The sequence below is a fragment of the Gobius niger genome (assembly GCF_951799975.1).
Source record: "Gobius niger genome assembly, chromosome: 1".
NCBI classification, from domain to species: domain Eukaryota; kingdom Metazoa; phylum Chordata; class Actinopteri; order Gobiiformes; family Gobiidae; genus Gobius; species Gobius niger.
Window position 1 is genome coordinate 32,909,425 of NC_136852.1, and position 72,089 is coordinate 32,981,513.

Below are 72,089 nucleotides of genomic sequence, written 5' to 3' on the forward strand. Positions count from 1 at the left end.
TGTTCATTACTTTTATGGACAGAATTTCTAGGCGCAGCCAGGGGCCGGAGGGTGTCCGGTTTGGGAGCCTCAGGATCTCATCTCTGCTGTTTGCAGATGATGTTGATCTGATGGCTTCAGCACGCACTGGGGCGGTTTGCAGCCGAGTGTGTAGCGGCCGGGATGAGGATCAGCACCTCCAAATCCGAGGCCATGGTTCTCCACCGGAAAAAGGTGGTTTCCCCTCTTCAGGTCGGTGGGGAGTCCTTACCTCAAGTGGAGGAGTTCAAGTATCTCGGGGTCTTGTTCACGAGTGAGGGACGGATGGAGCGTGAGATCGACAGACGGATCGGTGTGGCGTCAGCAGTGATGCGGTCGCTGTATCGGTCTGTCGTGGTGAAGAGGGAGCTGAGTCGGAGGGCAAAGCTCTCGATTTACCGATCGATCTACGTTCCCACCCTCACCTATGGTCATGAGATTTGGGTAATGACCGAAAGGACAAGATCGCGAATACAAGCGGCCGAAATGAGTTTCCTTCGCAGGGTGGCTGGGCGCACCCTCCGAGATCGGGTGAGGAGCTCAGTTACCCGGGAGGAGCTCGGAGTAGAGTCGCTGCTCCTTCACGTCGAAAGGAGCCAGCTGAGGTGGCTAGGGCATCTGTTCCGGATGCCTCCTGGTCGCCTCCCGCGGGAGGTGTTCCAGGCATGTCCTAGTGGGACAAGGCCTCGTGGAAGGCCCAGGACACGGTGGTGGGACTATGTCTCCGAGCTGGCCTGGTGTCGCCTCGGGGTCCCCCCAGAACAGCTGGAGGAGGTGTGTGTGGACCGGGAAGTTTGGGCATCTCTGCTGAGACTGCTGCCCCCGCGACCCGGCCCCGGATAAAGCGGAAGAAAATGGATGGATGGATGGATGGTATTCACCTTATTCCGGAGGCTCACGTGGGCGCCGCCATGAATTGTGCCCGCCCCTTTTCTCCTATCTGTTAACATAGGGCTGGAGAAGCCCGAATATTGACATGTTGGTGCAAATGAACATTGGACATTTTACACAAATCAAATTTACTAAACATCAGATTTGAGCAGAGAATATTTTCCCTCGTTCTCCGCCTAATGAACGGGCTTCGCGCTCGTCCAGAAGTGTCAGGACAATGGAAGTGCAGAGATAAAGCAAAAAGACAAAAGTGGGCGGGGTGGAATAAGGAAGATAGCTTCTTGATAAAGGTCCTATATCATGCAAAATCGACTTTTCAGAGTTTTTAGCCATGTTGTTATGCTATTTCCTTATCAAAAACACCCCCAGAGTGGTTTGTGGCTTCATTCATGCAGCTCTCAGTAATCCTCCTGAATCCTGCTCTCTGAGCAGCTGCGCCTCCCTCTGCTGGTGAACGACTGACCTGCTCAGTTGTGTCGTCACTGCGGAACGGAAGTGCTCGACGTCTGTAAAGCAATGTCTTACAGCCTGATTTTAATTTGTAAAACAGCTTTTTCATTATTTCTGTCGTAAGAGAGATGAAAGAGGAAAAAAAAAAAAAAAAAAGGATGTGCCCGAGGTGCTTCCAGGTCAGTTGTGGCCATAACAAACACATCCCCTGAGCGTATGAACAGATCAGTCATGTTTGCGCTGCAGCTGAAGATGGAGCTCGTTATAACCTACTCTGGACACACCTGTTCTTTATTCTTACTTAACGATAATGTCACGGAGAAAAAGAAGCGCGTTTGGCTACGAGGACGGGAGTTTGTTCAACTTTTTTCAAGAAGATCCACTCGAAGTTGTTTTTTTCTCTGGGATTCAGCGACTTTCACCAAAATGGTGTTTTTCTGTGACTGTCTCTGATGGATGTTTGGGGAACCTTCGCCAGAACCAAAGTGGATTAACTTTTATAACCAACGCGAGTCCCATAATGTAAACAGCGATGGACCAGAGCGGTGAGTCAATCCAAGCGCGTGTTAGCTTGTGTGTTAGCATATTAGCATGTGTGTTAGCCATTTATGAAGCTGTGTTGCAGATGTCAACTCTGTATAACTGCATCGTGAAGTAACTTCACTTATTGTTGTTTATTTATATTACGGTAAAGTATGTGCGGAGAGAGGGGGCGGAGTTAACTGAATCGAAGCGTTTTGTCTTCCGGGTTCAAAAAATACCTCCAGAAAACACTTATATACATGCCTATACTTAACTTTGGAATGGCTAAAATAGCATGATATAGATCCTTTAAAGGAGCTATATCATGCTATTTTAGCCATTCCAAAGTTAAGTATAGGCATTTATATGATATATTGTACCTCTACCATTATGGAGCACTCATTTTTGTGATAAATATAAGTGTTTTCTGGAGGTATTTTTCAAACCCGGAAGACACAACGCTTCGATCCAGTTAACTCCGCCCCCTCTCTCCGCACATACAACTTTACCGTAATATAAATAAACAACAATAAGTGAAGTCACTTCACGATGCAGTTACACGGAGTTGACATCTGCAACACAGCTTCATAAATGGCTAACACACATGCTAATATGCTAACACACATGCTAATATGCTAACACACATGCTAACCCGCGTTTGGATTGACTCACCCTCTGCTCCATCGCTGTTTACATTGTGGGACTCGCGTTGGTTATAAAAGTTAATCCACTTTGATTCAGGCGAAGGTTCACCAAACATCCATCAGTGACAATCACAGAAAAACAATATTTTGGCTGATAGTCGCTGAATCCCGGAGAAAAAAACAGCTGAGTGGCCTCTTCCTGAAAAGGGTTGAATATAAACTCCTCGTCCTCGTAGCCAAACGCGCTTCTTTTTCTCCGTCCGTGACATTATCGTTAGTTAAGAATAAGAACAGGTGTGTCCAGAGTAGGTAACGAGCTCCATCTTCACAGCTGCAGCGCAAACATGACTGAGACGCGATGTGTTTGTTTTGGCCACAGCTGACCTGGAAGCACTTCGGGCACATCCTTTTTTTTTTTTTTTTTTTCTTTTTTTTTTACTCTTTGTTTCTCTCTTACGACCGAAATAATGAAAACGCTGTTTTACAAATTAAAATCAGGCCGTAAGCAAAGAATTAAGACATTACATTACAGCAGGATTCAGATGGATTACTGAGAGCTGCGTGAATGAAGCCACAAACCACTCTGGGGGTGTTTTTGATAAGGAAATAGCATAACAACATGGCTAAAAGCTCCAAAAAGTCGATTTTGCATGATATAGGACCTTTAAGTAAAGTTTTGTTAGCTAGTTACCATACTAGCTTCTGCTGTCTGGTGTCCCGCTGGGCTTTTAATCAATGCCCAGAAGACCGGCTTCCTCCTTCTCCTCTAAACTCTTTTCACACTTTCTTCCTCTAAAACCATCTCCTTTTGTATTAGCACCCCAGACGTCTGCTACTCATCTGCATAAACGCACCAAACTACCATGTTCTTATATCTTCAACTGTATCAGCATTCATGTTCCCTGCTGTGCTGTTCATGTGTTGCCTATATAGCCAGTTAAGAAACCTTGCTTCGCCAGATTTACCCATGGACTTCTGTGTTGTATGAATTATAAACCTCACATTTTGATCAGACCACATCTCTTAAGCTTTTCTTTTTTTTACTTTAACCCCGTGCTATATCCTTCACAAGCACCAAAACATCTCTGTATGGGATATTTTTAATATTAATAGCCTACACTCTTGTAGTTTAGAGTAGAGACGTTTTTTATTTAATTGGCTCAGTGAACTGAGGTCTACTTATATTTGTAGAACAGAGCCACGGAAGTGTTTTCTATAAACATTTGTATGGTCTCTCTGTGTGTGTATATGTGTAAAAAAAAAATATATATATATATTATTTTCTATTTTTAACAGTGAAAGACCCGGCTCAAGTAATAGAGCGATACAGAAGAATCATGAAGACATACAGAAAGACGCTCTCTGCATCTGAGGCCTTGCAGAGGCATCAAGTTGACTTGCCGTCATTTAAGCCAACCAATATAATAGCAGAGGTTGGTGAATATATTATGTACTTTGGAGATGTGTGTTGGAAGATTATTTGAATGTTAGGACATACTCTCAAACAGGCTGTCTGTTGGGACTTAAAGTATTGTAAGCATGGCTGTATCTACCATTGAGGTCACCGAGGTCCGGACCTCGGTAAAATTTTAGCTTTTTTTTTTCTTCTCCACATTGAATCCTTTACTGCGCAAATGAATGTTGTAAACATGCGCTTCTACAGGCGGAAGAACCTCTAGTTCAGACGTGGATGAGCTTGTTATGAACCTAAATGTGTTCACTCTAAAACCGAACCTCATGAGCTGCTTTGGACCCAAGTGCGCAAAACTCGGCGGAGGCGCGGGGAGGGGGCGCATGAACCGCGCTAAAGTTTGATCGAGATGCAATTTCTTTGCGGTCTGTCATAAAGAGAGAGGAGCCAGTGCCTCAGACTGACGGTGACTTCGATTTCTAACAGTTTTCCTCATTTTGATCTGAGGAGCGAGAGAAGGAGAAGCGTCTGTGCCTCATCACCGGGCGGCACGGTAGCGCAGCGGTTAGTGCTCTCGCTTCACAGCTAGAAGGTCCGGGTTCGATTCCCACCTGGACGGGCCTTTCTGTGTGGAGTTTGCATGTTCTCCCCGTGTCTGCGTAGGTTTCCTCCGGGTACTCCGGTTTCCCCTACCACTAAAAACATGTACAATAGGTCAGGATGAATGATGTGTGTGTGAGTGAATGTATGGTGGTGTCAGAGGGTCCGTTGGCGCAGACGTGTGTAGTCGCGAAAGCGCCTCTGACAGTCTCCCCCAGGGGAAACTGAAGCTACAAACGTAGCTTTCCACCACTGAGTATGTATGGAGTGAATGTCTCATGTCTCATGTAAAGCGCTTTGTGACTATATGTCTGTGAAAGGCGCTATATAAATAAAGATCTTCTTCTTCTTCATCACTGCTCTCCCTCTGCTACTCACTTTGTTTCTGTCTCATGCAAAGAGCTTAAACCAGCGCATTCACCTTTGTAGCTCCAGTGGTTTGACGCAGAGGGGGCGGGGCCAGAGCGCAGTGTCCAAACCAGAGTCTGATGTTCAGAATGAGCCAAAGCAAAACCCTCAGCTTTACCCATTCACACCCACAGCCTCGTTTTCACAACTATTAAAAACGGACATTTTCATTTAACATTTTAGTGTTTATTTAGGACAAAACATTCTTATTGCCTCTCACTCAGGCGAGCAAAAATGTTTGGAAAGCCTGCTTCACAGTAATAATGGATGAAATAGATAAGTGTTTTTGATCACTTAAAATAAAGGAAATTACATCTGATTCTTTAAAAAATTCTTGGGGGAGGACCCCCAGACCCCCCAGTTTAAAGAAATATCCGGACCTCACTGTTTTTTAAATCCTGGCTACGGCCCTGATTGTAAGCTTACAAGACAAATTCACCAAAATTAAGACAAAAATGATTTATTATTAATTATGTCACGGGGCTTTGTGCCCCGAACCTTTAAAACAACTTGGTCCCAAGAGGAGTAGCTCTATTAAAACAACAATACGCAACACAGATAAAAGTTTATAAAATGTATTTATTACAAAAATAAGGTTTAAAAATATAGTCCCAGGCCTAGGCTAAAATGGTCTAAGAAGTGTCTAAAAAAAAGGGGAATTTGTTGGTCAGTAGGTGCGCCCGTCCATCCGGGGGGAAAGCGCTCTGCTGGCGTGGAGTGCGCCGTCCACGTCTGCGCGTAACGGGGGCTGGAAGTAGGACACAGGCCGTCAGGACAGTTGTTAAACGTTCACGAAAAAGTGCCAAACAGGGCGTCTGCCACTTAACGCCAAAAGCACACAAGAATGCCACTTAGCTGAGAGGGGGGGGTGGCGAACTCTCCCCCTCCACTGTTCCACCAGTGCGTCCGCTCTCCACTTTGTAGTTCCGATGGCGCCGCTCCGAGAGGGAAGCTTAGCTGGGAGGAGGGGGGTTGCCGTACTCTCCCCCTCCACAGTTCCCACGACGCGTCCTGTCACCGGCCGCTCTTGTTGTCCCGTTGGTGTGTGCACTCAGTCCCGGCTGGTCCCCTCGCCCCTCGTCCAATTGCTCCGCAGATCCGAGTCAGAGTCCGGTGCCGTGCGCTCCCCGACTGCTCTGTGTCTGAAAAACTGTCACCCCCCAACACGCACACCTGTGCCCAATTATTCACTGATTGTCGTGGGCTGGGTCACTGTTCCACACACACTCCCACTCGCTCGGGTCACACCCAGCTCTCACACCCAGTCTCCAGTCACCCCGTGACAATTACTTGATATTAATTGTGTTTAATTCATGATTAATTAGCTTAAAATAAACTTTGACAGCTCTAATTGTGTAAAACCTACTCCAAATTAACCTATAGCTCCAATTTTCAAAGACTTCATGCAAATGTTACAGTTATTTCTTTTTGTGTGTTCACAGGTTCATATCGTTGCCAAAAAAAAGCAACCTGGACATCCCGAAATTTGACGACGGCACCTTATCAAATTATTGTAAAACACTCAAGGCCTTTCTGGAAGATAATCCCAGAGTAAACCCACAAATTGATGAACTTAAAAAAAGCTGATCCCACTGACGTACCGCATTCGCTAAATGTTTTTTGTGTTTTTTTTATTGTTCATCCAGTCTGTTGAAAGGTTTTTTTGAGACTTTTGTGTGTTGCTCTGTTTTAAAACATGTTTAGAAAGTTTGAAATGCATTGCAAATGTTTGTACGAATTAAGCAGAAATAAAAAATGTAAATTGTAATGACACTTTTTAATTTTACAATCAGATATTGGCCCGATGTATCACGTCTTATGTGCTATTACTCTCCATCAGCGCAGCACAGAATTAGAGCGGGTGATCTCCTGGTCGGAAGGCGTCTGGCATGTGCAGACTGTCGTGTCCATGGGCAAGACACTTCACCCACCTCTCCTCCAGTGTCTGCATACACTGGCGTATAAATGGCAGTGTAAATGTGTGACAGGTTTCTTATGTAATGCGCCTTGGAGTGCCAAGTGGAATGGAAGAGCACTCATTAAATTGAGACCATGCTTTTTTATTCTTTACATTTTGTTATCACCTCCGTTCACCTTTGTTAAACACTGGTTACTGGAGCATTCCTTATACAAATGGTCAAGTGGAACAGTTAATTGATAGTAGGCCTACATAAGATAAGATATGACTGACCTGGCAGTGGCCCACCTCGCCAGAAACAGGAGCAGCTCTACAAAATACAGATATTAAAAGTTTCCAATAAGGCAATAGACCTCCCAGTAGTAATGTACCATCGAAATTATTATAAATTATATTATTATGCCACACATCCATGTCCATCGTCCTGATTAATTCATTTCCACATTGAGCTTTAACTTCAGTAAAATAAATAAAACACAGCTGCTACCAGGATGACTGGCAAACAAAAACTAAAAAAGTAGGCACGCCCGTCGTAGGGCTCTATCTAGTGGCTTTTTTTTGGTAATGTAAGAGGCCAGTATAGTTGCCCCCGAAAAGATTTGTAAAAAAAAAAAAAAAGTATCCCAAACTGTTAGTCAATTGAAAAAAAAACGGAATACATTATATGACAAAAATGAACAAATACGGTGGACACGGTGGCCTTTGGAACATTAAAATTGTATTAATCCCTGAAATTTGAACGCGTTCATTTCGATGAATACATGACATGTTATTTTTCTAGAAAAACAAGAAGGGAAACAAAAGAAAGAAAAAGAAAACCGTATTAGTTTTTTGGGTGGAATGTTTCTAAGTTTCACTGTTGCTTCCGGACACACTTAGCGCACTGGCACTGAAGGACGTGGCAATCGCCGTAAACATCCACCATCTACGTTTGAATTTTTGCTCTCGACACAAATGTAACCTGCTTCACCGGGGCTCCGCCTGGTGGTACAAAAGTGCTGAAATAAATCAAAACATTTATGCTTGATATTGAGCAATTTAAAGAACTTTAAAAATGTTTGTATGACAGGTTTGTGAATCAATCCAATCACCAACAAATAATTATCAGTAGGGTTGGGAATTGCTAGATTGATGTAAATGCCCTCAATAATTTTACCAATAGATTCTCTTATCGATGCCTGACTTGTCGCTGTGTTGGGGAAAAGCAAGGAATGAATTGAATGAATGAAATGTCTTTAGAAATCTCCCCCTCTCCCATGCAGTTGCTGTGTCACCTGCCCTGCAGACTAGAATGTGGACGCTGTGGTGTGCATGTTAGAGAGGCGTCTCTCACCCGGTGGGTTACTGGGTTTGGGGGCGTGTCATAGCCCTTATGTTGTGTTTGTCCTGATTTTCGGCCATTCTGTTTTGGCTCAGAAAGAATAAAGTTGACTCACTTGCAGCTCGCTTGTGTCCTCTTCTTTCTCGCCACATTGGTGACCCCTGTCGTGAATATGACGGATCTTGTGGAAGATGTTTTTTCTCCGTCCGTCTCAGCTGCGGACTTGGCCTCAGTCTCCGGCTCGGCCTCAGCCGCGGACTCGACCTCGCCGTCTCTCCCGCCCTCACGGCTGGCTTCATCTTCCGCCGCCTCCGCTGTGAAACTTCCAGAGTTTTGGCAGAGGGATCCAGCCTCGTGGTTTCAGTACGTGGAGGTGCTTTTCCATCTCCGGGGTGTGGACGCGGATGACTCCAGATACTACTTGGTGGTTTCTGCCCTGGATCAGCAGTCTACCCGCAGGTCTATGCCGTTGCTTCGCAGCCCTCCTCGGGAAATACACCGTACACACATGCCGTACACTGATATGTCTATCCCATGTGCTGGTTTGCCCTGTGCTTCTTGGGACGGATTTTTCTGAGATGGCTGCCGTGCAGCTCGGTGACGCGGATATCCTGGCCCTTCGCTCCGTTGGTACAGGCCCTAAGCTTGAGGAGCATGTACTGCGAGAAGGGGGTCCGGCCCTCCTGTGTGACGGCCTCGTCCTGTCGGTTCAGCAGGTTGGCACTGTCGCATTTTTGACTCTGTTCACTCTCTCACACCCGGGTGTGCGTGCATCGGTGAAGCTCAGTTCCCGTTTTGTTTGGCCTGGTTTACGCAGAGACGTTAAAGGTCCTACATCATGCAAAATCGACTTTTTAGAGCTTTTAGCCATGTTGTAATGCTATTTCCTTATTAAAAACACCCCCAGAGTGGTTTGTGGCTTCATTCACGCAGCTCTCAGTAATCCTCCTGAATCCTGCTCTCTGAGGCTCCGCCCTCTCCTGGTGAACGACTGACCTGCTCCATTGGAACGTCACAGCGGAACGGAAGTGCTTGGCGTCTGTAATGCAATGTCTTACAGCCTGATTTTAATTTGTAAAATAGCTTTTTCATTATGTCTGTCGTAAGAGAGAAACAAAGAAAAGAAAAAAAGGGGAAAAAAAATGTTTAAAAAAATAAATAAAAAAGGATGTGCCCGAGGTGCTTCCAGGTCAGCTGTGGCCAAAACAAACACATCCCTGAGCGTCTGAACAGACGTCATGTTTGCTCTGCAGCTGTGAAGATGGAGCTCGTTATAATTGGACACACCTGTTCTTTATTCTTACCTAACGATAATGTCACGGAGAAAAAGAAGCGCGTTTGGCTACGAGGACAGGAGTTTATTCAACCTTTTTCAAGAAGAGGCCACTCTCTCAGAAGCTGTTTTTTCTCCGGGATTCGGCGACTATCAGTAAATATTGTTTTTCTGTGACTGTCACTGATGGATGTTTGGTGAACCTTCGCCAGAATCAAAGTGGATTAACTTTTATAACCAACGCGAGTCCCATAATGTAAACAGCGATGGACCAGAGCGGTGAGTCAATCCAAACGCGGGTTAGCATATTAGCATGTTAGCTTGTGTGTTAGCCATTTATGAAGCTGTGTTGCAGATGTCAACTCTATATAACTGCATCGTGAAGCAACTTCACTTATAGGCTATAACGGTAAAGTTGTATGTGCGGAGAGAGGGGGCGGAGTTAACTGAATCGAAGCGTTGTGTCTTCCGGGTTCGAAAAATACCTCCAGAAAACACATATTTCTCACAAAAATGAGTGCTCCATAGTGGTAGAGGTACAATCATTCATATAAATAAATACTTAACTTTGGAATGGCTAAAATAGCAGGATATAGATCCTTTAAGGGGTGGGCGGCATCTTGCGTTGCATGTCAGCGCACCAAAGTGCACCGGCATACCAAAACCCCTTTGGAACCTTTTCCGATTCCAGCCAGGCGTTTCGACCATGTGCACGTGGATTTGGTTGGTCTTCTGCCGCAGTCAAAAGGTTTCACGCATCTGTTTACTATGGTGGATCGGACCACCAGGTGGCCCAATGTGGTGCCTTTGTCGTCCACCACATCCGCTGATGTGATTAATGCGTTTCTCTCTGATTGGGCCGTCGGATATTACGTCTGATAGAGGCCTCCAGTTTGTTTCAGAGCTTTGGCGGGTATGGCGCGTTCCTTAGAGGTGCAGGTGCACCGTACTATGGCATACCACCCTCAAGCAAATGGTTTGTGTGAATATTTCCATCATTTGCTCAAGGCAGCTTTGCGCGCTGCACTTGCAGACGACAGTTGGGTGGATCGTTTGCCATGGGCTGCGCTCGGCTCCAAAGGAGAACCTTGACGCAGAGTTGGTTTTTGGTCAGCCGGTCCGTGTGCCGGGTGAGTTTTTGCTGGAGACAGCTGCGCGTGTCTCCGTGCAGCTGTTGATCCTTTTTCGTCCGTGGCGTTTTTGCTCCGAGCCCTATGCACTATTGTTTTCCGAGGTCGTTCGTGCCGACTGCGCTCCGGTCTGCCTGTTTTATTTTTGTGCGTCGTGATGCCCACCGCTCGCCCCTTCAGCCTCCATACGACGGTCCGTTCATGTGCTTGAGCGGGGTTCCAAGGGTTTTGTTTTGGAGATGGGTGGGCGCAGAGAGTTAGTGACGCTGGGTCGCCTGAAGCCGGCGTACATTTTGGCAGGCGAAGCTGTGTTGCCAGCCCAGGTCCGATGTTCCCCCACTTGTATTGACGGGGGAACATCGGACCCGGGGAACATCGGTACCTCGCATATTTAAAAGTCCCGATGTTCCCCGGGTCCGATGTTCCCCCGTCAATACAAGTGCCAACGCTGCATGCGATCAGGGTAGACTTACGCACAGGCATAATGCAGCGCTCTTCATTCATCAGGCAAAACGTAAAACAATCATCAGCAAATATAATTAGGCTACTCATGTCCCAACACTACGTTAGCCTGTAGTGTTCTCTGGAGCCGGTCACAGCGGAGGGTGCAAGCAGGGATGACATGTCGAGGCACAAGGAACTGGTACACGATGCAGCTATCTGCACAGAGACAGCCAGATGTGCGCGCAGACAAAGGCACAGACCGCGCAGATGTCTCTGTCCTGGGAGAGGCAGTGAACACTGAATGATCAGGACCGTGGGGTGGGCTTGGACAAAATTGGGTGTTCACAGGTCCACCCGTGGTGCCGCGTAATTGTGCCATAAGCCCGATCACTTTTCCTTTGCTGCGCTTCCTCAGCGTTCTCATTTAATATAGGCTATGGATCGTTTTTATGTCAAAAAACAGCGGCACAAATACAGTTCAACGTCATTCAGTCTCAGTGGCCTCAGTGGTGCCTCTCAGAGCGTCTGATGGCCAAAGCACAGTGCGTAATGCGGGTATGACAGGCGGCGGCACTGGGAGAGGAGTGAGGACGCAATGCATGTTGCCCCATTCGTAAAAAGATCCCTAATTTAATGTGTATAAGGCTGGAGTGCAGCCATCAGAAAAGACTTGCTGAGAGTTAGGAGCGGCTATGGCATGAGCCGCTGCACTCGGCTCTCCGCACGCCGCGTGATGGACTACGCTGGGGCTCACGGACAATCACAAGAAAAAAACATGGATTTACGCACGATCGAGCTACAACAACGAACCAATCAAGCAGGTTGCGAGGATAAACGGGGGAGATCTGTTTACAAAAAAGAAAAGCGGCTGTGGGTGAGTTTGGTGTTGCTAAACTGCGACACGTTCTTATTCTGAGGTTGTACAAAAATGTTGTAGGCTATTACAATGCGAGATCTACAAGACTTATAGTATGTTATAAAGTAGCCTAATCAGTAGGCTAGTTATGAGCACCGGGCCCTCCGGCGTTCGGAGGGTCCAATGTTCCCCGAGGTACGGGGGAACATCGGACCCGGGGAACATTGGGCCGACCCCCTTCTATCTTCTATCTATCTATCTATCGTTTTGGAGCTATAGAGGAGAGGGGGAGAGGCTAAATGCTAACGCCGTCTGCGCTGTGTTTACGTGACTGAAGGCACGGGGGAAGACCAGACAGGTCCTAAAGAACTCGTCAAAGCTAAGGTAAGAACATATCTCAGTATGTAAAAACGGTGGCCTATTCCTTTAACCATGCTGGTTTCTGTGCATCAGCCCGAAATAGTGGAAGCATTTTCAGTGCATTGAATGGCTCCAGAGCCTGTCAATCAAGCTCTGGAGCTCTGTGGACGCTCCGCCCGCCCATGGGGCTGAAAAGGTAATCATTTATCTATAGTTATTTTATCTATGCTATAAAAAATAAAAAAAATTACAGCACAAACGTAGCACAAATGATTTACATTTACAAGGGGGCCAGCGTCACCCGGTCCCGCCCACTGCAAACCCATCCGCTTGACGCAAGTCGGCATCGTTCGAACTTCTCCGTTGCTCCTCTGCGTTCATGTTGTGAGGTATTTTTAAAATATAATTTTTAATAACATAAAAATTTAATCTCCCGCACACTGTAAATCTTCCACAGAGTGAGGTTTATTTACAACTTTGAAATGAAATAGAAATATGAAGCACCTGCTCTTTTCAAATAACATAAAAAGTGAAACCACAAAAGCACTTAATCATAGGTATCATATACAGTGCCTCTCGTAAGTATTCATAAACCTTGGACTTTTGCACATTTTGTCATGTTTACAACCCTAAACATAAAGATTTTATTTTTATTTTTTTACTGAACGTTCCCACACAAGTAACCGACAACTGTGAAGTGAAAGCTAAATGCTAAGTGCATAAGTATTCATACAGCATTTTCTGAGTGCATTAAATTGCCTTTAAAACATTCCTAATGACTGCAGAATGTTCACGCCTTGGCCTAACGGTTAAATAGAGGTCACCTGTGTGTAATCTACTCTCAGTATAATTACAGCTGTTCTTTTAGGCCCTCAGAGCTGTGGTCGGAGTGTGTTGGTCACTAAACAACATCATGAGGGCCAAGGAGCACCAGAGAGGTCAGGGATAAAGCTGTGGAGAAGTTTAAAGCAGCATTAAGTTATACAAAGATTTCCCAAGATTTAAACATCTCCCGGAGCAACTGTTCAATCCATCATTCAGAAATGGAAAGAGTAAAGCACCACTGCCAACTTACCAAGACACGGCTGTTCACGTAAACTAACAAACTGAACAAGGAGAGCACTGGTGAAAAATGCAACCAAGTGCCCCAAGATAACTCTGGAGGAGCTGTGAAGTCCTGCCGCTGAGCTGGTGGAATCTGTACATGGGACAACTACAGTATAAGTCGTATCTACACAAATCTGGCCTTCATGGACGAGTGGAAGAAGAAAGCCATTATTGAAAGGAGGCCATAAGAAATCCTGTTTGAAGTTTGCTAGAAGTCATATGGAGGACACAGCTCCATGTGGAAGAAGGAGCTTTGGTCAGATGAGACAAAACTTGAACTTTTTGGCCCAAATGCAAAACGTTATGTATGGAGCAAACCTAACACTATCTATGTGAAGCATCAGAAATATTACAGTCTGTGTTCTTTGCTGATGACACAAATTTCTTTTTCTCTGGAAATAATTTAAAGAACATGAGTAAAATAATTGAAAAAGAAATGATGAAAATAAAGGATTGGTTTGATGCAAATAAATTGTCACTAAATGTGGCTAAAACAAAATTTATGGTGTTTTCAAATTGTGAATTAAACGTGGATATCCAGCTGTCTTTAAATGGAAGAAATATTGAAAGAGTATCTGAACTCAAGTTTTTGGGTGTGACACTGGATGAAAAATTAAATTGGAAATCTCATGTCCACAGTATTAGAAATAAATTATGTAGAAACATTGCTGTTCTTCACAAAGTAAAATATTTTTTAAATCGTGAATCTTTAAGGGTCTTATACTGCACTTTAATACTTCCTCACTTACTTTATTGCTCAGAAGTTTGGGAAAACACATACAAAACTACAATTCAACCGCTGATAAAAATACAAAAAAAAGCTATAAGAATAATAAATAAAACGCATAGTAGAGAACATACAAATCAACTGTTTATAAAATCAAAACTATTCAAATTACAAGATCTCATTAAATTACAAACATTGGTAATAATGTATAAAGCAAGATTTTTTCGATTGCCTCAATCTGTACAATTGATGTTTGTATTCAACGCCGATGCATCCAGTCGTAGAAAACTTTACTTTACTCTCCCTTTTGCCAGAACAACCCAGAAGCGGATGGGCATCTCCGTGGCCGGAGTCAAACTGTGGAACACCCTGCCCTTGAATTTAAAGAACTCCTCCACAGTGCACCAATTTAAAAAACAGTTCAAATCAACAAGTATCAACTCTTACACACTACTGTAAATATTAGATTTCAACTTTAAAAACAGTAGTACCTGTGTTGTTTATTCTAGCTTATGGCTTAAAATATAATACCTGCGAATCAGACCATTTATGTTTTGTTTTTTCTTGTCTACCTTTTGTATCTGAAGAAAGGGGCACTTAGCATAAGCGTCGTCTTCATCGTGCTCCTTTTCAATCATGTATATGAAAAAAATGAAAAAAAATCATGTATAGTTGTTGAAATGTGAAAACATGTAACAAACATGACTGAAATAAATAAATAAACACTGCTCATCGTCCTGAGCGCACCATCCCCAGTGTCAAATATACGGGGGGGAAGCATCATGCTGTGTGCCTGCTTTTCCTCAGCGGGGACTGGGGAGATTGTAAGAATAGTTGGGAAGATGGATGGAGCCAAATACAGAGACATTTTGGAGAAAAACCTGCTGAGTTGCTGACTCAGAGAGAACTGAGGCTGGGGCGGAAATTCACCTTCAGCAGGACAATGACCCTAAACACAAAGCTAAATCTACAATGGAATGATTCAATAAAAACATATTAATGTGTTAGAATGGCCCAGTCAAAGTCCTGACCTAAATCCTATTGAAAATCTGTGGAAAGACCTGAAAACTGCTGTTCACAAACGCTCTCCTTCTAATGTGACAGAGCTTGAGTTGTTTTGTAAAGAGGAATGGGCTAAAATGTCAGTCTCTACATGTGCAAATCTTGTAGAGTCAGACCCAAAAGACTTGTGCTGCTATTACAGCAAAAGGGGGTTCCACAAAGTATTCATGCATGCTGTATGAATACTTATGCACGCCCCACTTTTTGGTTTTCTATTTTTTGAAAAATAACAGAATCATGTATCATTTTGCTTTCACTTCACAGTTGTCGGTTACTTGTGTGTGAACGTTGAGTAAAAAAATCAAAATAAAATCTTTATGTTTAGGGTTGTAAACATGACAAAATGTGCAAATGTTCAAGGTGTATGAATACTTTCGAGAGGCACTGTATTAATGGAAAATCACTTGGAAGAGGGAGACTGAAGGAGTTTTCTGTTTCCTCTTAAAAAAGGGGGCTGTCATGGGCCACGGTTTGCAGGTGGAGCCGCATGGAAGGAAGAGAGTTCAGCTTCCTGACAGCCTGGTGGATGAGCTGAAGCGCGGCTCTGCTCTGGCACCATGCCGCTTTACGTTTATTTTTTTTGTTGGTGACTACAGTACAGCATAAACCGTATCAGTGAACATTCTGTTTACTGCATCGCTATATCCTTCAGATTTTGTCTCATCACATTCTCCAGATTATGATCCACCTCTCACTCGTGACACGTTCGGAGCTACTGAAGTCATTTTCCAAGAATCCCAGCATGTCAAATCTCACGTCAAACAGCGGAGACGAGATCCTCCCTGGCACCTCTGATCTCGGGCGGCGTCGGGGCGTGGAGGAGGAGGAGGATGTCGCGCTAACTGCACTCATGTTCGGGAGGAGGAGGCCTTTATGGGCGCGCCATCATTACCATTATATTTAATAATACGGACGACGTGAGCGTGCGAGGGGTTGAGGGGCTGTTCGGAACGACTCCCCCGAATGACGCGTGTCACTGAAGCAGCAAATTAACACCGGGAGACGGGGGCACGTCTTACTGCTGTCAGGGGAGGGGGACACGTCGGGGTTGTAGCTCTTTGCTGTGTCTTTGTTAGCTCACACTTCTGAAGAGCAGAAGATAAATGAGTCTAACATGGCAGAACGATGCGGGGGGGGGGGGGCCACAGCTGAGGCGGTTCTGCAGGATTTGGGGTAAAGTCATGGGCTCACCCAAACGTTGCACAATGACGGACTGATGCGTGTCTCACAGCTCAGTGAACATAAATATACATAATTAAAGTTCAGATCTAAATACAAGCGCATATTTTACAGATATATTTTTCAACTGCAAACTTTTACAATGTAATCATCCATCCATCCATCCATTTTCTTCCACTTTTCCGTTGCCGGGTCGTGGGGGCAGCCATTGGAGCTGCCCAAAACACATGGCACCAGCCCCTTATGGCTCCTCCTGCAGGTGGTGGGTCCACAGGGAACGGCCTCACGATTCTAACCGGGCCTGTTGGTCTCTCATAAGGGGCTTCTGAACCGCTCTTTGTCTGACCCGTCACCTATAGGACCTGTTTGCCATGGTAGACCCTACTAGGGGTTGTCGAAGCCCCCGACAACAGAGCTCCAGGATCATTCAGGCGCTCAAACCCCTCCACCACGTTAAGGTGGCGGCTCCAAGAGGGGACAATGTAATCATCTTGACGTAAATTCTTCTGCTCCCATTGGGCTGGTGGAAATTGTAATCGTAAACATCTTGAACCGCTCCCGTAACATGGTGGAGGGGTTTGTCGCGGGGCTTGCTGCTCCTGGTAGGGTCACCTAACAGGGACGTGCACAGATGGAGCCCAGGTGGTGCTCGAACACTTGCCACGTTTCCTTGTGCCCTTTAAAAGCACTCCCCCCCCCCCCCCCCCCCAAAAAAAAAAAAAAAAAATCTTTATTTGCTTACATTTTTGCCCCACCAAGTAAAAAATCTTTGAAAATACAATGTTTAATGCCCGACATCCTCAAATAGCACTTCCTTCCTCCTGTCTCTGCCTTTCGCTCAGCGGCAGCTCCACTCTCTGGAATCTACAGTGGTTCTCCAGGCTCTGCTGGTTCTCCTGGTTCTCCTGGTTCTGCTGGTTCTCCTGGTTCTCCTGGTTCTGCTGGGTCTCCTGGTTCTCCTGGCACTCGCAGTATCACGGTGGACTCCTCTATCAGCAGTGGAATCAGAGTTTTACCAAAGGCCTGCCAGAAATACAAGCAGGATCACCAAAAATGGTCAAACAAGCCTTTACTACTATAAAAATATACAGTCAAACTAATCTGTTGTACTGTCCTTTCAACATGGATCTGTTTTTCTTCTTACACCATACTTTGTCTATTTGTATGTCTTTTATCTGAAGTTTGTGCATCAATATTCACATGGTGCCCCTGTCCCACCCCCCTTTAGGACAGCCTGTTTCAGACGGTGAGTCATTCGTGGTCTTCAGCCGTGTCCACAGAGGACCAGGGATTGGACAAGAACAACTGAAGCTCTGCGATCTTGGCCCGTCTGCTGAAGGACTCCCATCAGCCCTGGGTCTCTATAACTAGTCTGTCCATCGGAGTGGATCTCTCCTTCTGTGGTTCTCACCAAGGTTTCTTTTTTTCTCCCACTGTTTTTGTTGTTGTTTTAGTTTATCCTCGACGTGTTGGATTGTCAAAGGAAAGGGGCGCCCACGCGGTTGATTTGGACATTTTATTTGCCTGGATACTTCATTATTACATTCATCATATATCCTCTTTTGTTATTTTTTCCACATAAATGACAGCACTATAATTTGCCTTAACCCTGGGCTAGAGAACAACTTTACCGGACTAATAGCTGACCTGATTTTCCGCCAGAGCCTCCTTGGCCATGTATTGTTCCCTCTTGATCTTGATCTGGAGATCTTCAGGAACATCGGGGACCAGGACATCGATGAGACGGCCCACAGTGAAGACCACATGCTGGGGACAGAGAGGAGAGACAGTCCAGAGACCTGGAGGCCAATGTGGGCGACGGAGAACAGAGCCTGAAGACAAACCTCAAAGATGATGACGAAGACCAGTCTGACGGCCAGCAGCTGGAAGTATTCCGGCCGATAATCCCCATTTGAGTCCATTATGCCGCGATACCTGCAGAACAAAAGTTTGAACACAACACACTGTACTTCCGAGTGATGCACATATGTACATAATGTAAAAGTAAGAGTAAACTCTTAAACTCTTCTGACAAAGTACATTGACTGGTCAACCATATCAAATGTAAAGTATGTGTTTTCTTATGACTTTATCAAAATAATATGATGCAGTCACTTCAGTTGTGGTTTCATATGTACGTTAAGCACAGAATAGATCTGACTGCAAATAATCTGGAGCAAAAGTCATCCTCAGCCTGTGCTGTAGAAATGATCATGTATTGTTTCATTAAGTTCTAATTTGTTTTTTAGTTTCCCTTTTTTGTGGGTCGTCTCATGATCGGCAGGTCGGAGCAGGTGCACACTGTCATTGTGTCAATGTGTTCTTGGGCAAGACACTTCACCGACCTTGCCTCCAGTGTTTGCGTACACTGTTGTATGAAGAGAGCGTGCTGTTAAGTGTTTGCAGTGCCTAATGTAGGTGGAAAACTTGAGACCATTTATACTTATAAACTCATAAACTCCAGAGCAATTCAATTTTAATTAATTCTTAAGTCTATTCACATATACACTGCTCACAAAAACTTAGGGCACACTCAAAAAACACATCCTAGATGTCAATCAATTCGATTTTTCGGATGAAAATCTTTATTCATAGTGTAGGGCAATGTGTTGAGAACAAAATAACATAAGAATGATAAATGGAAATCAAATTCTCAGCCCCTGGAGGGTCAGTGTACTTTTGGGTATTTGGATTTTCTTTATTGGAATGAAAATAAAAAATGGAAAAACAAGTTGTTTTTCAATTTTGGTTTGCAAATCAAAAAACGAAACATGAAAAAACAGCAATTTTTCAAGTGAAAAAATGAAAAATGAAATTTTCATGTTTTCACTGTATATTTAATAAACAAAAAACAAATTAAGACGAAAACGAAAAACAACCCAATTTTCGTTTATGTAATCGGAAGTTGTCATATTTGTGCTCCAAGAGCGCTGAATATGAGCGCCTCTTATATGAAGGTGCTGTTTGTGCAAAAACATCCGCCTTGTGATTGTCGGCCTGCGCTGTATCGGCACATCTAGGCCATTCCTTTGGTTAGTGGCCAGCAGACACTATAGATACTAAAGTGCTGGAGAGACACGAAAAAATATGTTTGATCTAATCAGTTTTACGCACGACTACTGTCTCTCTATGATAATGTCCTTCAGTAGATCAGGCTCTTGACTAACCGTCAATGATCTAAACCAGTGTGGTCAACATCTCGCTTTAACTCGGCCCCCAATCAAAACTGCCCTTTGACTCGGGGCTCCGTGCGCTCTGCGGCGCACTTGGTAACTTTTACGCACAGCCTCTCTTTGAGTGGTTCTAGCCAGATGCGCGCGGCACATTCTGTGCACAAAGGCGTGTGCACAGAGTGTGTGCTCTGTCCATATTTTAGACTTGGCCTTACAGATTGATATTGATGGAGGTGTGGTGTTGTCCGGGCACCCTGTGTCGGTCCCTGTGGCTGCAGCCGAGGTGCCGCTCCCGATGCAGACGGCTCCTTGGATGGTGTTCCCTTACCTGGTTTATCTGCACCCAGCCTTATCTTAGCCTTTTGTCCATAGTCTCCACTGTTTTTCCTTGAGTGTGTATTGTGTGCTTGTGTGGTGTGTCTCTGGGGAGGTGGGTGGGGGGAGTGTGAATGCGACAATGTGTCTGTATTTTTGGAGGAGGTGGGTGTGAGAGAATGTTTTTAAATCTGTAAAGCACTTTGTGTTACATGACATGTATGAAAAGCGCTATACAAATAAAATTGATTTGATTTGATTGATGATATCTTGGCTGAATGTGGAGGTGCAGTGGTCCTTACTGGCGGAGGCTGGGATAGAAGAGCCAGACACAGACACAAGGTAAAGGAGACTCTCGTGAACGCCCGACCTGCTCCATTCCAAGGCCAATACTGTAGGTGTAGATAGGCAGACTTCAGTCTCACTGACAGCCTGCTATACCTGCTGCTGAAGGGAAGTTGACGCCCCTGCTCCCCACTAACTGCATCTGTTTTACAAGTGCCTCTAGTGCATCAAGACTCAGCATTGCCTTACGTGGCCAAGACTGCAAACAGGCTACGTACAAGGGTCATTTCTGCAGATAATGCAGCGGTCTGGAACCGTACTGGCACAGGGGTCGTTGTAAACTTTGAGGACAGAAACCAGGGCTGCAAGAAAGAACTCCAAATCACCAAATCTTTCTCTCTTTAATAAAACAGATGCACTGCCATATTTGAAGACGTGCGGCAACGCGTGTGCACGCCTTGCCAGTCTGCTTAGTGCACATCTGGGCTTTGCGTAAAAGTTACCAAGTGCGCCACAGAGCGCACGGAGCCCCGAGTCAAAGGGAGGTTTTGATTGGGCGCCGAGTTAAAGCGAGACGTTGACCACCCTGGTTTAGATCATTGACGGTTAGTCAGACTGATCTACTGAAGGACAGTATCGTAGAGAGACAGGTGTGCGTAAAACTGACTAGATCAATCCTATAGTTATCTAAAACATATTTTTCCTGTCTCTCCAGCACTTTTCATTAGACCTTTACTAACTTGAGATGAAAGTGAATGTGTTCCTCCCCTTGATTTGCTATTAGGCCATTGATGACAGAGAAAATCCTGTGCTTTTCGGTTCACACCAGTGCCCTACTGCGCACAAAGGAGACCCCAGACTCCGGCCTCATATAAAGATTTTTTTTATTGCCATCATTCCTGTTATAGTATCTATAGTGTCTGCTGGCCACTAACCAAAGGAATGGCCTAGATGTGCCGATACAGCGGCACACTTCGAGCCGCAGGCTGCCAATCACAAGGCGGATGTTTTTGCACAAACAGCACCCCCATATAAGAGGCGTTAATATTCAGCGCTCTTGGAGCACAAATATGTCAACTTCCGATTACATAAACGAAAATTGGGTTGTTTTTCGTTTTCGTCTTAATTGTTTTTTGTTTATTAAATATACAGCGAAAACATGAAAATCAGCTTCATTTTTTAAAAACAGCGTTTCATTCACTTGAAAAATGGCTGTTTTTTTCATGTTTCGTTTTTTGATTTGCAAACCAAAATTGAAAAACAACTTGTTTTTCCATTTTTTATTTTCATTCCAATAAAGAAAATCCAAATACCCAAAAGTACACTGACCCTGGAGGTCTGGATCCAAAATTATAGTCAAAATCAAAGTGACAAATCAGGTCACTGGTTGATCCAAATTCTGTAGAAATTCCTCCAAACGAGTCTGTATCATCCTCAGTCGTGTGTGTGGCCTCCACGTGCCTGAATGCACTCCCTACAACGCCTGGGCATGCTCCTGATGAGACCACGGATGTCCTCCTGAGGGATCTCCTCCCAGACCTGGATTAGAGCATCAGTCAGCTCCTGGACAGTCTGTGGTGCGACGTGGCGTTGATGGATGGACCGAGACATGATGTCCCAGATGTGCTCTATTGGATTTAAGTCTGGGGAACGGGCAGGCCAGTCCAGAACATCAATACCTTCATCATGCAGGACCTGCTGACACACTCTTGCCACATGTGGCCTGGCATTATCAGGCATCAGAAGGAACCCAGGGCCCACAGCACCAGCATATGGTCTTACAATAGGTCTGAGGATCTCATCCCGGTCCCCAATGCCAGTCAGGGAACCTCTGGCTCGCACATGGAGGGCTGTGCGGCCCTCCAATGAAATGCCTCCCCAGACCATCACTGACCCACCACCAAACCGGTCATGCTGGATGATGTTGCAGCAGCAGAACGTTCTCCAGGGCGTCTCCAGACTCTGTCACGTCTGTCACATGTGCTCAGGGTGAACCTGCTCTCATCCGTGAAGAGCACAGGGCACCATTGGCCAATCTGCCAATCGCTGTGTTCTCGGGCAAATGCCAATCGGGCTGCACGGTGTTGGGCAGTAAGCACCGGCCCAACGTGTGGACGTCGGGCCCTCATACCACCCTCATACCCCCCTCATACCCCCTCATACCACCCTCATACCCCCCTCATACCCCCCTCATGGAGTCGGTTTCTGACCGTTTGAGGACCAACATGCACAGTTGTGGCCCTCTGGAGGTCATTTTGTAGGGCTCGGGCAGTGCTTCTCCTGTTTCTCCGTGCACAAATGAGCAGATAGCGGTCCTGCTGCTGGGTTGTTGACCTCGGTCGGCCCCCCCCAGGTCTCCTGGTGTACTGGCCTGTCTCCTGGTGTCTCCTCCATGCTCTGGACACTGCGCTGGGAGACACAGCAAACCTTCTTGCCACAGCATGAATGGACGTGCCATTTTGGATGAGCATCACTCCCTGAGCAGCTTCTGTGGGTTGTAGATGCTCCTCATGATACCTCTAGTGGTGAGAACACTGGACAAATGCAAAAGTGTTCCAAAAATACGGTACAAAGGATGAAGACAGGGAAATGGTCTGTGGTCACCACCTGCAAAACCATTCCTCTTTTGGAGTGATCTTGCTAATTGCCTCTCATTTCCACCTGTTGTCTGTTTAATTTCCACAACACCAAGTGAAACTGATTCACAGTAAGCGTGGCTTCCTAACTGGACAGTCTGATATCCCAGAAATTTGACTGACTTGGAGTTACATTGTGTTTTTTGAGTGTGCCCTAAGTTTTTGTGAGCAGTGTATATATATTATATATATATATATATATTATTTATATATATATATATATATATATATATATATATATATATATATATATATATATATATATATATATATATATATTTTTTTTGTTTGTTTGTTTGTTTGTTTGTTTTTCAAGAATATTATTCTGGGAATGTTCTGTCTACAAAGAAAGTCCGTTTGTAAATGATTTGAATTTGAAATGTTATAACAAATTTCAGACACTTTTTCATGAATTGTCCAAACCTTGGGGTTTGTTCTCACTCATGTCATTACTTGGTATTGTTATTTACAGTTACACCTGGCAACAGTTCTAGTATTTGTTCAAAGGATCCAGTTTCAGTTCTGTGCTTCCCTCTGACTGGAACAAACTGCAGAATGAACTTATTAGAACAAAGCCGTAGTGGCTCAAAAAGGTGAATAAAAAGGAAGTTACCTGCAGGTGATGTTGTGACGCTTGGTGTATAATGTGGGTGAAGTGGCCAAGGTGAAGTTAGTGAAACCATGGAGTGAAGGATCACTGGTGAATTTGTAGTAGACTCTCGGCAAAAACGATGACGTGAAGGCGATGAGTAAGGCCTGCCATTGACAGCACAAAAAATACAGTGACATTTTTGAGATGGTGGATAGATCAGTGCAAAATCATATTCTCAAGAGATCAGAACTACAGAAGTCCAGGAAAAAAAGTCTAATTCTCGGAGCCGTGGTTATCATAGTTCAAATCTATTTAGAAATTTACAATTGAATAAACAATAATTCTTGATCTCACAAATCATTCTAAATAAATATGTAAATAAACATGTCATGCATAATGTAATTGTGGCTTACTGTATAAAACCAGTATAGACTTTAGTTTTGTTTTATAACTTAGTGAATTTCTGTATATGGAAATGACACTTTATGCGTGAAAGCTACTGTATTCAATTACACAACACATCCTGGACATATAAATCAACACTTTTCAAAGAAGGAACGACCAAATTCTATAGGATTATTCAAACGTGTAAAACACTGTTGCTGGTGTCTTTGAAAGTGCTTTACGTTGCCGATGACTGCGATGTAGCTGATGAGCTGCATGATCTGGAGCCATATCCCGATGTCCTGCGCCCGCCCAGCCACGGGCCTCCTGTACTCCGTCACAAACTTCTGCGCGTCCAAACGGATCTCCACCCAGTTGTTCACCAGGGCGAAGAACGGCGCCAGCGGACAGGCCGCCACGAACACGGTGATGAAGCCGAACTGCAGCACTGTGGACATTTGTGAAGAAAACAATCAAGATAATCCCAAGTGTTTGAAAGTGGACAAAGTAATAACGTAGCTGTGACATAAACATCTCGTTGAATAAAACCCCACACCAAGAGGGAAATGGACAGACCCATCTCAAGGTACTCGTCGAACAGGCCCTCGCAAACCAGCAGCTGGTAATCCCGTTCCCATGGAGACTCTTCCTGTTTCTTCTCCTCGTCATGATTCGCTTTCTCATGATTCCGCTTCTGCCACAAGGCCTTCAACTTCCTGACAAAAAGTGAGCTGGATTTAGCATAATCGGGCCATGAAAAGTTATTGCGATTCATTACCATTTGTTTGTGTTGTTGCTCAGAGCACTTCTTCTCCAAACCGACCTTTGCTCATTCAGGCCAAAATGTTCTACAGTGGGATGTAAAAGATTACGTATAGCATTTAGACAAGCCTCACACATTTTAGAGACAATATGCACAGGTTAAAATAGAACTTTTTGGCCTGAATGAGCAAAGGTTCGTTTGGAGAAGAAGGCACACGGAATTTAATGAAGTGAACATCTGTCCAGCTGTTAATCCTGGAGGTGGATCCATCCGCCTTTGGGCTTGTATTTCAGCCGGTAGCACAGGGAAAACCAAGAATAGATACATATAATTTCCAACGAATTCTGAAGGAAAACGTAGTACTATTTTTAGCTGAATTAAAAAAGCTAATGGCTTCTACAAATGGGTAATGATTGTAAACACAGCAGTCTGAGGAGCAGTCTGAAGGTATTGCCACGGCCTTCAGTCTCCTGACCTAAACATCACTGAAGATCTGTGGAAAAACTTCCAAAGAGCAGCGTGTGACAGACAGCCCAGAGATCTCTCAGTTCTGGAAGACTTTGTAAGGAAGAAATGGCTACAATCCCTTCAACTAGAACTAAAAGACTCGGCTCTTAGAAAAGTGTTCAAAGCTGTGATACTTGCCATATTTGGGGTCTACGAGGCATTATGTATGATGGGTGCCTAAAAGTTTGCCCTGGCTTTTTTTTTTTTTTACTATTTTTTACTATTTTGAAAATGTAAATGATGAAATTAAACCTGATTTTTGGGGAACCCACTGTAAGTGCATTTGCCTTTTCATCTTCTGGATGACCTTGGAGCGTAGGATGTACTCACGGTGTGACAAACTCCTGGACATTGTTGATGATCTGCTTTCCCACCATGATGACCAGCAGCTCCTGGGCCAGCTCTATCAGACAGCCCCCTGCACCACACTGGAACCCAAAATGAACACTGTACTCAATCACACTCGCATACTGTCCGTAAACGACATCGCAGAAGTCCTCAGAGGCTTCTGTAGGAGCTTCTATGCCAGCTGCTTTGGTTTTTGCATTTTATCATTTGAAATAATGTCAATTTAAGAATAAGATAGTAACCCTGAAAAAAACAGAGGCCTGGGCTGATAGTGGAGTTTGCCTGGAGTACAGACAACCGTTCAGTTTCATCGTACCGTGTGGAGCAGCTTCACGGCGTTGTGATGAATGCACTTTTAGTGCAGAGCGGCTCAGAACTATTCCAATAGGGAAGGGAAGGGAGTCTTATTTGTATAGCGCTTCTCATATGACAAGTCACACCAAAGCGCTTCACACATGAAAGGCTTACCACCATGATGGTGGCTGATGGTGGTAAGCTACATTTGCAGCCACAGTTTCCCCTGGGGTAGACTGACAGAAGCGAGGCTGCTCACATCTGCGCCAACGGTCCCTCCGACCACCACCAACCACCCACACATAGGCATTGGGTGAAGTGTCTTGCCCAAGGACACAATGATGGATTATAGGCTTTAATAATGTGGTGGATAGTAAGAAGAAGAAGAAGAAGAAGAAGAAGAAGAAGAAGAAGAAGAAGAAGAAGAAGAAGAAGAAGAAGAAGAAGAAGAAGAAGAAGAAGAAGAGACCAAATGGAACAGGATGACCTACATGAATGAGGTCATTTACTCATGTTGTCGATTTGCATAATGTGTGTTTATGTATATGTAACTAACTCCACACTGTGGAGTTAGTTACATATACATAAAGATATATATATACATACTGTGGAGTTAGTTATATATACATAAAGATATATATATACATACTGTGGAGTTAGTTACATATACATAAAGATATATATATTCATACTGTGGAGTTAGTTACATATACATAAAGATATATATATATACATACTGTGGAGTTAGCTACATATACATAAAGAGGGTGCATTAAACTCATCTGTTTACACAAGCACATTTAGTAGGGTTGGGGCGATACACTTTTGTCACGACCCGATACGTATCACGATACTCAGGGGCCAATCCGATATGTATTGTGATACAATAAGCAAATATGTTTATAATGGTTGTTATACTATAATACTTGTTATGGCTTCAAGCTGAGCTAAACCTTAGAGCGCTGACGAAGCCTTTTGGATGAGATCCGAAACGTTCGACACTTCAACTGCCGAGTACAGAAGATGACAACACCTGTACGACAGAGAGCCTACACCAGGGGTGCCCAAAGTGGGACCCGCGGGCCGAATATGGCCCGCCGAATCAATTCTGTTGGCTCGCCAGAGGGTGAACTACTTTTGCGCTGCGTGTGGTTAATACTAATTCTCTTCCATTCATCCTCAATGGTAAATTTGGATGCAGTACACTTTTTGGCCACCAGATGTCAAATTGGGGGCACTGTTTCACTCCTTTAGCAAAAGTTAAGGAAACACTGTTGTGGTGTCTTGGTGTTTATCACAGAGCGTTGTAGCATCAACTTTCCCAGTTTTCCAACTTTTATTGCAAAGGCTGTCGACATTAACAACGGTACATGTTAAAAATTGACTTGTAAAAGAATTTATGCTGAACTGACACTTTCAAAATGATCTAATGTGGCATTTTCTTTGAATGAATGAGGTAAAGTCACTGTAGGTACTGTAGATACAGGTGTTTTTTTTTTTTTACATTTTGCACTATATTGCTACAATTGTTGATTTTGTTGTACTAAAACCAGACTTTTGCCAGAGTTAACATTTGTTTTCTAATATAGCATGTTATTTGCGTAGATATAATGCAAACGCAAATGTATAGGCTATCGAAAAATTAAATAAAGTAACTATAATTATTTGCAGTTATATGTGTTTCACACTTGACATCGCCGTATTTGGCCCGCGACCCACAGGCACTTTTTCATTTTGGCCCTCGGAGACTAAACGTTTGGGCACCCCTGGCCTACACAGACAGTATGTTAATAACAATATATTGTGTATACCTGTGTCCAAAGTTTATAAACCAAATGCCATTTGACAATTATTGAAGTGTCAAGATTGAAAAGCATTGATATATGATACTCTATATGATACAATTATTTACTCTGACTATGACTGCACTGCCCTTTTACATGTACTGTGTGCTGTTGTTGACCATGAGTAACAAGAAAGGAGCCTAAAAAATAAAGTGTCTCATTATTATTGGCATCAGCTTCTGTTGTAGCACTTTGAGGTTTCGCTGAAATGTAAAGTGCAATATAAATAAAATTTATTATTATTATTATTATAGTACCTGTAGCAGTAGCAATGTCTAGTCCAGGGAGACAGGCGAGGCAAACAACAAAACTACCAATTATGCTTAATTTTCCAACTAAAGGTACTCACATCTTCGTTGCGGACGCCAAACAGAGTGTTGTAGTCTCCCGGGACGCCGACAAACCTGGAGTGAGATATGAGCCTGAGACCGGGATTACGTACACCATGGAAGAACCTGGGTCTAAAACAGGTGAGAGGGCGGAGGCTGTCGGAGGCAGTCCATACCTGCCCTTGAAGAAGGCGATGTAGACCGGGGACGAGTAGAAGTTGACGAACTGGAAGATGAAGACTTTGAGGATGAACATGTCTTCGTACTGACTCTGAGTCCGGTGCATCTCTGAAACAGGGACACGGCGCCATGTTATTATATGTAGCTTTTTTCTATTGTTTTGCATGCTGAGACCAGACTGACCCCAGCGCGTGAGGACCTGGGCCAACAAGGTGTAGACTTTGGACAGGATCATGATCACCAGCAGATTCAGGACTGAACCGGAGAGACTGGCGATTCTCTGGGCCTTCGGACACACAAAACAGTGTCATGTCTGCATGGTGACTGGAGCACGGATGGAGACTTCTGTTATTCATGTGGAAGTTGTTATGTAGAAGTCTGATCTAAATAAATACAATGACCAAACAGAAGTGGCCTCCAAGATATTTTGAGTTACAAACCCAGCAATTGCTGAAATATTTTAAATTCCTTAAAAAACAAGACCCATTATTCAAAGTTCAAAGTGAGTGATGAACATGTTTACCACTGCCTGCCTGGGCTATTTTAGTTGCTGCTCGTTTGCTGACTAGAACAAAACAACACCAACAGTCCAGGCATCGTTGCACTGCCCTCCAGACCCTCACAGAATCCATTTGAAACAATTGCTCATTGTTTTTATGCGTTTAAATGGTCTGGCTCCTCTCAGCTGACATTACCAGGACAAATCGAGAAGAGCAGAGGGGACCAAGCCTTCCCTGTGGCCGGCCCCTGGCTCTGGAACAGTTTGCCTCTGCACATCAGAGTAGGACCATTAAACGGTGCCTACTTAGTACCAACCAATGTGCTAATGTTCAGTACTTTTTCTCTCCAAACGTCAATAAATGATCCGCAGTGAGTCTAAAAAAGCAACCTTAACTCAAGACCAGCTTCAGCGCAAATGCAGAAGCGAAGCAAAGCCATAATTTACTAACACTTTAGTCATTTTCAGAGATGGCAGAGCCGCGGTCTGAGCCAGGACTAAACCTGGACTTACAGAAAACTGGTTAAATAACAGGACAAAACTAGGACTGAATAAGAAGCTAGAGCTCTTAGACACAGAGAAAAGCAGTGACAACACGGTAGTGACAACACGGAAGTGACAACACGGTAGTGACAACAAGAAACACATTGGCTATTTAGCTTTAGCGAAAGCCCCGCAGAGCCTGAAGTTACTGCTGTTGTTTACTCGACTCCATGCTGCACCAAATGGCAGCACGGATCAAATATTGTTTGTGGATGAAGTGAGCGCTCACTCTTCCTTAGCCATGTTTGGAACAGTTATTGTACATTTTTAGTGACAGAGTGAGCGCTCTCAAGGGAGGCTCTCGACTGACGAAAATAAAAATCAGCCCTCCAGCCTAAAAACGTGCCAACTCCTGTTGTAGGGACACATATCAGGCAGAGGCGGGTCGTACTCAGTTACATTTATTCAAGCACAAGTACTTGAGTAACTTTTTGGAGAAACTGTACTTATTAGAGTAGTTATATCATCCATCATCCAAGTATCTTTACTCTAATTGAGTAATTTTGTTTTGAACTTGTGCCACTGTGAGTAAATGTTTAAAATTCCAATAGCTTTATGTATGTTTTTTGGAAATACTTGCATTTTCACTTAATTAGTGTTGTTTCTCAGCATTTATGTTATGACTGAAACCTAAATCAGACTTTTACGCTCAAACAGTTACTCACAGTCCTCAACTAACATTTTCTCCAAGTAGTTTTTTTTGTAACTTTTACTACTATTTATTTGGTTCACTGCTTTTTACTTGTACTAGTAATGTTACACTTACTCGTACTCACTGTGTTCGAGCAGTAGCCAAAAGTGAACTTGGTTGAGACTCACAGAGTTGGAGATCAGACCGGTGGTAGATTTGTAGATGATGGCGGTGACGATGGATCGGTACAGGATGATGGCTGTGAGGAAAATCAGCACCACAGCGATCTGCCAACACAACATGTAGAGTCTACAAATGTTGCCATGCGCCTAAAGCCCATCTGTGCACTCCGCTGATCCTCACCATGATGAGGAGGGCCGAACAGCCCGTCAGTGTGCGGTTCAGGCGCTTGGTCTGGGGGAAATACGGCTCCTCAGCCCCGGTCACTGGGTTCCTGGTGGTCATCGGAGCCATGGCGGTGAACTCGGGACGGGGACGCTCCTTTTGGACACAATCCAAACCCCAAAGTGTAAAGCACAAACAGCATACCAACGAAGCTTTATCTACTGGAGGCTGACAGGAGTTACCTCGGTGTCCTGGAAGCTGGAGCAGTCCCAGCGGTGGGACAGGGCGGAGCTGGTCCTCTTCCAGTACTCTAGGAAGGTAACCGCCCAGAGAGACAGGAAGACTGACAGGAAGACTGTCCCCCCATTGTCAAACAGAAGACCTGTCTGTCAACAAACACATGACGGGTTGGACTGCTGTGCTTATCTCCCAGGAGAGAGTTGCAGAGACGTTGAGGAGACTGCCATGACTGGCAGCCTCCACCACGTCTCCACAGGTCGGATTGATTGCGCACATACAAGCAGCCTATCTCACTGGCCTGGAGACTTGTTGGAGACTATGGTAGCCGTAGTCATGGAGATGTCACTGAGACGTTCCCTGGAGATAAGGCGAGGCAGTCTCTGTGAAAACAAAAGGTTAGAGTTCAACGGAGTCTGTATGGTCTCTACATGGTCTCTGAGAGGTCTAAAGCAGCTGTGGCAATATTGCAAACACTATGTACTGTACTCAAGCAATGAGACGTTTCTGTGACATCCCTGTCGGAGACCTCTCGGAGATCATGCAGAGACCACAGTGAGACAGTGAGTCTCCATGCAGTCTCCGCTGAAATCAAACCGGTTCGTTGTCACTGAGACCAAGACTTGCCTTATCTCCAGGGGATGTCTTGGAGACATCTCCGTGACCGGCAGCAACTCAAGTCTCCAACTAGTCTCCAGGCCGGTGAAGTAGGCCCTTCAGTCAGCATAACATGGCTATCAGAGACTATGGACATGTGGGAGAGCACAGACTGACAGTAAAGCCAGGGGCAGGGGTAAGCAGGTCTTCAAAGGCCGGTACCTTGTAGGTGAAGCAGATGCTGGAGTAGTTCCAGTATGGGCAGACGTTGCACAGAGGACACATGACAAAGGTGCCTTCGCTGTCGCACACCTCCCTCCTTCAAAACACAAACACATCAAAACACAGTGGAAAGACGACACAACGGGCCGACTCTGCAGAGGGACGTACGCGGGCACGTCTGTCACCATGAACCAGATGCCGATGAGGAACACCAGCACCCCCATGACGGCGGCAGGGAGCAGCCAACCGGTGTAGAATCCTGAGGAACAGAACGGTCACCCATGTGTTTGAAAAAACTCTAGATTCTACAGAGCAGTTGAGGATGAGCTTCTGAATTAGTGACCAGAGGGATGAAGCTAGCATTGCCTTCTTACATACAAAAGGCAAAAAAATCTGGTTGAAGGTGTTTGGGTTGTTGAGCTGCATAAGCAGAACCTCTCGCAGTGCGCCATCGCTGCTGAGGTGGGACGCAGTAACAGTCATTTTGAGTGTCTGTTCTGAGCCGGAGGATCTGATTGGATCTGTTACTGGAGCCGACTGCAGCCCAATAACCATCAGAGGCATCTGCAACTGAAGGGCTTCAAAAACAAAACACTCTCCAAAGGCCTCGTCTCCTTGAGCACCTCAGAACTGTCCGTTTGGACTTTGCAGAGAGCAGCAAACATGGGACATTGAAAGGTGGAAGAAAGTTTGATTCTCTGATGATAAAAATGTGACCTTGATGTTCCTGATGGTTTCCAACGTTACTGGCATCACAGGCAGATATTTCAATCAATCAATCAATCAATCAATCAATCAATCAATCAATCAATCAATCAATCAATCAATCAATCAATCAATCAATCAATCAATCAATCAATCAATCAATCAATCAATCAATCAATCAATCAATCAATCAATCAATCAATATTTATAAAGATATAACACACAGATTTAAAAACATTCTCTCACACCCACGTCCTCCCACAGATACACATTGTTGCATTCACACTCTCCCCACCACCTCCCCAGAGACACACCACACAAGTATACCACACACACTCAAGGTAGAACAATGGACGCAGTGGACATAAGGCTGGGTACAGATAAACCTGGTAAGTCCTTCAGACTGAGGCCCTCATCTGTGGGAACCACTGGTTATTGGGCAGCAGTCGGCTCCAGTAATGGCCTTAATGTGGGTCGAGAATCGTCCAGTGTATTCACAGACAGCCACTCAGATCCTCCGACTTAGCACTGGTGACATTTTTTTAGTCTTGACTTTTTTTGTTCCATAACCCTCAGGATAGATACAGACGGCATCTCTGGAATCGCTCATATATGGTCATTTTTGAAAACAGGTAAGGGGGAAAACAATTTTGAAAATGTTTTCTCTAATTATTCAAAAACTACTTTAACAAATGCTGAAATATGAATATAGTTTCTACTAAATAATGATACAAAGACATGGGGAGGAGCAAAGTGGTTCAACAGCCCATAAATATATGAATAACGGAGAATGCTAACTTGATGCTACATGTTAGCATCGGGCTAATGCTAGCGGTTAGCTAGCGCTTGCTGCAACTGCCGTTTTTTCACTTCTACTGCACAATCTGCTGTGAGAAAATATCCATATGAGCCCGATTTACACTTGACTTTATTTGTATGTGATAAATAAGTTGATATTCCACCAGAAAATGGCAAAAAAGAGTGGAAAATTGTGTTTCTCTAAAGATTCTATTTTCCCCCTTGGCGAAGCCACACCCCCTTCTATGACGAGATGCCGTCTGTATCTATGTGACTGTTTTACTGTGTCCCGCCTCAGCGAGAGGCCCTTCTGGAGCTCAACAACCCAAACCAAAAACGAGAATATTTTTTGCCTTTGCCATCAGGACCTTACGACAGTGTGAATGCCTGACAGAAAATGACATTGAAAGCACATTTTTCATCTTAAACCTTTGATCAGCTGTGAATCAGATTTAGCTTAATTGTTGTTTTCAATAAAGGTTCATTCAATTGTTTTTTGTCTCACTCCCATATGTTCTTGTAGCATATTGAAGTTTTAAGATTCAACCATGGAAAATGTTTTTTTAAATGTTTTTTTTTGCCTGTTTTGAACTGTTGTTGACTTTGTTCAGGACTGTATGTTCTTAGAGGTGTGGTCTTTCCTGTGTTAGTTTAGCTTTAGCTGTTTGTCTTTTGGCGTCCCTTGTAAATATTGATCTTTTGTCGAAAACAAAACTGGAGTGGTGTTTATTCTTCCAGTTAATGGAATAATCTTCTTTACTTCTTCTTTTATTTCTTTTCTTCTTCTACTGTTGACGCTCTGCACTTCCTGAGTTCAATGAGCAAATAACGCTACATTGGATTCATTGTGAGCAGTTCCGTGCCTGAAGTGCGTTCGTGCAGCAAACCCTTCCCACGCTCCCACGATCAAGGTGAGTTTGTTATTACTAAGTCGTTCCCGCTGATGCCTGCGGGGGGAGCTCCAGGCAAAGTCCTCACCAGTCCTGGCCTCTGTACTTAGAGCCACTGTCTAATCCTTATATAGATGTTAAAGAGGGGGTATTATGCTTTTTTCAGCCACATAGCACCAGTCTATAGCACACTACAATGATGACGAAACCTTCTGTTGGTCTGTCAATGCAGTAAATTAGAATAACTGCCTTGTATAAAATTACTCTTTCAAAATGGCGGTAGCAAATGACTTGAAATAGGCCTCTGTCTCTTTAAGAACCTCTGACCCTTTCCGACACGCCCCCTCCACACGCTGTCTGTGGCATCACAAAAACACTGCGCTCGTTCTCTGCGTACAGTATTGAAACTACGATCGGTGCATTTCAATTTTTATTGTTGGAAAGGAGCTACTGTTTATCACTTTGTGAACAATGGCCACACAGGATATTTTTTGGAGACGAACCTTGACGCTTGGAAGGGGCTCTTGCCTGAAAAATAACTGCTGTTTGGAGGCTTCTCTTTGCATCTGCCATGCCCTATGGATCTCTAACTATACCCCCATGGACGACACCAGGATCTGCAGGAGCCCATACGATTCAAAAGACGGACATTATCTGTGCAGGTGGACAGTGGTTTTTCGAGGTTACCCGTTAGCTTGTTATAATCGACTACAGCTCATTGTTGATGAAAAGTCTGCAATAAACCACAAATGTGTAAATCCAGGCTCATTGTGTGATCATCGTAAAGGCTGCCTCGAGTAGTTGCTGCTTTGTTGACGTTATTTGTGCATAATATGCTGCCTGTTTTCAATGAATGTTGTGAAGGTGAAGGTTGTTAGCTTGTCGCGGCTAATAGTGCCTTAGCTCCGGGAGAAACCACTCGGCTACGACTCACTGTAGATGAAATGTGAGCAATAAACTACAAAATCAACAAGCCAGGCTCCGTGTGTGATCATCATAAAGGCTGCTTCAAGCGGTTGCCTGTTTTAGTGACGTTTTCAATGCATAATATGCTGCTTGTATTCAGTGAATTTTCCCGTTAGCTTGTCGCGGCTAGCTTGTTAGCTCCGGGAGAAAGCCACTCGGCTATGACCCATTGTAGATGAAATGTGAGCAATAAACTTCCAAATCAACAAGCCAGGCTCCGTGTGTGATCATTGTTAAACGGTTCTTTATGTGTGTGGTGGTTTTATTGACTTTATGTGTGCATATTTCTCGTTTTCACGTGATGACTCGAGGTTTAGCTTAGCATTAGCTTTCTCCGGAGGCTCTGTGCATCATCAAGGCCCAGCGCAGAACCAGACACTGAAATAAGTGTTCTTGTCACCGGTTTTAATCCTGGGTGTTTCGGTAACAGAAACACTGATGTGTGTCTTTGTAAAAGTCTGCTGTGGCTCCGGTTCACAACACATGAAGCTAATCCTCCATGATGACTCTGACTGTTTACATCTTAGGGCTACACACTGCGGGGAGGGGGTTCTGCTGAGGGGCAGTGGTTGGTTACTCGGCTGGTGACGAAAGGTCGGAGGCCTATCCTGGAGGTCGAGGCGTTTCCTGAAGGAATCAGGCGTTTTATCCCTAAAACATCAGAGTTTTTACAGATTACTCGAAAATACGTGAATGTGCCCAGGCAACACTTCAGGCATGGTTTTAATGAGGGAATGACATAATAACATGATGTAAAGCATGAAAAAGTCGATTTTGCATAATACCCCCCCTTTAATTGTGTTTCCGCCTGCAACAACTCTGAGGGTAGTGTGAGCCCTGCAGGACCATGGAGGATCACCCTAACCCTTTATACGGGTAAATATGGTTGAGCCTCATATTGTAGACCAGAAAAACAACTCAGGTGCAAATAAGTAAACAATTTAGAGAAAGGGGGAAAACTCAGTTTCTTCATTTCAACGTGGGTGGGTCATCGCATGCTGTGGAATGACTAACAAAAGCTTTGAGTGAGTTGGGGCTGCTATGGCCTGCTTGCTTGAAAGGTTTTGCCATTTCACAAAAACATTCTTAACCACCAAATATGGTCACCTCTCCTCTGACATCAAACACATATTCCCCAAAAAAAACCTGGGATATACTCCAGAGTGACCCTTCACACTACCAGCCTTCCAGGAGGCCGGGCCCCCAATTTTACTGATTTGCACCTGAGTTGTTTTTTCTCTGTTTTTTCTGATGTCCACTTGAAAATGTGATATTGATTCTGTTCCACTCTGTATCAGGCTTTTGTCCAGTGCCTTGTTCAGTCTGGTGTGTTGTTGTCAGTGCTCACCTCCTCCTGTGCAGATTGAACTTTATACCATGAACTGTTTTTATCCGTTACAAATATGTATTGGTCCAATCTCCTTATGGGAGTTTGATGCTTGCACTGCCGTCTGCAGTTATGACTGTTCTTTGTAAATAATTTTTGCCTTATCACGTGATCATGATCATGTGAGCGCCCTAATTTTAAATGGGGCTCAAACCTGTGTTGTCCCCTTACCCTGATGAAGACACTCACACACTCTGTTTTGCTATATCCAGAGTGCCTCGGCTCCATCTCCTCCTCTTAAACATTGTTGAATGTTCATTAAAGCAAATGTGTCGCTATCTGTCATAAATGCTACTAATTCTTTTGTGTAGAGTGAATCATTGTTGAATCCAGGCCCTTGGGCATTGTAAAAACAACTTAATAACATTGATAATACGAAGCAAAAACATTTTTCAAAGCCGTCTGTGTTTACATTGTTTACTTCAGTGGTTCTCAACTGGTGTGGCGTCAGGACCCACCATCAACGCACCGCAACAACCCCCCAATACTATACATTTCAACTTTTACTGAAAATATTTTGGATTTTGGCTTTTTTTTTGTTATTAAATGTAAGTATCTAATAGCAATATCCAGTGCAAAGTTCATTGAAGCATTGATTATAAATTCTTCTGTTACCGAGCCAGGCGAAGTACAGCGCGATCTTCTCCCCGAAGTACTCGCGGATGTGGTCCAGGGGTTGGTACTTCCTCCAGCACCCCCAGGCTGCCCAGTGAGAGAGGAGCACCTGCCGCAGGGTGGGGCCCTCGGCGGGGGTCCCAGAGGCGGACTCCACACTTCCCTGGAGGCATAAGGACAAGGGAGAATGAATAAGGATATGCTTTATTTTGCCAGTGGGATGAGATGGTTCGGACCTGGTGCAGGGGGAAGGCAGCGGTGAAGACGTTGTCGTTGATGAGTCGTTCGATTCCCACCTCGCCCATCCTCACAGAGCCGTAGGCCGTCCGGGACAGGATCTCGTACAGCTGCGCACAGGAGCACACAGGAACACGTGCACAAAAAGACTTCACACTTTGAGTGATCCAAGGGAGCAGACACCTACCACTTGATGGCGCTGTGTGGGCTTGAAGAAGCTGTCCCTGTCGTGGCTGCCCAGGAACCTGACTCAAACACACACACAGACATTTGATTGATTTCATATTTTCCAAACTTAAACAGACACGTTCGCAGTACCTGTCCAGCTTGTTGGCTCTGAACTGGCAGGTGTAGTAGTCAAGGGGAGTGAGTGGGACTTCATGACTGAGGAGGTTTGGGATGGACAGCCTCCTGAGGACCCTCTCAGACCAGTTCAAGTGCTCTGCATTCACTACCTGCCACACAAGGCGCAACCTTTTTAAGTCCAAACTGGAATTGTCAAAGATTCTGGATGATGCAAAGTCCATTCAATTGTTACAGCGGTACATTTCCTGATTTGGACTCCCGGGAGTTTTGAGAATAACCAATGACCAGTCAGAGGGCTGTTAGAGTCCCACGAGATGGGAGGTGACAGATACCAGTGCAGCGAACATACTGGAAAAAGTCAAGACTGGACCTAGGGATGGATATCGTTAAAATACCGAAAAGCTCTGGTCGAGGGTGGTATCGAAAAAAAAAAAAAAATTTGGTGCCAACTTTTGGTTTTCTTTCTCTCCAGACGTGAATATACGACCTGCAGCAACATGAACATGTGCGCAGATAATGAGCAACTTCAGCACAAATGGAGCAAAGCAAAGCTAGAACGAAATAAACTTTTGTAATATAGTCCATGGGCCAAACCCCAAAATCTGGCATATCGGTACCGAAAAGGTGGCAAAGGCTATCATTGATTTTTAAGTAGGTCCATGTCTGAGGTTTATATTTTTGTATGATAGCCTTTTCAGAGTTACAGCTTTATCATAGTTTTCAGCTGTTGAAGTGAACCACCCCCTTGTCAAAAAAGTCGCTTTTGACACTGGTCCATATTTTGGTTTAGGCCATTTCCAGCCCATTAGATACTGATTTACACATTGTTTTTGGTATCATTGTAAAGAAGACATTTTCATGTTTCATTTGAGCCCAAATGTACTACTCTGTGACTATTACCGTGGTAACCAAAGCTCCTCAAACACAAACCTGAGGAAGTTTTTTCACCATTTTCACAAAAACAGTTTTACTATGTTTAACGCTGTTTCTTCAAAGAACATCACAGAGACAAATGTTTGATATTGGGGAACTCTCTAGACTCTGAGGATTCAGGAAATGTATAACATGTCAGTACTTTCTCAACTTAAGGCCTCACTGTGAGCCACGAAGTAAAAGAATGTCCACCTCACATGAGCCTCTCCCATTGAAATAAGCCTATATCTGTCATTCTGAGGTTGGAACAGTTGGTGAGACTTTCTGTCCAGGACAGGCCAATGCAACTTGAACATACATTTATAAAAATTACAATTATTCTGTATAATACACTGCTAACAAAAACTTAGGGCACACTCAAAAAACACATCCTAGATGTCAATCAATTCAATTTTTTGGATGAAAATCTTTATTCATAGTGTAGGGCAATGTGTTGAGAAAAAAATAACATAAGAATGATAAATGGAAATCAAATTCTCAGCCCCTGGAGGTCTGGATCCAAAATTATAGTCAAAATCAAAGTGACAAATCAGGTCACTGGTTGATCCAAATTCCTCCAAACGAGTCTGTATCATCCTCAGTCGTGTGTGTGGCCTCCACGTGCCTGAATGCACTCCCTACAACGCCTGGGCATGCTCCTGATGAGACCACGGATGTCCTCCTGAGGGATCTCCTCCCAGACCTGGATTAGAGCATCAGTCAGCTCCTGGACAGTCTGTGGTGCGACGTGGCATTGATGGTCTTACAATAGGTCTGAAGATCTCATCCCGGTCCCCAATGCCAGTCAGGGAACCTCTGGCTCGCACATGGAGGGCTGTGCGGCCCTCCAATGAAATGCCTCCCCAGACCTTCACTGACCCACCACCAAACCGGTCATGCTGATGATGTTGCAGCAGCAGAACGTTCTCCAGGGCGTCTCCAGACTCTGTCACGTCTGTCACATGTGCTCAGGGTGAACCTGCTCTCATCCGTGAAGAGCACAGGGCACCATTGGCCAATCTGCCAATCGCTGTGTTCTCGGGCAAATGCCAATCGGGCTGCACGGTGTTGGGCAGTAAGCACCGGCCCAACGCCCTCATAACACCCTCATGGAGTCGGTTTCTGACCGTTTGAGGACCAACATGCACATTTGTGGCCCTCTGGAGGTCATTTTGTAGGGCTCGGGCAGTGCTTCTCCTGTTTCTCCGTGCACAGATGAGCAGATAGTGGCCCTGCTGCTGGGTTGTTGACCTCGGTCGGCCCCCCCAGGTCTCCTGGTGTACTGGCCTGTCTCCTGGTATCTCCTCCATGCTCTGGACACTGCGCTGGGAGACACAGCAAACCTTCTTGCCACAGCACGAATGGACGTGCCATTTTGGATGAGCATCACTCCCTGAGCAGCTGTTGTGGGTTGTAGATGCTCCTCATGATGCCTCTAGTGGTGAGAACACTGGACAAATGCAAAAGTGTTCCAAAAATACGGTACAAAGGATGAAGACAGGGAAATGGTCTGTGGTCACACCTGCAGAACCATTCCTCTTTTGGAGGGATCTTGCTAATTGCCTCTCATTTCCACCTGTTGTCTGTTTAATTTCCACAACACCAAGTGAAACTGATTCACAATAAGCGTGGCTTCCTAACTGGACAGTCTGATATCCCAGAAATTTGACTGACTTTACATTGTGTTTTTTGAGTGTGCCCTAAGTTTTTGTGAGCAGTGTATAAACTGTATCCTAAATTGTAAAAAAAAAAATCCATATTATGTCGCCTACACAATGCACTCACTGACAGTCTCATTCACTTTCACTCATTCACTACTGAAACCACATCATTTTACATTTGTATTTGGTAAATGAATAACATTTTTAGCGACATAACATTGCAGACACCATTGTCTTTTGCTTCTAGAGAGTTGTGCAGTCGAATAGCCCTCGGGACAAAGACAAAAGGGGGTTTACTATCGCTAGATTTTGAGTCCAAAGCTAGGTTAGAAGTACCAAGGTGTTCTACCGTACTAGAAATGGATTCTACAGAAAATTGACTCAGGGGACATGAAACGAAAAGAACAACATGCAAACTCTACACAGAAAGGTCCCACATGGCCTGGGATATCGAACCCAGGAACGTCTTGCTGTGAGGTGACAGCTAGACATTCAGTCACTCTTGAAGCCCCTTGTACAAAAACCATGATGCTGATAGAAAAGGGTGAAGGGAATACCTTTATGTCCAAGAAGACACACAAACTGCAGTTGGTTAGACGGTTGGTTATCCAAGAACCAAGCTTTTCCTGCAACAGTTGACAATGGCGACTCGTGACCAATGGCAATGTTCTTCCAACCAGACTCCGTGACCGGGAAGGGGCAAGGGAGAAAGGTGGTGTAAGAGTGGGGGGGGGAATTACGGCTGAGTACAACCTGGAAACATAGCAGGACCGGCTTTACATCTTTTTCTCTCAGACACGGACAGTGGTTAACTCAAGTTTTTAGTTTGACCTGATAGAGCTTATAGACGCCCATAACACTAAAGGAAGAACATGAGGCAGCACGATGTAAGCTAGGAAAAGAATGTGTGTCCTGTCTTGTTTGAAGCAGCGCTGTCCTTGCGCCAGGTGGAAGATCTGGCCCAAAAAGTGTTGAATGCGCAGGAGAGATTGCATGCCCTCAGTGGTTAGTCTTAGTGCTTAGCGTTCTCTTGCCTCTCAGCAGGAAGTTCAATTTAGGTGTTTTTGTGTGGAGTTTACATCCTCTGTCTGTGTCTGGACAGATTTTTTTGGGGTGCTTTGGTCTCTGCTTTGGTCTCTTCCATCAACGTAAAAGATGCACAGGAGGACAATCCTCTAACTTGGTGATTCTGAACATGAGCATGGCTGTCCACTGCTCCTGCCATGTTCCAGGGGCAGATGGATGGGTTAAATGGTTAATTATTGTAAAGGGACAATAACGTACAGCTTCGATCTGTGGCTCCAATGCATTATCTGAATTACAGTTCACAAACAGTTGTAAAAGTTCGGAATATCCATAAATCTTCACTTCGTTGTCTTCTTCTGGACCTCGATCCCTTCTCTGTGCATGTCCAAATCTAGAATCAATCGGCCTCAGACCCTTGTTCTTCTGCATAGTCCTCACTTCCCTCTGCATACTTGCTGTTTTTCATCTCCTCATACAACATTCATGTGCAACTTGTTGAGTCCAGTCTGAGCATATGAAGTATCTTCAAAAACACAAATTTCAACAAAAGGACTCTTGTGATACATTCCTTGTGCTGGATAAAGTATTCTCATGCTACAATTTGCATGTTCTTTTTTCACTCTATACTTGTTGAGGTGTTGAGATAAAATGTGCACAAGAGGGAACAAGAGACTATCCCAAACAGGAATGGTTTCAGAGGTGGAGCCTGCTGAGCTTCCGAGAGACAGTTTCCTAGTTGCATTTGACTGGGCTCGATATAACTATTGTCAGCCTGAGGTGATACTGAACCCTGCAGAGGTGGCACAGTCCAGGATGACAACTCAATAAGTGCCATCACCAAAAGATTTGTTTCCAGCATATTCTGAAGAGCATGAAGAATAATTCAGGATATGGGCACAACTCTACATTTAAACCTCCACAATCATCAACAGGTTTGTTATCTGCTAAGTTATGATGGGAAAAGCAGCGGCTCTACTCCAAGCTCCTCTTAGTTGACTGAAGAAACTCCTTTCAGCCGCCTATATCTGTGATCTTGTCCTTTGGGTCATTACCCAGATCTTATGACGACAGGTGAGGGTAGAACATACTGTAGATCGATCAGTAAATCAGCTCCCTCTTCACCACAACAGTCACCGATCACTGCCGATGTTGCACTGATCTGTCTATCGATCTCACGCTCCATCCGTCCCTCACTCGTGAACACGACACTGAGATACTTGAACTCCTCCACTTGAGGCAAGGCCTCTCCACCGATCTGGAGAGGGGAAGCCACCCATGGCCTCGGATTTGGAGGTGCTGATACTCATCCCACTTCACACTCGGCTGCAAACCGCCCCAGGGCAGCTGAAGGTCCTGGTTTGATGAAGCCAACAGAACAACATCTGAGAAATAAAAATATGGACTGTTTTGCTTAGTCGACTGCCTCTGTGATTTAGTTCTGGATGAGGCTAAGCTGTAGTTTTGTGTTGACTCTTCATGTCCTGGTTTTAACACCTCACCATCTTTATACTACTATATTTGATTTATTAGTAATGAAATAAAACAACTTTACTAAAATGACCCTACAATTTTTTTTTCTTTATTAATTTACTAATCAGTAAAAAAGGGTGATGTTCAAACGTGTGGTTTATGGCAAATTCAGCTTCAGCTTCAGCTTCATAACCATGTGGTGTCTACAAAGACAAACCTTTGGAATTATCTTGGATTATTGAGACATTTTAGACAAATGTACAGGACTACGTATAGTAGTGAAAGAAACAGAATGCCATTGTGTGTATATGATAAATAGCTATAATATATAAAATATATGAACAATTTTTTGGTGAAAATACAGAACTGTTCTTCTCCACAAATGTAATTTCAAGTTGCATTGGCCTTTCCTGGACAGAAAGTCTCAACAACTGTTCCAACCTTAGAATGGCAGATATAGGCTTATTTCAATGGGAGAGGCTCATGTGAGGTGGACATTCTTTTAATTTGTGGCTCACTGTGAGGCCTTAAGTTGAGAAAGTACTGACATGTTATACATTTCCTGAATCCTCAGAGTCTAGAGAGTTGCCAAGTATCAAACATTTGTCTCTGTGATGTTCCTCGAAGAAACAGAGTTAAACATAGTAAAACTGTTTTTGTGAAAATGGTGAAAAAACTTCCTCAGGTTTGTGTTTGAGGAGCTTTGGTTACCACGGTAATAGTCACAGAGTAGTACATTTGGGCTCAAATGAAACATGAAAATGTCTTCTTTACAATGATACCAAATACAATGTGTAAATCAGTATCGAATGGGCTGGAAATGGCCTAAACCAAAATATGGACCAGTGTCAAAAACGACTTTTTTGACAAGGGGGTGGTTCACTTCAACAGCTGAAAACTATGATAAAGCTATAACTCTGAAAAGGCTATCATACAAAAATATAAACCTCAGACATGGACCTACTTAAAAATCAATGATAGCCTTTGCCACCTTTTCGGTACCGATATTTGGTCTGGCCCATGGACTAATAGAGATGGCAGAGCCGCGGTCTGTGGCAGAACTGAGCCAGGACTAAACAGGACTTACACCGGTTGTAAGACCCAGAGCTAAACTAAACCAGTTATAAACCAATTATAAACCAGTTATAAACCAATTATAAACCAGTTATAAGCCAGTTATAAACCAGGACTGAATAAGAAACTTGAGTTTTTAGGCAAATTGAAAAGCAAAACAAAGCAGTGACAACAAGGGAGACTCTTTACCTTTAGACCCAGGTGTTTACAAGCAGCTGCAGGGAGGGGAATATCAAAGACTGGTCGTGGGAAAGTGAGTGCTCACTCTGTATTGGACATTTGTTGGTACAGTTTTGGTAAATTATTAGTGGCAGAGTGAGCGCTCTCACTGTGTAAAGATCTTTGACGTGCAAAGTGCTTTCGCTTCGTCAAAGCGCCGTGTGTTTAGAAAAGTTTATCCGAGTTTAACGGTGCCTGATGTGGATCTGTCTCTGCAGCTCCGGAGGTAATAATGTCCTTCTCTCTTTGTATCACTGCTGAAGTGGAAACTGTGCTGAAAACACAAAGCTACAGGCGACGCTGCTGCGGCCTGTGGAGCCTCTGTTGTGCTGTTTTAGGACATTTTCCTGAATAATGCTTTTCATACACGTTATTTGAATTGAATTAAAATAACCTAGATATTGGAAAAAGTTTGTTTCATAGATTTTTCTTCAGTGTGTGAACGCCATATGCGCATTGTGTTCAGCGTCCTGATTGGCTCGTCGCAGAATGACTCCCATGAAAACAAATCAAACTCTCTAACAGGGGCAAAGACATCAACGACTTGTTTCTAAAAAGACAAGCCTTCTGGATTCGTACACTCGATACACAAAGCCCAAAAGGTCTCAATGAACAGTTCTATCTACGACCTTTCCTTTGACCTGTACTCCTATGTTCACTCTCATACTACAGTGCCTGAGAACATGTTTACACCACACCTTCACTGCAGTAGTGTAGTCATGGTTGTAAATGTCCTGCCCTGGGGTATCTCTGAATGTTTGTAAAGCCTTTGTTTATATTGGTCTGTACACATGTCCAATATGCAAATATTTTTTTGCAGTTTATTTGCACTATGTTGTGGTTGCACTGGTCTGGCTGCTTTCCTATGTGCCTCTTCTCTATGTATGTGTTTTTTGTGTCGATCGATGTAAACATGTATTTCTAAGATCCATCCTATGACAATGTTGGGTCATGTGACCTCCGATCACATGACACAATCATCCCATGTACAAATACAGGTGTGTCAGACTTGTTTTTTTTAAGTCTGATGAAGGGCTAAGACCCGAAACGTTACTGCCGGTGAGAGCAATACAATAATTGGTGAGTTTACAGTTGCAGAGCTACTGTTTATTGGAATTGTGGATGTGCGTGTCTTCCCTCCTAAACTAGTCGCAGAGTGAGCCATCCTCTCGCTGCAGAGAAGATCTCCCACACGCCGCCAGAGTCACAAACACATGGGCGAGTCCGACTCCGCATTTTACAGGACTTTCTCTGCACTTTTCCGCAGAAATAAACACTCTAGCATGTGGGGCTTGCCTCAGCTAAACGCTCGTCTTCTGAAGCCTGAAACTGATGAAACTTTGGTCATAGCTACGATTGTCTCTAAGTTTACCATACATCATGGGGGGGTCACAGAGCGCATACAGAGGGCCATGAGGAAACACAACGTAAACATTCCAGTCAAGCCACACACAAACTCGGACAGTTACTGGCTACACCAAAGACACCATCCACAAAGACCACAAATGCGACGTCATCTACGAAATACCATGTCTATCACGTAATAAAACATATGTGGGGGAGACATCGGAACTATTCAGCACAAGCAAGAAAGAACACCAGAAAGAATGTGAAAAGGAGAAAAGAACAAGCACTGCAAGAAAATCTCAAATCAGCCATAACGGATCATGAACTGGGACAAAGCCAGGGTCATCCGTGCACAAGTAACAAGCATCGCCATCAAGATCAGGAAACATGCATCAACATCTATGACGCGGGACAATGGAGAGTACACCTTATCCCACAGCTGGGAGGCCGTCCTGGAGAAGGCATCAGCCAGCAGGGGGCGTAAGTTCTTCCTACTGACTGACAAACCCGTGTCAGCTGCCTACGGTACGTCATTTTCACCACCAGGTGTCGCTTCTCAGGAAGTGATCAAAACTAGTCAAGCAGATAAACAAACCTTCTGTATTACTAAAAGCACGATCTATAATAGTTCAACGAAGATGACAGTGTGAATCTTTTGCAAAGATACCAGTGCACAGGCCTTGAAAATCTGCATTGACTTAGTGGACTGAGAGCTAATATTTTCAAGGTCTTTTTTCAAGGTTCAGCATCGAGGACATATCTGTGCCTTTAAAGTCTCGATGTTCACATTCTTCAAAGAGTCTATGAAGATTTTGAAAGGCATTATCTGGTTCTGAGCCAGCACAGTGACAGAGGCGGGACTGTCGAGCTGCACAGCGGATCTAACCCCTTCTCCGGATCAAAGCCCAGACTTTGCTCCTGCTCAACTAGAGAATGATCCACATGTAAGGAGTGTATGTAGCATGTGCTGTTAGCTTTTTATAAAAGTTACTGCAATCACAGTTCCACCTGGGTTTCTTTAAGCTGCATGCTCATGCTCAACATCACCCACATACACACTCCAAAAAGACGTTGTGATATTGGTACAGGAAGAGCATGTACCAATACCAGATAAGCAAAGAAAGCAATGCAGCTATAGTTGGTGGAGTGTTTAGTTCCACTGGCACTATACTTGATTGGGGAAAGCCAGTGGGGTTTGGGGAGTGAGAGAAATGTACCTTTTGATCCCGTTTGAATATCTTTGTGTGTGTTGCAGCTTGAGACATGAATGTCAGCATTTTTTTTGCCCGATTAAACATTGATATTGTCTTATTTTTTTGTGAACTTCACGATGAAAGAGGCATTTCAAGGGTTAACATCCACACACTGAATGAATATTTCGACTTTTGGAGAGGATAATAAGCAGACTGTGCCATCGATGGCCTAGTGGTTAAGACCACTGCACAAAGGGCAGAGCACTGTTCTGTCGTCAGGGTCATGGGTTCGAGCCTTGGCTCCAACAGATTGCTGAGAATCTCTGTCTCTCCTCTTTGCCCTCTTTCACCATGTGAAGTCCAGAATGGATAGGGTGGAAAGATATCGAATAGAAAAAAGAAGAAGCAGAAAAATGTACATGGATGGTGACTTAATAGCCATTTTTTCACAAATGATACAAACTTTGAGGATCACAAACTGGTTTTAGCGATAAGATCTGACAACCCAAAGTGTGAGGCTCATTCTGCTTCCTTTTATTTTTTATTGACCTTTATTTAACCAGGATAGTCCCACTGAGATTAAGAATCTCTTTTTCAGGGGAGTCCTGGCCCCAGAGGGGAATCTATTGCACATGTTTTTAGTGGTAGGGGAAACCGGAGTGCCCGGAGGAAACCTACGCAGACACGGGGAGAACATGCAAACTCCACACAGAAAGGCCCCGTCCAGGTGGGAATCGAACCCGGGACCTTCTAGCTGTGAGGCATGAGCGCTAACCGCTGCGCCACCGTGCTGTCCTTATCGTGCTCATGTACCTGCAGCGGCGCCCGTAGACTGATCTCTTCTGCGTAGTAACACAACACACTCCAGGGGGCGTTGAGGAGCACAAAGTTCAGGCGTGCCTTCTGCTCTTCCACTTCCCTCTGAGCACAGATGAAGGAGAACACTCACTCGTTCATGTTTATATCAACCAAAAGTCTGCTGAAATAATGACTGACCTTTTCTGTTACCAGCCCCGAGGCCTCCAGCTGGCTCAGAAACGTGTCCCTCCACTTACTGTGCATGACACTTCCTGTACTAGACTCCTCTTTCGGCGCGTCCAAAGGCTCCTCCCACACCAGGACAAAATCTGACCAACATGAATAAAGATACCAGTGAAATCAAGCCAATACATCTCTCTAACAGCAGGCTCGGCTGCTCTGGCTCATGTCGCTCTGTCTGTGTTAAACATGACCATGAAGTCTGAAGTCTTTAAGTCTTCAACTAAACCGAGGAGATCTACTCGTGTAAAGTCACATTCACAGACACACAGGCGACTCAAATACCTGTTGTTTTTTTTAAAGGGTAAGAAACCCATAACCGGAGCTATAATTAAGTAAGTATAGAGCTTTTTTTTAATCTGTCTTATTCTCCAGTGAACAAAAAATAGTCCGAACAATAGTAGGGATAGGGCTTAGTTGTGAGTCTTGCCCGGATACCTCCTCAGTGTTTCAGAAGGAGACATTTGTTGGTCTCAAATGTCTCTAACTCATAAGCTAATTGTCTGTTTGCTTTCTAAAAGCTGTTTAAAACAAAAAAGGCGCTGTACCAACAGAGAGGAAGGTTGCTGCTTGTTTTCATTGTTTACCGATAAACAACAAACTCGGAAAATGACAATATCGTTAAAAAGTGCATTTATTTCTGTTATTCAACTCACACTGTGAAACTAATATATGATAGACTCATTGCATTCAAAGTGAGGTATATATTCACCTTATTCTGGAGGCTCGCGTGGGCGCCGCCATGAATTGTGCCCGCCCCTTTTCTCCTATGTGTTAACATGGGACTGGAGAAGTCCAACTAAAATCAGTCACTACACGAAAACAAAGCCGTTTTTCGGCCGTGCTGAGAAACGGTGCAGTGTCGACATATTGGTGCAAATGAACATTGGACATTTTACACAAATCAATCGACTAAACATCAGATTTGGGCGGAGAATATTTTCCCTCCGTCTCCGTTAAAATGAACGGGCTTGGCGCTCGACCAGAAGTGCCGAGACAACGCAAAAGAGGCAAAAGTGGGCGGGGCGGAATAAGGTGAATAGCCTTTATTTGTTATAATTAGGCCCGAGCGCCATCAGGGCTGGCGAAGGGCCTCTTGTAATCGCGTAGAGTGCGCGGAGCGAAGCGGAGCGCACTCCCCTAAAGTGCGCGGAGCGCACAAAACGAGCGCGAAGCGCTCGCCTCCTATCAAACATGCACTAACGCACTCCTCTTGACGTGCACGTTCCGTGCACGTGCACATGTATCAGAAAACAAACATTGTAATTGGACAGTGCGCGGAGCGAAGCGGAGCGCACTCACCCAAAGTGCGCGGAGCGCACAGAAAAAATGAGCGCGAAGCGCTCCCCTCCTCTCAAACACTCACTAATGCACTCCTCTTGTCGTGCACGTCCCGTGCACATACATATATAATGCAAAAATCAACATTGTAATTGTACAGAGCCCATAAAAGTCAATGGGCGACAGGTCACTGACGGGCACGAAGTGTCCGTCAGTGACCCAGGACCTCTACCATGAGGTAGGAATGCGCGAGCACTTTCCGAAAATATATAGTTTATGGTACCCGCGTAAGCGGAAACACTGTTTTCGTGTGAGAATATTATTCTTTCTTTCTTTCTTTCTTTCTTTCTTTCTTTCTTTCTTTCGCGCCGTCGCGATTTTCACCCAGTGAACATCGACGAAAAGTCCCAGATTTTGGCCCAAAATTCAAACCCGATCCGACGAAACTTTTGACTATTTCCAAATTTTTAATTTCAAAATAATGGCGCGTTAGCGCCACCTCCGTTTTTTTTTAACATTGCGAGATAGGACGCGGGCAAAAATGAAGTTTGTCGTAGAATCCTGAAAATCGGTACAGACGTGCATCATGACAAGTTGAGCAAAAAATACTATTACGGCAACGCCGTCGGCCATATTGGATGTCGGCCATTTTGGATGAAAGCCCGCGAAGCGGGAATCTGCCTCTATTTTTCACTTCGTACAAAATCTATCTCCTCCTAGAGCGTTTATCGGAACAAGCTTATTTTGGGTGGAAAATAATCTTGAGAAGTAGAACTTTAAAAGTTATCCAAATTATTTTTCTAACTTTTACGGTTTTTATGCGGCGAAGCCGCAAACTGGACGAAGTATTTTGCGATTTTACGCAAACAATAAATGGCTCCCATTTGCACATATGAAGCCTGATTTCGTTCAAATTTTGGCCCAAAATTCAAACCCGATCCGACGAAACTTTTGACTATTTCCAAATATTTAATTTCAAAATAATGGCGCGTTAGCGCCACCTCAGTTTTTTTTTTGTATTGCAGGATAGGACACGGGCAAAAATTAAGTTTGTCGTAGAATCCTAAAAATCGGTACAGACGTGCATCATGACAAGTTGAGCAAAAAATATTATTACGGCAAGGCCGTCGGCCATATTGGATGTCGGCCATTTTGGATGAAAGCCCGCGAAGCGGGAATACTCATCTATTTTTCACTTCGCACAAAATCTATCTCCTCCTAGACCGTTTATAGGAACAAGCTAATTTTGGGTGGAAAATAATCTTGAGAAGTAGAACTTTAAAAGTTATCCAAATTATTTTTGTAACTTTAACGTTTTTTATGCGGCGAAGCCGCAAACTGGACGAAGTATTTTGCAATTTTTCGCAAACAATAAATGGCTCCCATTCGCACATATGAAGCCCGATTTTGATCATTTTTTTGTCAGGTGTTAAAGTCACAGTCCTAAACACTCTCATCAGGCAAAATTCTAATTTGGCGCGATAGCGCCCCCTATAGGAATTATATGGTGAGTACAAATTTTTGTTTCACGAAAATTAATATAATTTGGCACAAAATTCTATTTGGTCGCTCCGATCAGAAAAGTCAATCACACCTATGCCATATTTTTCATGGTGTTGCCGTAGCGATGACCAGAATGTCCCAATTTATTGTGATGGAAAAATGTTAAACTCCATAATTCAGCAACATGTGCTTTTTCTATCTCCTCCGAGGAAAACCTGGTGAAGAAGATCTAGAGAAGTGAGGAACCAAAGGTTATCCAAAGTACTTGGACAAACTAAAAGTATTTTCAACCTTTAGTAAAATTTAAAAATATGCTTCAATTTGCAGATATAGCGTGATACAAATTCATACACCACGCTCCAAATTATTATGCAAATTGTATTTCAGTATCAAAAAGGTAAAAAAAAAAAGTTTCAATGAAACTCATGGATGCTTTTGTGTCTCAGTTTGAATCACTGACATTAATCTCAGAGACCTGGGATGATAAGTTTTCAGGTTAAGCCCAGTTAAGGGAAAAACTACTGAAAAAGTTTGTTCCACTTTATTATGCAGATCATCATTTTCAAGCAATATGGGAAAGAAAAAGGGTCTTTCTGCTGATGAAAAGCGTGAAATAGTTTAATGCCTTGGTCTAGGTATGAAAACCTTCGATATTTCATGAAAGATGAAGCGCAATCATCGAACTGATAAGAGATTTGTGGATGATTCAGACACACACGGGTTTGTGCAGATTAAGGCAAAATGAGGACGGTTTCTGCCAGACAAACACATCAGATTAAGAGAACAGCAGCTACAAAGCAGCATACAGGTATTTGAAGCTGCTGGTGCCACTGGAGTCTCCCGAACATGAAGGTGTAGGACCCTCCAGAGGCTGCAGTTGTGCATAAACCTTCTATCCGGCCTCCCCTAAACTGTTCATTGAAGCTGAAGCAGAAACGGCTGCAGTGGCTCAGAAATACATGAGACTCATTTTCAAACAGTCTTGTTCACTGATGAGGCCGTGTAGCCCTGGATGGTCAGATGGATGGAGGAGTCTATGGTTGGTGAATGGCCACAATGTCCCAACAAGGCTGTGACGTCAGTAAGGAGGGGGCGGAGTCAGAATCATGGGGAGAGAGCTGGTCGGCCCCTTTAGGATCCCTGACGGTGTGAAAATGACCTCTTTCTGACTGACCACTTTCTTCTATGCTACAAAAAGAAGAGCTGTGTTTTCCCAAACAAGATCCTCTTCATGCATGACAACGCACCATGTCCTGCTGTAAAGAAAACCTCTGCATCACTGGCTGCTATGGGCAGAAAAGGAGAGAGACTCATGATGTGGACCCCCTCCTCGCCTGAACTCCACCCTATTGAGAACCTTTGGAGCCTCATCAAGAAAAACTTCTCTGAGGGTGGGAGGCAGTTTTCATCCAAATGGCAGCTCTGGGAGGTTATTCTAACATCCTGCAAAGAAATCCAAGCAGAAACTGTCCAAAAACTCACAAGTTTAATGGATTTAAGAATTTTGAAGCTGCTCAAAGAAGGTCCTATGTTAAAATCTAACTTGACCTATTGAGATGTTTTTGATTGAAATACAGAGCCTCTCGAAAGTATTCATACACCTTCAACTTTTGCACATTTTGTCATGTTTACAACCCTAAACATAAAGATTTTCATTTTTATTTTTTTACTGAACGTTCACACACAAGTAACCGACAACTGTGAAGTGAAAGCAAAATGATACATGATTGTTATTTTTTTTAAAAAAGAAAAGTGAAAAGTGGGGCTTGCATAAGTATTCATACAGCATGAATGAATACTTTGTGGAACCCCCTTTTACTATAATAACAGCACAAGTCTTTTGGGGTTTGACTCTAAAAGATTTGCACATGTAGAGACATTTTAGCTCATTCATCTTTACAAAACAACTCCAGCTCTGTCACATTAGAAGGAGAGCGTTTGTGAACTGCAGTTTTCAGACCTTTCCACAGATTTTCAATAGGATTTAGGTCAGGACTTTGACTGGGCCATTCTAACACATTAATATGTTTTTATTGAACCATTCCATTGTAGATTTATCTTTGTGTTTAGGGTCATTGTCCTGCTGAAGGTGAATCTCCGCCCCAGCCTCAGTTCTCTTGTGACTCCAGCAGGTTTTCCTCCATAATGTCTCTGTATTTGGCTCCATCCATCTTCCCAACTATTCTTACAATCTCCCCAGTCCCCGCTGAGGAAAAGCAGCCCCACAGCATGATGCTCCCCCCCGTATATTTGACACTGGGGATGGTGCACTCAGGACGATGAGCAGTGTCAGGTTTGCTCCATACATAACGTTTGTCTCATCTGACCAAAGCTCCTTCTTCCACATGGAGTTGTGTCCTCCATATGACTTCTACAAACTTCAAACAGGATTTTTTATGGCCTTTCAATAATGGCTTTCTTCTTCCACTCGTCCATGAAGGCCAGATTTGTGTAGATACGACTTATAGTTGTCCCATGTACAGATTCCCCCAGCTCAGCAGCAGCACTTCGCAGCTCCTCCAGAGTTATCATGGGGCACTTGGTTGTATTTCTGACCAGTGTCTCCTTGTTCAGTTTGTTAGTTTACGTGAACAGCCGTGTCTTGGTAAGTTGGCAGTGGTGCTTTACTCTTTCCATTTCTGAATGATGGATTGAACAGTTGCTCCGGGAGATGTTTAAATCTTGGGAAATCTTTGTATAACTTAATGCTGCTTTAAACTTCTCCACAGCTTTATCCCTGACCTCTCTGGTGCTCCTGGACCTTCATGATGTTGTTTAGTGACCAATACACTTCGACCACAGCTCTGAGGGCCTAAAAGAACAGCTGTAATTAAACTGAGAGTAGATTACACACAGGTGGCCTCTATTTAATGGTTAGGCCATGGTGTGAACATTCTGGAGTCATTAGGAATGTTTTAAAGGCAATTTAATGGACTCAGAAAATGCTGTATGATACTTATGCACGCCCCACTTTTCACTTTTCTATTTTATGAAAAATAACAGAATCATGTATCATTTCGCTTTCACTTCACAGTTGTCTGTTACTTGTGTGTGAACGTTCAGTAAAAAAAATCAAAATAAAATCTTTATGTTTAGGGTTGTAAACATGACAAAATGTGCAAAAGTCCAAGGTGTATGAATATTTACGAGAGGCACTGTAGGGCCATTTTTGGCTCAAAATTTGACTTTGTTTTACATAAACATGTCCCACCGACCCAAAAAATGATATAAACTGATAAATTTACTATCAGTGCATTTTTATGAAGTCAAACTAAAGATAGAACCCACATATATTTCAAAATGTTATTTTATGAGTGAAATATTAGAGAAACAAAATGGGGTCAAAAATGACCCCAGGTGACCACGAGTGTAACTATTTGTTCTCATTCAAATGTATGACAAAATTCAAAAATTGCATTAACACAAAAGTTTGACTATTTCCACTTGGAAACTGACCAGATAGTCTGAGTTATCCCCAGAATTCGATTTTTGATGTTTTATGACTGTTGTTTGTTCAGGATTTGGTGTTTTTTTTACATAAACAAGGCCTATACACTGAAAAAAAATAAACACATTTTTTTTGTATCAGGCCATTAGTCTGAAGCTACACTAACGATAGAACCCAAACTTGTTGAAAAAGGTTATTTTATGGCTGAGATATTAGAAAAACAAAATTGGGTCAAAAATGACCCAAGGTGACCACGGTGTAACTCTTTCTCATAACATTATATCACTTAATCAAAAAATGTAAAAAAAAATTACTGGTAAAAGTCATGGATGTTAACGCATATCCGAAAATTCAGACCATTTGATAAAACTATGACAGAGATACGCATCGACAAAGTGACCACGACACAAGGGTTAAATGATCCTCGACAAGTTAAAGACTTTCATTTGAGTTGACAATTTAGGAAATCAGAGAAAAATGTCATTTGCATAATAATTTGGAATGCGGTGTACACATTTTTCTCTGTATAATGTATAAATTAAGAGCAGAGATCTCAGTATTGTCAAAAAAGTTTGTTTTTTTTCTGACAAAAACTTTGTCAGATACCAAGAGGGCACATTAGCGCATTCCAAAAATCCTAAAACTAAGACCCTCGGGGAAAAAACTTAAAAAACAAACAGGCATAAAGGCAGTAGCAATACCGTAGATTTTGATTGAGGGAGACCAAAGGGGGCAGGGCGGTTGGCGAGGGCCGCTAATCGCCGCTTGCGGCTATATTTCTGATTATTATGGCTCAGCTTGTAAAAAACAAAACAAATGAAAAAAATCTCCGAAAATTAGAATATTTTGAAAATGGACTGTAAGCCATAAGCAATTATAACAAACAAAGGCTTGCCATATGTCACTTTGCATGTCATGAGTCTATATCATATATTAGTGTCACATTTAAAGTTGAATTACAGAAATAAATGAACTTTTGAACCATATTTACGTTTCCTGAGTTTCACCTGTAGTTTGGGCTTCACTCACCGACTCTTGTCCTTCCGTCACTGAACACATTCCGATCCAGGGGCAGCAGTGGAACATTCTGGAAAGCACACATAAGATTGTTCAGATTGCATTGGTTCGGTCATAAGTCTCACGCCTCAGGTTACCTCCATGTTAGAAGCTGGCTGTAGTCACAAAACTGCCCGCCGACTTCTACTCTAAGTCTTTGAACACTGCACTCATATCTCCATTAGCCACACTTTAATCTGTTGATTGCACTTCCTGTCGCTGCTTGCTTCCTGTTTCCTGTCAAACTCTGGAGCTCTGACTGCTGTGAGAGAGTGATACGTAAACAAAGCCAGCTGACTGCTAAGAGCACACACCACAGTCTTTAGAGTTACTCATTGAATGTGTCACTATGATGCAATGAACATGAACTGAACATTTGACATTACATTTTACTCAAGTAAGAGTACCTTCACTTTTAAATACTCTTACTCAAGAAGTGCAAAGTAGTGACCAAAATAATGACCCAACAAAGCTACTATGCTATGCTACTCGAGTATAAGTACTGAGGAACTGTTCTAGTGCAAAAGTCTGATTTACCATTCAGTCGTAATGTGAAAAAGAAAAGTATTCCCAAAGAATAAAGTACATGAAACACAAACTACATCTTTTTTTATGTGTCAAGTAACTTTACTCAAGTATAAGTAAAAAGTCTATAGCCGCAGCTGTTTGAAGTGCCATCAGTCAGACAGACAGGACTTTTCTCTTCGTGAGCCGTCAAATATTCCAAGAGAACAGTGGCCTACAGCTACATTTACTTTTATTAAAGTGTGTTAAGAACTTAAATGTTTATGAATTTGATTATTTTATTCTTTAGACCCGTGTGTGTTCTCAAGGCTGGCTTTGGATTAATTTAACCAGTGCTTCACTTTTTCCCTCTGTAATATTTCAGCGTTGAGAGAATTAATTGCAATTATTTTGCAGCCAAAGCCACGTTACAGCGAGGAAGGGCATCCTGCTGCCCCCGCCCGGTGTGCAGGAAACACCACAGACAGAGGGAGAGCCTAGAGGAAGACAGCCATAGGGTTTGCACCTGTGCAGACAAGTCCGTCTCCATCACCTCCACAACTTCATGTTAGATTTGGAGCTGTTATTGGAGTTCTTTCATTAGAAATAGTGTTTTCTTATTAAATGTAGGTGCATTGTTATTGATGACATGACACAATATTAAGAATGACCACAACAATCTATACATTAGCTACACTGTCGTATAAGCTGCAAGGTTCAAAGCGTGGGAAAAAAGCTTATAGTCTGGAAATTACGGCGCAAGTACTTGAGTAAATAACTGAATATTACTATTTTAGGTTCTAATATAATATATAGTCTCCAATCAGATCAAATGCATATAGAAATAAGCGGTCCGGAAACGCTCCCCTGAGGTACTCCCCTGATATGTTTTTTAAGGACATTTCTAACCTGATCGACTGGTTCCATGATGACGCTCCCATAGTCGGGCTGTGGGGGTTCCTCCACGCTGATAAGGGTGTCTTTGTCTTCTTTCATATTCACACTAAATGCTCTCAAATCCTGCTTCAGTAGTGCCGGTTTAGTTTGTTAGTACAGCAGCTCTGTTAAGTTCTCTATGTCATGATGAAAAACAAGAATAATAGTCCAAAAAAGTATTGCCATTCCTCTGAAACTTGATGAAAATCCAGTTCTGTGCTTCCAAATCCATTGTCCTTTTATTGTGGTATAGATCTATAAAGCTTTGCCATTGTCACCTTGACCTCCTCCGGTGGCTGCTCACTCTAAGAGCAGAGTCCCTCGCTGTCCCGTCACAGTGTGTGTGACTTGGGCGTGTTCCTAAGCAAACAGATCCTGCTGCAGATCCTGGAAATCTATTTGCGAACAAGATATAGATTTAAATAAACACCAGACTTTTTCTTTTCAAAAAGAAAGTCACAAATCTCGAGACATGCAAATAAAGCACTGTATGTAGAGAAAATAGTACATGATGCATTTGTAAAAATGGGCTGATAGTTTTCATCATTGTTTTCAAAGTAAAAATGACAGTTGGACTTACTTCCCCTTGTTTCGAGTGCAAAGCTATCATTTTAATGGGGGGGATGAAGTCATTAAGAGAACTCCTTATCTCATTAGCAGTGTTTCAGTCCACACACACATACAATACAGTCAATGGATACTTATTCCATTCACTAAGGACTCCAAAAAATGAAGCTTAATATTCCAGAATGTGAATGTTTCGTACAGATATTCATTCATTCGATCCTTTCTGTCGCGTGTGTATTAGCGCTGGGCAGTTTTTGTGGGGGTGTTAGATGCCACACCAGCATGTTGTCATTTGCCTTTAGGAAGGGAGAGGCGAGGGAGGGCTTATCAGTACATTATTAATACACACATATATGTAGTGTCATGATTAGGGAGAGGTTTTTATCGATATCAATGCCAGTAATCGTTCCTCTTATCGATCAGGTTCTCTATCGATTCTAAATAAATAGAAATAGAGTAAAGTGAGCTTGCTTCTTCCAGCGATTAGGAAGATTTATTGACATGTATATTAGTTTTGGCGATCAGACCCCGCTGGTAGACATTGATGTATGAAAGTCAATGTGGATGAACAGCAGGGGTGGACTGGGATTTAAAAACAGCCCTGGACTCTGACCAGCCTGGCCCAAATTAGCCTAATTGTGACACTTCCACAAATACATATTTTAGCCTCTAACCACCCGCCTTAACCGAGTGCATTTTCCCCAGGTCGACGTTTTATTTTTATTTATTTTTTTGATTGGCATCATCAGCAAAAAGAACTGGAAATGTGGTCGTAGAAACAGAAGCAAAATCATTAATATAAATAATAAATAATAATGGTCCCAAAATTGAACCTTGTGGCACACCATACTCCACGGAATTCCTTTTCGATTCATATTTTTTTTTATACTGGGCTTTACCCAAATCTAAAAGCTTCTCGACTGGAGATCAACAATGTAACGCCTCATTTGAAAGCTAAGACCTACAAAAGTGATGGAAACTTTTTGTCACGTCATTTTTGTCATATTTTTGTTGTTTTTTTCATTATCTTTTCCATCATTTTTTGTTGTGTTTTTCTCACGTTTTTGTATTTTTTTTGTTGTCCTTTTTGTTACTTTTCCAGCACATGTTTGTTTTGTTTTCATCCTCTTTTTCTCGCTATTTTGATGCTTTTCTTTTTAGCTTTTAGATTTGGGTAAAGCTCAGTTGAGACAGGACTGGTGGCCCTTCTGTGTTCTTCCAGAATGAACATATGGCCAGTCCGCCCCTGATGAACAGCTTGGAGTTAGGGATGTCTTCTCCGGAGCCTGGACACTGGTGGTGGTATAGAGACCCGTGAAGCTGCAGCAGGGAGAAGCCATGGACGGAAGAGACGGAAATGGGGTGGAGGCGGGTCGCAGCTCAGCTGGGAAAGGAATGAACCATGATTGCTGGGGCATAAAAGCAGGACCGAGGGTGGTGATTGGTTGTCACGGAGGTGCGGCTCTTACGCTGATGGGCTGAGGTGGAGGTGTGGCCCTCTCGGAAGCAATCATTGGCTGGAGGTCGATGATGCTGAAATTAGTCTCCCAGGTTGAATTAACGCCAAGGCTTCATAAACTTCCTCACACAGAGCATTTGAGAACAGCTATTATAAAATGGTTATTAGAATAAGAGGATTTAAAGGCGCATTATGCAACCTTTTATGTGAAAAAAAGGTTAGTATTTGTGCGTATTTGACCTTGTAGTGACCCGGCGGCTGTATGAGTGGTCAGCGTGGTACCTTTACTTTCCATCACAGTGGTCTCAACGACGCTCCAGGATCAATTGTTAGGAAGGTTTTCACAGCTAATTTTCCAAAATGAATGCACCCACAACTTTTCCTCAGCCTTTCATGCTTTCACAGGACAGAGAGCTGCATTCGTCCGGCTGAGAAGTGGACAGGAGAGAGAAACAGAGAGGAGAATGTCCCGCTGTGGCACGCTGCGATCATCAAAGGGCTGTAGAAATGCTGTAAAAAGTGACCCAGTCTAATTACTCACGCGTTCCAAAGCTCGCTCCCTGAATACGCACCCCACCACCAGAAAATGCAGAAAATGTCACTTGTTCATCAGCTGTCCCAGTGTGGTCTTCAAGAGAGCTGCTTGGACGTGCTATGAGTAAAACCATGGAAGCTGGGAGAAGCTCATTATGGAAAATGTTGTCAAATGCAGGTTCTGATTGGCTTAGAAGCCAGAGCAACAAAGGAGGGGCGTGTTGTAATTCCATCAGTGACTGGTTACAGTCAGACTTAGCCTCCATGTTCTCGTAGGTGTAGTATCTGCTGTCAGAAGGAGAGACTGTCCCTGGATCAGTTTCACAGTTCCACTATTGCGTCATCCTCCTGCCTTGGCTGCAGCCGTGGCATTTGATTGGTCAGCAGACGGAACCCCGTCTCACCTCTCGTGACGCCGTCATTCACCCATTTCTTTATTAAAGGGCTTATTCAAGCATCCGGTGTGAACAATGGAGGGGGATGTTTTATATTTGTAGTTTGTGATAGTTTGTGCTGAAATACGATTGTTTTGTAAGCTTTGTACGATATATTGGTTTTGAGAATCTGGCAGCCCTGGAGGAGCTGCAGCTGCTGTCAGTCCGAGCTGTGAGCTAAAACAAATCAAAAATCCTACTTGAGCTGGTACAATAAATGAAGCTGGAAGACCAACCAGCTGCATTCATTCATTCATCACCTCATCACCAGCAGCTCACTCCAATCCTCCGATCGTCATCACTGAGGATCCCCTTCTTAAGCCCCCTAGTCAATCACTGAGCCGTTTCCCAGCCGTGCTACGCCCCTCCTCCACCCCTTCCTCCGCCTGGCCTCTCCTCGGCTCTGCTCGTCGTCCAAATCTCTTTTAGGAGAGTCTTTAAGGTTGAAATAGTATAATCCTTCTTTTATTCCAGTGAGGGCTGTGATATTAACTAGTGACTGTTGGGGAAACTGATTCAGAACTTGCAAAAGTCTGATAGATTCCTGATAGTGTCTGATCAAATGTTTACTTCAGTAAAAGTATAAAAGTATGCAAGTATGCATAAGTAAAGTAAAATTATTTAAGAGTTTAATGTGCAGGATTTTTTTTAAATCATTTGACTCAAACCAGGTCTAAACGAGTAAACCACTAACTCAGGTCAACAACAGGAAGTAAACCCGGTCAAACCAAGGTCTAAAAGAGTAAACCACTAAACCAAGTCTAAATTGGGACTAAACCAGGTCATCGTAGGGACATCACTTTGAAAATAAAATATTTTTACTTTTAACCCTATTTAGTAATGTAGAGGAGTAGAAAGTACAGGTACAGGCAAAGTACCTAGAATTTATACTTTTTACTCTGTTACTTTCCACCACTGGTGGCAACACAGGGCAGAGTTTGTAGCCTACAAAAGTTCAGAATATTGAGTTGGAGTTGATAATAATAATAAAAAACAGGGGGAAAATAAACAAAAAAGTGTTGTTTGTTTACATTATTGAAATGATTTGTTTAACATAGATTAATAAATACCCCCCCTCTCCTTCCGGTGATCATGAGCTTCCCCCCCTTTCAGAGAACAGCACTGTTTATATATATTTCACTCCCCACATGCTCCACATGCTGTGATCCCTTTGCTTCACTGGGCACATAGAGAACACTTAGGCTGATTTACTAAGCGTGTGCTCATGTGCAAAGTGAGAAGCACGTGCAAAAGTGGATCATCAGCAGAATGAGTTATGCATTTTATGCTAATTTACAAATCAGATTAGTAATAAATGTATCATCAAATGAGTGCCCAGATGCCTTTAAAATAGCATGTTTTTTTGTATATTTTAATTAGATTTTATTTTTCTATAGCTCCTTCCTTGCTAAATGACCGCCTTAGTGTTTAGGTTGGTTTGAGTAATACTATTAACACGTGCAGCACTGGTTTCGGTCTGACGTAAGTTTGTTTTTAAAGCTCTTTGAGGTGTTTTTTTGATCAATGATTAGCATTTTGCTAATGTTCCATTGTATGTGAGAAAATAGAACAGCTTATAGAATAACGTACAGTTAAACAAGCCAATGGCTAATTGTGGCCACACCGCCTTTGCTCTGCCCAATCCCGTCAGACCTTGGAAGCTAAGCAGGGAAGGGCCTGGTCGGTGCTTCGATGGGAGACCGTTTAGTAACACCAGGAAGCCTGGCGAATGTAATGCGTGAGTGAGTGGCGGTGGTGGTCGGAGGGGCCGATGGTGCAGACTGGTTGCCTCGCTTCTGTCAGTCTACCCCAGGGCAGCTGTGGCTACAACAGTAGCTTATCACCACCGAGTATGGAGTGAATGAATAATGACGACAATGTAGCGCTTTGAGAAACTTGGTAATTCAGGCTTGTAAAGCGCATTACAAGTGTAAGGCATTAATGCTGGCTGTGTTGGGGTTTGTGTTCTTTTTCTCCCCCTTGTGTTTTTTCCTCTCCACACCCTTTACTTTAAGCCAGCCTTAACTGCATTACTTACAATGCGTTAAAAGTCACCCTCTGCTGGTGAAATCAGGGATGAAACACTTTTACTTTTGCCTTTCAGGGCCTGGCAGAGGAAGTAATTGTAGTAACAGTTCCTTATTGTTCGCTGAAACTCCTTGCACTGTCCCGCTCCACCTGTCTGTGTAAAAATAGGACTCTTCCCTGTGATAAATGAGCGTGAGCTGCAGCGAACAATAGTGTAGCCACACAGACACACTGAACACGCCCCGCTCACGTCGCCCAGCCAGCCCCACAAAGGGGACGGGCCCTGGAAGGGGCTGTTCCTGCCTGGCTTGTTCGCCTTATCTGGACCCGCAGTGCCCTCCATGAAGCTAATCAAAACTCCTGTGTTTCCCTCTTTCTGTTTTGCTTCCTGCTCGCACTGGGACGTCACAAAAGATACTAAAGGTTAAAGGGACTATACAGAGTTTAAAAATGTTAAAATGAAGTATTTTCCTCCCCCTACATGTTCCAGCCATGTCCTAATGTGTAGAATGAGCTCAGACCTGTTCACAACTGCCTCTAAAACCCTGCACTGTCACTCACAAAGGTGTTACTTGCACGAGCTTAATATAGAAGCTGCAGTTACACATATGACCTGAGGTGGCAGTAGTGAGTATAAAATGCAGTAAAAACTTGCATCTAGCCCCTTTATGACAAGTTCCAGGTTATGATGAATCAACTTACCAGTGAGCGCCCTCTGTAGGCTGTAGCGGGAAGAACGTTATGAAACCTCAGGTAAAAGGCATGCTACTAAAATGATGGAGCTGTCATGCACACCTGAAGAAGTGAAGTAGTTTGGCATAACACAGCTTTATATGGAAATGAATTCAAATTTGCTAAAACCTCACAATTGTCTTTCTTTCCACTTTTGAGTGTGGGTCCTTTGCTGTCGAGAGGCGGGAGACACGCCGACAGACGAGGCATGATGCATTCGGGGGATTTCTGCGTGCTGTAGTTTCGGGCGTCAGGGCTTCCTCCTCTCGGACGGTCGGGAAGGCGCTATCTCGGGCAGCGCTGACATGTTTTTCCACGCGGTGCCGGAGGAAGCTGGAGGTAATTGATGAGGTGCAGTGCCACAGGCTGAGAGAACAACAGCCGAGCGGGAACTGTTTTAACCCCGGCAATTAGATTAGCATAAAGGTCAGGAGGAGACGGATCAGCCTGTTTCAGGTGCAGGCGGCTTTAGCTTCAGGACAACGCAGTCAGTTTGAGCTGAGGCTGAGAAACGCAACTGGCAGTTCAGCTACATCCAATGCAAGAAGGCAAGATCAGATCAATCCATGAAACATGAACATGAGCATTTGTTCATTACATGACAATAAATACTTCCAGTGTCATATGCAGCTAAAAATAACTGTTTAGTGGATTTAAGGCGAAAAAATAAATAAATGTAGAGATATCAATTTCAAACATTTGCTGAACATCACAGATATAAATATGAGAAAAAAATGTATTTCATGTTTTCTGTCATTTTATGTTTTCACATAAAAAATAAGGCATTTTGAGCATTAAAATGGCCAAAATTGCCTACATATTGGGCAACGAAATCAAAATAATGAATTGAGCCAGATTAAATTTTATGGTTGTATTTTATTGACATATTAGTAACTAAGATTTTTTCAGAGGGGATTTTGGTTAGTTTTTCGATAAACTAATCATCAGTGAAAAAATCTGTAAAAACTCAAATTCCGCCTGTTTTTTTGGTTTCAAAGTTGAATAAATCAGGCTAGGAATTAGATATTAAAAAATCCCTCTGAAAAAAACTTCAAAATCTTGTTAGGTCTCAGACTGTAAAGTTTGGAGTCTGTGGGAGCTTCTATAATGGCTCAGGCTCTGCCCGAGTGCGGCTTCTCTCATTCAGAGAAAACCGGCCCTGAAGTTTTGTACATTACATAACTTTACCGGGAGTGGGTACGTCTCCAGCTCGGTCTCATGGAGATGTCGACTAAAGTCAGCCGAATCTTTTAGAATGTAGGCTAGGTTCCCATCCAAATCCATTCTTTGATTTCCCACAGCAGTAAAAGCGTTTTCTGTGTGGAGCTGGTCATTAGGAGCATGTTTTGTGCTGAAGGCAACAGTATAGTCCAAAATGTTACACAGTGTACCTTTAATAGCAACAGATGCAGAAGGCAGTACAGTGGTTCGTGCCCGTGCTTCACAGCTAGAGGGTTCAATTCCCACCTGGACGGGGCCTTTCAGTGTGGAGTTTGCATGTTCACCCCGTGTCTGCCTCGGTTTCCTCCGGGTACTCCGGTTTCCCCTACCGCTAAAAACATGTACAATGGGCCAGGATGAATCAGAGTGTGTTTGAGAGTGCACATGGGCGACGACGGATGGAAATTAGCCCAAGGCAACAATCCGGTGTGGCGTGTTCATTAACATGCACTGTACCAACCAAATACACCAAATATAATGAACAAAGTGAAAAACACATACATCATATAACATTATCTATAAACAAATTCCTGAATGTTAATACATTTATTTTATTTGCATCTTGTAACCCAAAGTGCCTAAAGCATGACTACTATAAGTATTTACTTCACTGTCTCAAACTGGCATTCATTAAAAGGATTATGTAAAATGTGTGATTATGGCAGACGAATTGAGGAAAAAAAAACATACGGCAGAGAGTCAGCTTTGCAATTATACGGACTTTTAACCTTGTGATGTCAGCATATTGTAATGGCGTTCTGTCTGATCTGTCTGAGTCTCTTACCCTTCACTCTGTGAGCTCCATCTGCTGCTTTCAGAGCCAGCACGCTCTTATTAACAAGTGTTCAGTCTATACACAGTCCTCAGTGGCTCCATTAAAGCGGAGCTGTAGATGCTGTAGATTTGGCCTGCTCCTCTGTTCAAAGGCTCCAGTGTTTGATAAGTCTCTGCTGCTCCACCATGGGCCACCACTGAACCATGTTTACTCCCATCAGAGGCAGCTTTGAAGCTGTCACAGACCAGACGCTTCTTTATCTTTATCCTTAATCCTTTATTTCATAACAAATCAAGCCAGGGCTGAGAATATAAGGAGTGTGAGAGTGCAGTTCATACGGTACAACATTTATGCATAAACAATAAAAGAATGACTGCTATGTGAGTGGAACATGGCCATTAAACTGTTTAAGAAGTTGTTTAGTTGAGCGTCATACTGCCAATATGTTGGTCTGTTTCTTCAATTAATTTCTATGAATGTAAAAAATATAGCAAGGGGATGATAAAATGATCTCTAAAATTCATCATGTTGCAGATGAAATGTTCATAAAAATCTTTTACATTTTCAGAATCATATAAAAGGAAAATTAGGGTACCTGCAGGTCTTTGTGTGTGCCCGTGGAAGAGCATGGTCGCTTCCAACTTCATCCCCGTTTGGAGCTATAGGAATATTCTGGGAGAGGCCAAATGCTAACAACACCTTTGGTCTTTGTGCGTGACTGAGGACATGCACAAAGACCAGACAGGTACACAATGCGTACCTGTCTGGTCTTTGTCTAAGCTCAGGTAAGAACATATCTCAATATGGAAAAAACGGTGGCCTGTTCCTTTAAAGGTCCTATATCATGCAAAATCGACTTTTTGGAGCTTTTAGCCATGTTGTTATGCTATTTCCTTATCAAAAACACCCCCAGAGTGGTTTGTGGCTTCATTCACGCAGCTCTCCGCAATCCTCCTGAATCCTGCTCTCTGAGCAGCTGCTCCTTCCTCTCCTGGTGAACGACTGAGTGTTCAGTTGTGTCGTAACAACGGAACGGAAGTGCTCGAAGTCTGTAATGTAATGTCTTAATTCTATGCTTACGGCCTGATTTTAATTTGTAAAACAGCTTTTTCATTATTTCTGTCGTAAGAGAGAAACAAAGAGTAAAAAATGTAAAAAAAATAAAAATAAAAATTAAAAAAAGGATGTGCCCGAAGTGCTTCCAGGTCAGCTGAGGCCAAAACAAACACATCGCGTCTGAACAGATCAGTCATGTTTGCGCTGCAGCTGTGAAGATGGAGCTCGTTACCTACTCTGGACACACCTGTTCTTTATTCTTAACTAACGATAATGTCACGGACGGAGAAAAAGAAGCGCGTTTGGCTACGAGGACGAGGAGTTTATATTCAACCCTTTTCAGGAAGAGGCCACTCAGCTGTTTTTTTCTCCGGGAAACAGCGACTATCAGCCAAAATATTGTTTTTCTGTGACTGTCACTGATGGATGTTTGGGGAACCTTCGCCTGAATCAAAGTGGATTAACTTTTATAACCAACGCGAGTCCCATAATGTAAACAGCGATGGACCAGAGTGGTGAGTCAATCCAAACGCGGGTTAGCTTGTGTGTTAGCATATTAGCATGTGTGTTAGCCATTTATGAAGCTGTGTTGCAGATGTCAACTCCGTATAACTGCATCGTGAAGTAACTTATTGCTGTTTATTTATATTACGGTAAAGTTGTATGTGCGGAGAGAGGGGGCGGAGTTAACTGAATCGAAGCGTTGTGTCTTCCGGGTTTGAAAAATACCTCCAGAAAACACTTATATTTATCACAAAAATGAGTGCTCCATAATGGTAGAGGTACAATATATCATATAAATGCCTATACTTAACTTTGGAATGGCTAAAATAGCACGATATAGCCCCTTTAAGAAGTAGCAGTTAAGAGGAATGGTGGTGGTCAAAGCAAGGTCCGGACGACCAGGAAAAATATCAGATCGTTGGATAGAAAGTAAGTCAGAATCCTGTTCTGACTGCACGATCCCTACAGGAAGATCTGGTAGTGACTGGAGTTGTAGTACATGGTTCGACGAGGTTAAAATAGTTGTGTTTGGAGAAGAAAGGGCACGAAATTCCATGAAAACATCTGTCCAACCATTAGACCTGGGGATGGATCTACAGGGAAAATTCCATGACTAAATTCCTACAAAGTTTGGAAACTTAACACCTTCTGTCAGAAACGTGAAGTTAAAAGGAAAATACCTCAAAATCCATGATAAACTTTCTGAAAAGTTGCAGTCTGAAGGTTTCCCCGTGGCCTTCACAGCCTCCTGACCTAGACATCGTTGAAGATGATCCTCATTGACCTCGAAAGAGCAGTGTCAACCCAGCAATATCACAGAACTAGAACTACTTTTGTAAGGAAGAAAGGGCAAAAACTAGAATCGAAGGATTTGGCTAGTTACAGAAAGTGTTTGAAGTTGCCGTAGTGGGGGGCTAAGAGGAATGTCTCATCTGACTCATTCATTTTTTACATTCATAGAAATGTTGACTGGGATTCCCAAACCTTTGCAATCCGCTGTACTGGAGCACACAATGGGTGATACTCAGTGAGAGAAGGATCCACATGTAGTAACTGTAACTGTTATATGTGTACTACTAACATTACAAAAATGTTATTATCTGATGGATGGTCAATCAGTTAATCAAGTCAAACGAGTTTCCTCACAGGGCTGCACCAAACAATAAGGCAACGATACAGACATAGGACCAAAATGTCCCATCTCTCTGCCATCTCTGTATTTATGTCTCTTATTCAGAGCATTTGGGGCGAATCTGTCCACCTTCCTTTAAAATCATCCAAATGTCACTTCAAACCTTTTGATCCCCAGCCCTCCCAAATGTTTTACTTGCGAAAGCCGATTACCGTCACCAGTCGTCTTCTTTTCCTTGTCCCTATCTGTTCTCGTAATTATCCCGCGCAGACATCCCGCGGATAATCTGGCCTTTCCACGTTATCCGGGAAGTGGACCGTGAAAGTAATTGGTGCACAAATGGGATCTTAGGGCCATGTGCCTTTTTATTCCTGCGAGCCAATATTTGCAAAGCGATTAGAAGAATGCTGTGCTGGCGTTTTTTCCCCCCCGCCTCTTCTTCTCCGAATGGTTTTAAAGACGTGAAATTGTGTTGGTGTTTATGGGCTGATGTTAAGAGGTTCGGTGATCAGGCTCAGTGGAAGAAAATAGTCAAGAATGAGACGGCTTCGGCGCGGAAGGACGCAAAATATTACATTCCAAATGGGTTTTATCAGTCAGCCATGTCAGGTTTTCTATTAGACCTGATGGAATGAACTGACGAACCAAGCGAGAAATATGAATCGCAGAGTTGTTTTTTCGGGAAGACATTTTTTGTTTTTTCTGCAGCCAGAACATTGTGAAAGAACTAATTGATTCTTAATAGCGTGACCTTTACTTGGGGTTTTGTCAGCTAATTCTGGTACAGTTTTCGCCAGTGGGGAGAAAAGTGGAAAGGGCAATAAAATTGAACTGAATGGACTAAGAAGAGCAAGCACATGGTAACATGGTGACATGGGCAACAATTCCTCACTTCCAAAATACAGGCGTAAATGTGCCAGAACTGCAGAAATATGTGTGGAACTTCCACAAGTGGAGAAGCAAAAGCTATGGCCTGTTTGTTGGTTTGCACTGACTGTCAGTGTCACTCATGTAAATCACTACTTACCATATTGGCTAATGCTGTATGGTCATACCATCTCTGCTGTACAGTCATAACCTTGGTTCTGTAATAAATAAACAGGCTAATCAGCTAACGCGGCTAGTGCTAATGTCCACAGCAGCTTCTAGTCTCACTGAGGAGGCTCTGCTGCTAAAACATCATTATTTTATTGGAAAGAAATTGCCAGTTACACGTTATGTTGCACTACCTGGAAACATTGTACCTACACATTTAGTACAGTGTAATGTGCGTTGGAACAAAGTACTTATTCCATTGTGTGTCTATCTTACACATAGGTACAAGTGTACTAAATGTGGTGGGGGCGCATTATCTTACCAAGATGTTACCATTTAAGCCCCAAATATCACTGGCTCAACTCAAATTAGTGTAAATGTTAGATTGTTGAACGCCAGCCCAGAATTATACTGGACAAATAATAAAGTATCCCCACACTAAAAGGCAACACAGGTTCGTATTAACTAAGGACAGAGACACTAATACAAGTTTAGGTAATTTATTAATCACTTTTGTTTCTTGGACCTAAAAATAAAGTTTGCAGTAACTTTACACAATTTCCATTTCCGTTCATTTCGTCAACAGTTTCACATTGTTCAACACAAACAGGTGATTAGTCAACGTGGTTTTAACCCAAGTGTCCAGAATATATGTCCCGTTACCAGTCCATGCAAACACTTAACCAGTCTCGACCACCGAGACGCCGCAGTCACGGACAGCCTGGTGAAATAAACACGAGGAGAAAGGACCAGGTGGAATAAACACGAGGAGAAAGGACCAGGTGGAATAAACACGAGGAGAAAGGACCAGGTGGAATGAACACAAGAGAGAAAGGACCAGCAGCCGAGGAGGTCACAGTCATCATTTGTCTAACAAACAGGATAAATCTAAGTACATTACATCACAACAGGGGCACTAAACGTGCACATACCTGTCTGTGGTCACAAGCCCCATGAAGCCACCCAGACACCCCGTAGATACACATGTGACGCCGACCTCGCCCAGCCCAGAAGCTACAATGCTAGTGTTAGCCCAGCGCACGGCCGATAGTTACGAACAGCAATGATCTCTTTGCCACTCACCGAGAGCACATGCTGCACAGCATGCTCCGAACACTGGGCTTCACGCCTTAGACAGTCACATTTCCTCGATGTCACGTTATGTTTCGCTGTGCAGCTCTCACAGCCATGCTAGCTCCTGGTCGGCGGGTGACGTCACGCAGGGGAGAGGTCAGGTGGGACGAACAAAGAGGAATGCTGCCCTATATTTATACCCCTGCAAGGCAACCATGCACCTACATACTGCCACAGGTACAAAACGGTTGTGTAAAAGAAAGTGTTTACCTTTTTTGTGCTTCCATGTCGCCTGAAGAGCCAGAACTATGGTAGAATCAGCCCAACAGCTGCAATCAGAGATAAAGTACATGCTTTTGTCTACATACATACATACATAGTAGCCATGTGCTCCAGGGTGCGACTCAGGCCTTCAAAGTAAAACCATAGAACTGGGAAGGTCTTTAGACGCCAGTAGGACTTAAAAGGGGTTACAATACTGCATCTGCTGCCGCTGATGTGGTGTTTAAAAGGGCTTCAAATATTTGTCTGACTTCCTCCCGTGTTACTGGACTCCACATTGACCGTGCACATATTCCTCAGAAGTGAGGACGTGTCATGTTCATCTTGTTCCACAGTTTTACACGATGTAAAAGTCATTATGTATCTAATCAGACAGCAGAAAGAGGGTTAAGTGTGAGGCATTAAGGGACTTTCCAAAACCAACCCCACCTTCCTTCCCTGAGACACATCCAATGAATCCTCAATAAAACCATCTTCAAGGACTCGCAAGTGAGGGTTTTTTCAGCGGCAACAAAAGCGTATATTTTTCATTGACAAAAGTCTGTCATTGCAGGAACGTGACCAAACACTTTATGTCCCTTTTAACTTGGAGGAAAAACATTTTAATTAAAGGCAAAATGCCAATAATAGTCAGCCTTTACTTTATTCGTGATTGAAAGCTCTGTGGGACAAATCTCCTCACCTAAAGAAGCATCAGCATTTCATCTTGACAGGACTGATAAGATTGGGCAAACATATGACTTGGCAATTGCGCCCATTCTCCCCAAATGAGATGTGCCAGGTGCGATTACGATTCAGTGGCAGCGGCTCTTGTGGTTGGGGTGTGCGGGCGGCTCGTCTGTGGAGATGGATGGGAGGAGGAAATGAGAGGAGCAGGTCTACAGACAGAGGAGCCATGATTCAGACGACCGTGACACTATCTGCACTGATGAAGACGGCAATGAGGGATGGGCAATAGAGGGGCGACAACACAAATATGACTTGTTTGAGAAATATGCAGACAAATATGGAGGTTTGGCCAGTCTTTTAGAAATGAAAGAGGTTTTAAAAGTAGTCTTCCAAACTCATCCGATGTGTGGATGATTGAGAGCCTAATTGTTTGTGTTGCCCTGTTCTGGTTTTGGTTTTTCCATGTCCTTCGTCTTTGTTCACGAAGGACATGGGTGGACAATTATCCAGAGAGAGTGTTTTGGGCTGCCCGTCTGAATTACCAACAGAATGAGGGACCAACACTTAACTCCGGTAATAATGGATTTCTGCGATAAACACCGATTAATCTATTAAATGTTTATGGATAAATACCAGTCAGAAAGTGTTTTATTTTACATGGATTTAACATTCATGAACAAACTGCTTTGGATTAAACTCTTTTGGCATGAGGGAAGCTATGGATCAGTGAACAGCCCGTGCTAAAGTCAGCAGATAAGATCATTAATAAAACAGATCGGACTCTCATTGACGTGGAAAACATGGCGGCCATCTTGTGAATGCAAAACCAGGAGCAACATTTTCCGGTAACACTTTATAATAAGGTTACATTAAGTTCTGCATGAATAATCTGAAATAATATTTCATACATAATTTCATGTTATTCATGCACAGTGTTGGGGAGTAACGGAATACATGCACCACCGCTACGTATTTAGAATACACATTTTGAGTAACTGTATTCCGGTACAGTTACTCTTTAGAATACAGTATTTAGAATAGGCTACAGTTACTTTGCTAATACCAAGGGAATACGAGCGATCGCTGTTATTGTTTACTTCCGCAATTTTCGCCGGATGTTTGGTAGGCAGCTGATGCATACAGGCCTCTAACTCGGTTTTATAAAATGATAGATCTGTGACAGCGCAAGAGAAGCAATGCCCTGTTTATGGACATTGTTTTTGCAGATTATAGGATTTTCATAAAATGTTTATCAAATATGAAAATGTAAAATGCCTACCACGGCCAACGGATGTGACGACATCGCGATCGCTCGTATTAGTGATGCGCGGGAAGCCGGTTCGACCGTGGACCCAGGCTGCCCGCGGTTCGGGTCGGGTAATTCTCCTTTGAACGGGGGGCGGGTCAAAAAATTATCTATGGAGCGTTCAAACATGCTCCCCATGCATGCCAGGGCTTTCCAGTGTTATAATCTGCAGGCTGGAGCCGCACATACAACTGTTCTCCCGCTGAGCATTAAGCACCTCTTTCTTGTCTAATTCGCTGTAAATAAGCAAATTAAGCATTAATAAACAGCTGTGCAATGAACTGACACGTGTTTTTAATCCTTTATGTACATGTACAAATGTAGCTTAAGTCTATGCAACAACTTAAAGGGGGGTATTATGCAAAATGGACTTTTTCAAGAATACATCATGTTATTATGTCATTCCCTCATTAAAAACATGCCTGAAGTGTTGCCTTGGCACATTCACGTATTTCTGAGTAATCTGTAAAAACTCTGATGGCGGCCATTTTAGGGACAGGTTTGCCTGAGTCCTCCTAGGAACGCCCCCACCTCCTGGAGACGCCTCCGAGCTTTCATCACCAGCCGAGTAACCAACCACTGCTCCTCAGCAGAACCCCCTCCCCACTGATGCCACAGACAGCGTGAGGAGGGGGCGTGTCGGAAAGGCTCAGAGGTTCTTAAAGAGACAGAGGCCTATTTCAAGACATTCACTACAGCCATTTTGAGAGAGACATTTTATACAAGGCAGTTATTCTAATTTACTGCATTTACAGACCAACAGAAGGTTTGCTCATCATTGTAGTGTGATATAGACTGGTGCTATGTGATTGAAAAAAGCATAATACCCCCTCTTTAAATTAAATTTGAAAAAAATATTTTCTTTCCAGATACAGTATGACATAAGGTTAGCTACCATCAAACATCGTGAAATAACGAACAAATAGATCAAAACAGTATAAAGGAAATACGTGGTGTTTCCCATTTGATTACATTGCACTGGGTTAGATGGCACAAGATGGCCGCCAGAATTGCCATTTGCCCTCCTGTATTACTATGGACATGTCCTATCTATAGTTTCATTAAAGATCATTGGTCAGCAACCATTTTTCCTTGTCCCCCTCCCTTCCTGACTGGATCTGACAGGCCGGTTCTTAGGAATGATCATCTCATTGGTCAAAGTGATGGCACCGGGGATCCTGATTAGTGTCTCTGACTCTTGCAATGCATTGTGGTCTGTATTGACCTCTAGTGACCATTACTAGACAGGGTGGGTAGGATGGGTTAAATGCAAATTTCCCTACGGGGACAATAAAGTATACAAACAAACAATACTGCTGACTACTTTTCAGAATGCATAGTGGGCCATTTTGAGTGTGTTACTTTGTTCTCTCTGTACATTCAGACACCACTACAACAGGCCTATAGTGCACGTATGGCAATATTGACCTTATTCCGGAAGTTTGCTTGGTAATAATTTACTTAATTCAAAGTTTTGCTCAATAAATCAGCCTATAAATTAGATATTGACAAATTGGGGTGGGAAATGGTGCAGAGTGTAGGGAAATCATTTTGAGTTTATTTTAGTTTGCCAATGTTGAATTAACAGTGAAGCAACATCTAGAGAAACACAGTATATACGTGCACAACATGTGGGCTCTCCAGTGTGGTTAATAACCTGACCT

At 43.4% G+C, this 72,089-nt stretch overlaps 1 protein-coding gene across 1 annotated transcript; it reads right to left on the reverse strand.

Moving 5' to 3' along the window:
* Window positions 1–17,185: 17,185 nt before the first annotated feature.
* Window positions 17,186–55,677, reverse strand: ano7 (anoctamin 7; the record flags this gene model as incomplete). The annotated part of the gene is made up of 23 exons (XM_079569671.1): window positions 17,186–17,344; window positions 17,969–18,088; window positions 18,166–18,256; window positions 23,344–23,486; window positions 23,949–24,154; window positions 24,283–24,422; window positions 25,307–25,404; window positions 27,812–27,866; window positions 27,968–28,079; window positions 28,155–28,257; window positions 29,833–29,931; window positions 30,008–30,145; window positions 30,232–30,375; window positions 31,046–31,142; window positions 31,214–31,304; window positions 36,407–36,569; window positions 36,643–36,753; window positions 36,831–36,888; window positions 36,962–37,098; window positions 46,665–46,772; window positions 46,848–46,978; window positions 54,151–54,208; window positions 55,591–55,677. The coding sequence occupies 23 exons, from the start codon at window positions 55,675–55,677 to the stop codon at window positions 17,186–17,188; spliced, it is 2,649 nt and encodes an 882-aa protein (XP_079425797.1).
* Window positions 55,678–72,089: the final 16,412 nt, after the last annotated feature.